The 72,089-nt window shown below is 36.4% G+C and overlaps 8 protein-coding genes and 1 pseudogene across 9 annotated transcripts; 7 read left to right on the top strand and 2 right to left on the bottom strand.

Moving 5' to 3' along the window:
• Positions 1–9,383: 9,383 nt before the first annotated feature.
• LOC146526480 (uncharacterized) lies at positions 9,384–10,187 on the bottom strand. Its single transcript, XM_085207071.1, has one exon. The coding sequence runs from the start codon at positions 10,185–10,187 to the stop codon at positions 9,384–9,386; it is 804 nt and encodes a 267-aa protein (XP_085063197.1).
• A 9,170-nt stretch (positions 10,188–19,357) lies between these two features.
• On the top strand, positions 19,358–20,336 carry LOC146526481 (uncharacterized). Its single transcript, XM_085207072.1, has 2 exons — positions 19,358–19,934; positions 20,039–20,336. The coding sequence occupies exons 1-2, from the start codon at positions 19,711–19,713 to the stop codon at positions 20,334–20,336; spliced, it is 522 nt and encodes a 173-aa protein (XP_085063198.1). The 5' UTR covers positions 19,358–19,710.
• A 1,737-nt stretch (positions 20,337–22,073) lies between these two features.
• LOC146526482 (uncharacterized) lies at positions 22,074–23,687 on the top strand. The gene has a single exon (XM_085207057.1). It carries the CDS (start codon positions 22,735–22,737, stop codon positions 23,491–23,493), a length of 759 nt encoding a protein of 252 aa, XP_085063183.1. The 5' UTR covers positions 22,074–22,734; the 3' UTR covers positions 23,494–23,687.
• A 52-nt stretch (positions 23,688–23,739) lies between these two features.
• On the top strand, positions 23,740–31,554 carry LOC146526483 (uncharacterized). The gene has a single exon (XM_085207056.1). It carries the CDS (start codon positions 23,977–23,979, stop codon positions 25,609–25,611), a length of 1,635 nt encoding a protein of 544 aa, XP_085063182.1. The 5' UTR covers positions 23,740–23,976; the 3' UTR covers positions 25,612–31,554.
• A 1,230-nt stretch (positions 31,555–32,784) lies between these two features.
• LOC146526484 (uncharacterized protein F54H12.2-like) lies at positions 32,785–34,207 on the top strand. Its single transcript, XM_085207073.1, has 2 exons — positions 32,785–33,989; positions 34,174–34,207. The coding sequence occupies exons 1-2, from the start codon at positions 32,785–32,787 to the stop codon at positions 34,205–34,207; spliced, it is 1,239 nt and encodes a 412-aa protein (XP_085063199.1).
• A 550-nt stretch (positions 34,208–34,757) lies between these two features.
• Positions 34,758–36,068, bottom strand: LOC146526485 (uncharacterized). Of its 2 annotated transcripts, none has more exons than XM_085207058.1 (2): positions 35,669–36,018; positions 34,758–35,262 (listed from the first exon to the last, which is right to left on the bottom strand). In XM_085207058.1, the coding sequence occupies exons 1-2, from the start codon at positions 35,684–35,686 to the stop codon at positions 34,777–34,779; spliced, it is 504 nt and encodes a 167-aa protein (XP_085063184.1). In that variant the 5' UTR covers positions 35,687–36,018; the 3' UTR covers positions 34,758–34,776. The 2 variants fall into 2 exon arrangements, 1 of the variants encoding a protein (XP_085063184.1); XR_014879406.1 differs by having other exon boundaries at positions 35,136–35,523; positions 35,669–36,068.
• A 5,141-nt stretch (positions 36,069–41,209) lies between these two features.
• On the top strand, positions 41,210–46,083 carry LOC146526486 (uncharacterized). The gene is made up of 4 exons (XM_085207074.1): positions 41,210–41,348; positions 42,990–44,135; positions 45,023–45,671; positions 46,020–46,083. The coding sequence occupies exons 1-4, from the start codon at positions 41,210–41,212 to the stop codon at positions 46,081–46,083; spliced, it is 1,998 nt and encodes a 665-aa protein (XP_085063200.1).
• Positions 46,084–46,162: 79 nt separating this feature from the next.
• Positions 46,163–49,774, top strand: LOC146526487 (uncharacterized; annotated as a pseudogene).
• Positions 49,775–63,481: 13,707 nt separating this feature from the next.
• On the top strand, positions 63,482–64,537 carry LOC146526488 (uncharacterized). The gene has a single exon (XM_085207075.1). The coding sequence runs from the start codon at positions 63,482–63,484 to the stop codon at positions 64,535–64,537; it is 1,056 nt and encodes a 351-aa protein (XP_085063201.1).
• The last annotated feature ends 7,552 nt before the right edge of the window (positions 64,538–72,089 follow it).

The raw sequence follows: 72,089 nt of genomic DNA on the forward strand, positions 1-72,089 counted from the left end.
CCGTTTTCTTTATGTCTTGCTCGTCTACCTCTATCTGATGGTAACCGCTTGCCAAGTCAAGCGTAGTGAAGCATAAACTTTTGCCAAGTTTGTCCAGTAGGTCAGTAATATTAGGTAGTGGGTAACGATCGTCAACAGTCACTTCATTAAGACGTCGATAATCGACTACCATACGCCATTTTACTAAACCTGATGCATCACGCTTTTTGAGAACTAAATGAACAGGTGCATTCCACGGGGAATGTGATTCTCTTATTACATTATCTTGGAGTAATTTTTCAACATGTCTATTAATTTCGTCTGCTTGCGCAGGAGCTTGCCTATATGGTCTTATAAAAATAGGATCTTCACTCTTAGTACGGATTTTATGTTTAACTTCGTTGGTAAAACTTAAGGGTAGTTCATCACATCACATAAAATATATCCCTATATTCGTGACATAATTCTAGTATTCTAGTACGTTCAGTTTCGTAAGTGTGGTCTAATCTAAGTTTTTTTAAATTTTGTTTCAATATTTCGTCGGTGTCAGTCATTGTTTCGTTATTATTTTGTATGAAGTTACATTCTGAAATATTAATACTCTATGTTTTAAACGCTTTGCTAATAGTCAAAGTCATAGGTCTATCTAAAGTGTTTTGAATTATTGTTGATGCATATCCATTAATACAATTTACTAATGCAGAAGGCATTCGTATACCAGGTGTAAACTCTTTAAATTCAATTACTTCTTCTCCCGTGTGTAAATCAGTAGGGATCTTTACTCGTTGTTCACACCGAGGTTGTAAATGAACGAGATAATTCAAATTATTAATTATAGGAATGTCAGTGGTCTTAGTTCTCAGTAATAAATGTTTGAGGTCTTAAGTAAATCGTTTCCAATAAGTCCGTCATAGCGTTCATCTACATCATATAAATGAAATTTATGATAATCTGTAGTATTATACGTCATAGCGACGCATTATTTTATTTAGATTTAAATAAATTTATTTTTAATAGCTGTAAGTTGACAGAAGATACATTGTATCTACCTCTATATTTTAAGAAACAAATTGCTATTTTAGTAGCATATAATATACAAAACCCCGTTGTACATGGTATAACGAAGGAAATTAAATGTACTAATCATAATTCTATAAAGTATAATGATGTAAGTTCCAATTTAAACTAGACAATAAGACAACGCCTAGGTCATTTAAATTTAACATTGTACATCAGAATATGCAAGGCCTAGGAGGCAAAGAACTGGAACTAGAATTATTTCTAAAAAAATTTAATATACATATAATGTGTATAACTGAGCACTGGATCTCGAGATGTAACAATACAGTAAATATAGAAAACTATACATTGTCAAGTTCGTTCGTTAGAGAGAAGGCCATCCGCGGCGGTTCGCTTATATTAGTGAGAAATGATATACGTTGTAAATCACGACCAGATATAGTAGCTCTCTCCGACGAACGCTCCATTGAATTGTCCTGCGTTGAATTCAATAGACATATATTGTATGCGTGTATAGACCCCCCTCAGGTAGTTTTGAAGTATTTGAAGAAAAAATGGAGGATATTTTGAATAATTTGAGTTCGAATAGTAAATCTTTAATCGTTTGCGGAGACTTTAATATAGATATACTACAGGTGACATCATTAAGCCTTCGTCTTTTGAACTTATTTAAATCTTTTAATTTGTTTAATATTTTCTCTGAACCAACTCGTATAACGAATACGTCCGCTACTTGTATAGATAATGTTTTTTGTCATTGTGAGACTGTAGAAAAACAAATTATTACTAATCTTAGCTCGGATCATTGTGGTCAAATGTTTTCGGTAATAGATAAAACAGTCGCAGAACGTAAACAAATATCAATTAGACCAATTATTGAAAATAAAATTAATCTTTTTAATAATAAAGTGAGTGAAAAAATTGCAAACTTAGAAATAACCGGATTAAATCCGAATCAGCTATATTGTAAAGTTTTTAATTTACTCACTACAGAGTTTGATAACATTTTTAAAGTTAAACAGATATATAAAAACTCGAAGTTAACTTTTAGCGACTGGGCAACTGTTGGTATATACCGAAGCAGAAATAAACTATATGAATTATATAATATGAGGCAATGGAAACAAGATCCGGCGTTCTTGTCAAAAGTTAGAAATTATTCAAAAATATTTAAAAAGGTATGTGTCCAGGCTAAGTCTATGCATATAAGAGCAAAAATTTTGAACTCTAATAATAAAATTAAAGCTACATGGGATGCTATCACTACTGTAACTGGGAGATTTAGAGCTGTCAGTGAACCTATTAAATTAAAAGTTAATAATATAATCTTAAATTCAGATTTAGAAGTGGCAAATACTTTTAAAAAATTTTTTTCTGATATATCTACTGAAGTAACACGTTCACTGCCATCATCTCCTTCGGAAGCAGAATTAATACTAAAAACCCATGTAAATAGTTGTAGACAAAATTTTGTGTTTAACCATGTGTCACCAGATGAAATTGTCAAAACTTTTAAAAGCCTTAATTTAAAGAAAACTGGTGACTTATGGGGCATGTCTGTTAAAGTTTTTAATTCAATTATACCTAATATTGCTCCTTACCTCGCTTTAATTTTTAACAATTGTGTAAAATCCGGTACTTTTTCTGATTTAATGAAATATAGCAAAATAGTGCCGCTTTACAAAAGTGGAGATAGATCTGAGCCTGGAAATTACAGACCGATTTCTGTTTTGCCATCCTTAAGTAAAATATTTGAAAAAATAATGTTCAACCAGCTCACAATTTTCTTAAATATTAACAATTGTTTCCATAGTGAGCAATATGGTTTCACCAAAGGTAGGTCCACTACGGATGCGGGTGCCGCACTCCTAAAGCACATTTATGACGCATGGGAGAGGTCACAAAATGCAATTGGAGTGTTTTGTGACTTATCCAAAGCCTTTGATTGCGTAGACCATGTAACTCTGTTGTTAAAACTAAAACATTATGGTATACAGGATATTGCCCTTGACCTTATTGCCTCATATCTAAACCAAAGAATCCAGACGGTTAGTATAAATAATGTAAAATCATCTGGATCTCCTCTAAAGATGGGCGTTCCACAAGGATCTATACTTGGTCCTCTTTTATTTCTTCTTTATATTAACGATCTGCCTTTTTATGTAAAGAACCTATGTGATATTGTACTTTTCGCGGATGATACCTCTTTAATATTTAAGGTTGACAGAAATATAATAAACTATGACGAAGTGAATAGTGCATTATCGCATATTCTTCGTTGGTTTGATGTTAATAATCTAATGTTAAATGCTAAAAAAACGAAATGCATCGAGTTTGCCTTACCAAATGTTAAAAAACATCATTTTAATGTAATAATTAAAGGAGAACCTCTTAATGTGTCGGAATCAGCTATTTTCTTAGGTGTTACTATAGATTCCAAACTCCAGTGGAACGCTCATCTGGAAGCACTTGCAGATAAACTCAGCTCTGCCGCGTTCGCAATTAAGAAAGTAAGACAAATGACGGACGTTGAAACTACCCGACTAGTCTACTTTAGCTATTTCCATAGTATTTTATCTTATGGAATGCTGTTATGGGGCAGTGCTTCAGATATCAATTCAATATTTATTCTCCAAAAAAGAGCCGTAAGATATATTTATAATCTAAGAGCTCGAGATTCTCTGCGAGATGTTTTCAAAGATGCAGGTATTATTACAGTTGCTTCCCAATTTCTATACTATAATATTCTCTTTGTCCGACAAAATATACATTATCATAGAAAAAATAGCGACAGTCATACGATAGAAACGAGAAATAAAGATAAGCTTGTTACACCAAGTTTTCGCCTCCAAAAAGTTAATAAATCTTTTATGGGTCTGAGTATACGTGTATATAATAAAATTCCGCAGTGTATTCTTAATTTGCCACTTCCAAAATTTAAAATATCTGTAAAAAAAATTCTAACAAGTAAAGCTTATTACACTGTTCAAGAATATTTAGAGGATAAGCATGTATGGAATTAATGTCTATTGAATGTCAGGCAGGATAGCTGCCAGCTAATGTAATAGTAAAATACGAGTATACCATTGACTTTAAAAAGAGCAACTGTTGAGTTTCTTGCCGGCTCTTCTCAGCAGAACTGCCTTCCGAACCGGTGGTAGCTTTTTGTTGACATGTACATTCGACGATTCAAAAGTGCTTATAAAGTTTATTTGAATAAAGAATATTTTGAATTTGAATTTGAATTTGAATTAAAAGTCGGAAATAAGGGAATTTCAATATTTTTTTTTGTGTAGGCTAGAAGCATGTGTGCTAATAACTTTAAAAGGTTCATATTTAATAAAATTAGGAAAATATTGGTAAGCAATACGGGGGCTAATAAACGAGCGAGTGCTGCCAGTATCAATCATTAATTTTGCATTAATTTCTGGAATAAAAATATGAGGTAATTTAAGATTCGGGTCACAATTTAATTCTATGATTTCTTCTTTTTGCGAGGCTTCTGTTTGAAAATTTTCCTCGGCTGGTGGAGTTACAATATAATTGTCTATTTCGTCAATAGGTGCATAAGGCACGTCCTCAACATACGGTTCGTAATTCATATAATTGAGGAATGTATAGGAAATACGTGAATACTAATAGCGCGGAACAAAATCAGGCGTGCGGTTGCCCCGAGTCGTGAGGAAAGCACACTAAATTAGCAGCCCGGCGAGCGAGCACCCGACGGCGGCGCGGCCGCCGATCGGGGCGGTAACCGGTTCCGCGAGAACAAAAGATCAGCTGTCGCTTGAACGGTGAAGCGGGAGCCATATTGCTCGCTAGGCGCGCGCACCCGGATTTCGCCCGCACATACAAAATTATTAAATAAAAACATAAATAAAGCGTGTGGAGAACGATCGCCACATAGTCATAAGGATCATAATCGTAGTAATAGTCGTATTCCAAATTTTCATTTTGTAAATCAGTTTCATTTAACGTAAAACCTTGTTGCGCTATTTGAGGTCGCGGGGGTGCCGTTCTCATAGATATGTCAGTTGATTCTAAGCGTTTATTCTGAAGTGGTCTTTGACCAAACTGTTGTGGTGTCATAGTAGGATTTTGGGGATGCTTATAACCAATGCGGATTTTGGGGTGGCCTATACCCGAATTGTGGATTTTGGGGAGGCCTATACCCGAATTGTGGATTTTGGGGAGGCCTATATCCGAATTGTGGATTTTGGGGAGGCCTATACCCGAACGGTTGAGGCTTTAGTAATGTTTGCTGCGGTTTATATTCAAATTTTGGTTGTTGTGTAAATTGAGGTCTAATAGTATGGATTCCAAAATTAAATTTTTGCTGAGGGGTAAGATTATTTTGTGTAAATGACGACCCTGCGACGTTAGGTGTTGGCCTCGGTGCCGTTGAATTATTAAGAATGCGATTACGAAGTTGATATTGTTCATGAAAATTAACCTCCTCTAAAACTATTGATAGAGCTTGTTCTAATGTACTAGGTGATTTAAGTCTCACAATACGCACCATATTTTCTGGTAAATTATAGAGAAAAACATTTAAGGCTGTGTGGTTATAAATAGCAATTTTCGCATTTTTAACTTCTTCATCTGCCGATAAATTTACTTTAGATATTAACAGGGACCGAATATTTTGTATTCTGTTACAAAACTCTAAATAACTTTCCCCTGATTTAATTTTACATGATTCGAGAGAAATTTTTATACATTCTTCGCTACGTGGGTCACCAAAATGTTGTTCCAATAATTCTTTTAACTCAGGCCAAGTCTCTATATCCTCACGCTCAGATAACAACGCGGCGGCATCATCTATTAATCTATAGCGGTTGAGATGTGATACCACTATTTAATATGATCTTATTTATTTTACACTAAATGAGTAAAATTAAAAATCCAAATTTTGTGGAGAAATTGTCCAAATTTATTTAACTCACAGATACGTGAAGAGAAAATGATCACAGAAGGAAATAAAGAAATTTAAATAAATACCAATAGAAAATACAAGCTAAACTAGCACGTAATAGCAAGAAGTTAAGGTTGAGAATTGAATGCAAGCTAAGAGAGCAATGGATACACAAGTGAATGTCGCAAGCGATTCTAGCCGACTCTTTAAACGTGGCGATGCTAGCTAGCAGCCTACGACACGCATAGCAAAAAAACTCGGAACAGGTTTGAATTGTTCCAATGCGCTGCGTGCGGATGATTCTAGTAAAAATATTAATATTAATTTTGAATAAGTAATGTTCCCTACAGTACTCCCCCCCAGAGACCTGGTTAAGGGCGATAGTAGTCTGGAAACTTGACTCTTCTTCCGCTTCTTGTCCGCTTCTCAAGTGTCTGGTCCACGTCAGATTGAGAGATAGCCTTTGGTGCTGTTATTATCCTCTTTGATGCAGGAACGGCCTCTCGCGTAACATATGCGGGCTTGATCCTGTCCACACTAACGTTATTAGGCTTACCACATATGTCTATTTTGAAATATTTAGGAGTCCTCTTGAGAACCTTGTATGGGCCTGCATAAGGTGGTTCCAGTGGTTTGCGGACGTGGTCCTTCCGTAAAAAAACATGTGTTGCCTCTGCGAGGTCAGCTGGCATATAAAAAGGACCTGTCCTATGCCATGACGTGGGCTTCGGTGAGAGTCGTGCCATACCAGCACGAAGACGAGTGACCAGATTTGTGATATCTGCAGTCCTGTAGTCTTCTGAGGGTGCCAGAAATTGCCCTGGAAGTCGAAGGGGCTCCCCGTAGACCAGCTCAGCCGCTGAAGCCTGAATGTCATCCTTCCAGGCGCTACGGATGCCCAGCAGCACTAAGGGAAGTGCTTCCGTCCAGGTCGAAGAGGGATGGCACATGATAGCTGCCTTCAGCTGCCGATGGAGTCTCTCGATCAAGCCGTTGGAAGCTGGATGATACGAAGTAGTCATAAAGTGATGTGCACCAACCATGGCTGATAGTGCCTTGAAGAGATGCGACTCGAATTGCCGACCCCTATCGGTTGTAATTCGAAGAGGGCAACCAAATCTTGCTATCCAACCAGAGAGAAGAGCGGCAGCACAGGAATCAGCTGTGATGTCCTTAAGTGGGAATGCCTCAGGCCATCGTGTGAAACGGTCGATGACAGTAAGGCAATATCTGAAATCAGACGAAACAGTTAAAGGTCCGACGATGTCGAGGTGGATGTGTGCAAACCTCGATGTAGGAGTTGGAATTGAGGATAAGGGAGCAAGGGTATGACGGTGAACTTTGCTCTTTTGACAAAGTACACACTCTCGTGTCCACTCTCTACAGTCTTTGCGAATCCCTGGCCATACGAATCTCTGTGTAACCAGCCGCACTGTAGCTGTCCTACCAGGATGGCTCAAGCTGTGTAAAGTTTCAAAAACTTGTCGGCGAAACTTCTCAGTAATGAACGGGCGCGGAGAAGACATTGATACGTCACAGTATAACTTATGGTTAGAGTCTGGCAAATCTACCTTAGCCAGTTTTAACGATGAGCCTTTTTGAAGCAGACCTAGCAGTTCAGGATCAGTATCTTGAGCAAGTGCTAGAGCCTGGTAATCAATAGATCGACTCACCTCTTCCAGTCGTGACAGAGTATCAGCCACTACGTTCAAACGTCCTGGTAAGTATTGAATAATAGTTGTGAACTGAGAAATATAATCAAAGTACCGATATTGGCGCGGTGAGCATTTCTCCCTGTTAATGTTGAATGCATATGTGAGAGGTTTATGATCCGTATGAATCACGAAGTTTCGAGCCTCAACCATGTGTCGAAAATATTTAATGGCTTCATAAATGGCTAACAGTTCTCTGTCGTAAGGACTATACTTCTTCTGCGCAGATGTTAATTTTTTAGAAAAGAAACCAAGAGGTTGCCATACGTTATTAACACGTTGTTGAAGAACTGCTCCAATTCCGACATCAGAAGCATCAGTGGCAATAGCTAGCTCTGCAGAAGGATCTGGGTGAGCCAGTAATGTGGCTTGAGATAAACAAGTCTTACATTTTTGAAAGGCTTCCATCATCTCCGGTGTCATAGTGATCGGCTTAGCTCCTTTCATCTTAGGTCCTAAAAGCGCAGCATCTAATGGTGCTTCGATATTTGCGGCGTCGGGAATAAACCGCCGATAAAAATTGAACATACCGAGGAAACGTCGTAATTCCTTAGCAGTTTTCGGCACACTGCACTCCTGTATGCTTTTCACGTTCGTCTCTAAAGGTTGAGTCCCAGAATCTGACACTAGGTAACCAAGAAATTTTACCTGTCGCTGCCCGAAGACACACTTGGATGTGTTTATCAAAACACCATACTCTTTGAGCCTGGTGAAGAGCAGTCTGATGTGGCGCTGATGTTGTTCTTCAGAACTGGAAAATACCAAAATGTCGTCTAAGTAACCAAAACAAAAATCATCAAAATCACGTAGCACTTCGTCCATGAACCTCTGAAAGGTTTGTGCTGCATTGCGCAGTCCGAAGGTCATGTACGGGAACTCGAAAAGTCCAAAAGGAGTTGTAATGGCTGTTTTGTGGATATCATTGACGTGTACTGGTATTTGATTGTACGCCTTGACTAGATCGATAGTTGAAAATACTGTACAACCAGAGAGTTGGTAGGAAAAATCCTGGATATGGCGTATCGGATACCTGTCAGGTACTGTGCGAGCATTGAGTGCTCTGTAATCACCACATGGTCTCCATCCGTCGTCCTTCTTCTTAACTAAGTGCAGAGCGGACGACCACGAACTGTTAGAGGAGCGGGCAGTTCCCTGTGACAGCATATCGTCAAATTCTTTTTTGGCTGCTTTCAGTCTAACTGGGTCTAAACGACGAGGTCTACTGGTAACCGGTGGTCCGGGAATGGTTTTGATGTAATGCACGGTATTATGCTTAGATAAGGAAGACGTACCTGATGGTCTCGTTACCTCTGGAAACTCATGAAGCAGCTGATGGTATTTTGATTCTCCCGAAATGGCTTTGACTGACGCAAGGTCATCGGAGATATTTTCTTTTATTGCTTGCACTGACAGAGTGGTATTTCCATCGACGAGTCGCTGACATCTGCAATCTACAAGAAGATTGTAAAATATCAAAAAATCTACGCCGATAATGGGCTTTGAAACATCAGCGATGGTAAATTTCCAGGTGAAAGTACGTTTTAGTCCTAGGTCTAAGTGTAACAATGTAGGACCGTAAGTATGAATGACTGTACCGTTCGCCGCCATGAGTTCATACTTTGTCTTGGTACAGGGCGCCTTGGTAGCCAACCGTGGAAAAACGCAGAGATCCGAGCCAGTATCAATGAGGAAAAGCATTTTTGAAATACGATCGGTAATGAAAAGACGGCCTGTAGGTAAAGGGCAGACGTTGGCCGCTACTTCCGGCTGCCCAGAGAGTTTTCCGACTCTCCGTAATTACATGGCTGCACACATTTTTTAGCATTTGAACCAAATTTAAAATGGTACCAACACTTTTGCCGGGTAGTCGACTTCTTGCGATGTCTGGAATGGCTCCGGGAACGCTCTTTAAATTTTGATGAGACCGAGTTGTGACGTACCTGGGTCGAGAGTTCCGATACCTGCTTGGTCAGGAGTTGGATCTGCTTGGCCATTTCTTCCAACATGGAGGATGCAGGGGGTGTGGCCATCGCAGATGTGCTTGCGACCTGTGGTGATGAGGGTGCTATCTCATGCACCTTGTCTGCCAGGTCAGCTAATTTTTCGATAGGCAGATCAGGCTGTGAAGCTATAACCGTTTGAATGTTTTGTGGTAACCTACTCGACCATAATATTTTTAAAAAATCCTTGGGGACAGATGAACCCGCAAGATCTTGCATGTATCGCAGAAACTGTGATGGCTTGCGATCACCTAGCTGCTCGTGCCTCAGCAACTGCATCACTTTCTTTTCTTGAGACGCAGACAATCTTTTAATCAGTTGCGTTTTAAGAGTGATGTATTTATCCGTCTCGGGAGGAGAAATGATAATATCCTTCACCTCGACAGCAAATTGATTATCTAACTGAGCGGCAACGTAATAAAATTTTGTAGTATCACTTGTTATATTAGATAAAGCAAACTGACCTTCCATTTGTGAAAACCAAAGGGCTGGTTCTTCCGGCCAGAATGGTGGAATACGCACGCCAATTCTGCACACGTTGGATGTAGTCGCGTCCTCCATCTTGTATCAGAGGTCACTTGCCAAGGTCGTTAAAATGGCCTCCTGCCGTTTTAAATCTTCTTGCCAGCAGTAAACGTAGGTATTTATTGTAGTGCTCACCAATTTAGGGGTCACCAATATAGCGGTTGAGATGTGATACCACTATTTAATATGATCTTATTTATTTTACACTAAATGAGTAAAATTAAAAATCCAAATTTTGTGGAGAAATTGTCCAAATTTATTTAACTCACAGATACGTGAAGAGAAAATGATCACAGAAGGAAATAAAGAAATTTAAATAAATACCAATAGAAAATAAAAGCTAAACTAGCACGTAATAGCAAGAAGTTAAGGTTGAGAATTGAATGCAAGCTAAGAGAGCAATGGATACACAAGTGAATGTCGCAAGCGATTCTAGCCGACTCTTTAAACGTGGCGATGCTAGCTAGCAGCCTACGACACGCATAGCAAAAAAACTCGGAACAGGTTTGAAATGTTCCAATGCGCTGCGTGCGGATGATTCTAGTAAAAATATTAATATTAATTTTGAATAAGTAATGTTCCCTACAAATCTACTAGTTATAGCATGTAAAACATAAATATTCTGCTGCTGATGACCACGAAATTTATTTATAATGTACTCATTTTCTAAAAAATAAATTTAATATTCGTTTGTCGCCACCGAAAAGAGGAATTAGTCGTAACATTTCATTGGGTATTGGTACTACGCTATTTGACGCTAAAGGAATTTCTCGCGATTGTTCCATTTTGTAGAGTAAAAATTAATAGAGAGCTCTGAAGTTTCAAATCAATTACAATTATTTTTAACTAATTTAACACACACAAAAAATATAAAATATATCAAAAACACATATAACAATTATGTATATAAAATAGCACACAGTAAATTAAAAATATAAAAATAGTAGGAAAATAAAACACAATAAAATTATTATTATTATTTTTATTTTATTTCATAATACATAAAAACAATTACGATCGATTTTTAGATCATTAATTATTATATATATATATATATATATTTTCTTTAATTACTAAAATATTTTAATAATATTACTTCTAGACGTTAATTAGTCTATGGAGATACTTTTCTTAGAACTACAGGTTTAATAGAGTTTTATATTAAAACCAGATACGTTATAATGCGAGACGTTCAATCCCAAAATAACGCCACTTATATTTATTGTAAATCTCAAATAGAATGTGGGAATATAAGAAAAAGGAAGGCAAAGAGTTTTACTCACCGACCGATCGCTGATCCCATCTTCTTGTTCAACTTATTTCTTTGGTTCGTGGATAGCCTAAGTCTATTCGCACTGTACTCGCGATTTTTGGGCGAATTTGGACACCCAAATCTACAAGACACGCAGACCTTTGATAGACTATCCTACCGGCTGCGCCAGTTAAACTTTCTAATTGAGAATTTACTTTTTTAAAAATAAAATACTAATTTAAATTAAAACTATTTAATACGTCTGATCGATTTGGAGATCACAACAATATTAATTCTTAAAGTAAAAAAATATTTGTATTACAAAAGTTATAATGTATTGCGACATTTAACATGAATTTTTACGAAACAATAAAAGTGCTTATAACAATAATGGGAATACTCCGGTGGTCTCGCTGAGCCAGCGGAATAATCTCGCTTAACCTAATACTGAGGGTTTGGGTGAGTGCATAACTACCTCTAGCTCTAATTTATTATTAAATATCCCTTTGATCCAGCTAGCTTTACAATTAAATTACAATAATAACGCACACTGCACATCATCACAATATTCATGCAAAAATAATAATAAAAATGTTAAGTCTATTAGATTAGTTCATCAGAACATCCGTTGCTTGACGGGGGGCAAGCAGCTAGAGCTGGAATTATTCATGAACTCGGAGGAAATTAGTATTTTGTGTATTACGGAACATTGGTTAAAGGTGAACCAGCTCATGTTTAATTTCAGAAACCACCGGGTAGGAAGCTCATTCTGCAGAATCAACACAATACACGGGGGGTCGCTTATTATATTAAACAAGAACCTTAAGTTCAAGGAACGGAAAGATATTGTGTCTCTTTCTGTAGAATGTTCTATCGAATTAGCGTGTGTTCAATTAGAGCAATTCATTGTTATATGTGTATACAGACCTCCCTCCGCCAATTTAAAATTATTTTTAGAAGTAATGGATGAGGCCTTAAGCAAACTTACCAAGTCGGGTAAGCCTTTGTTAGTGTGTGGGGACTTTAATGTTAATATTTTGGAAAGTTTAAGTCCCACCATAAATTTATTAAGTCTTTTTAAGTCACACAATTTACTTAATTTATTTATGGAGCCAACCAGAATAACTCCTATGACTAGTACTTGTATAGATAACATATTTACTGACATTATTCCATGCTACAAAAGCATTATTAATAAATTGGATTCTGACCACTCTGGTCAGCTAGTAGAATTCTCTAGTAAGAAAAAACAGGTGGCTAAGAGAAAAAATGCTTTTGTACCTGTCACAGCTAGTCGTTTGGAACGTATGAGAGTTAGTTTACTAACTAATTTACTAGTTTTAGATATAAGTTTACCTCCCAATTCTTTGTACAATTCTTTTTTTTACTCTTTTATTAATAAATTTCATTCAATATTTACTCCCAAAGAGATTACAATTACCGATAGTCCTATCTTTGGTGACTGGGCCACAGCAGGTATTTATAAGAGTAGGGAGACGCTGTATATGTTATATTATGAAAAACAGTTTAATAGTGGTGGAGAGTTTAAAGAGTACTTAAAATCTTACTCTAAAATTTTCAAAAGTGTATGCAAAATTGCAAAATCTTTATTTATTAAAACAAAAATCAGAAATAGTAATAATAAAATTGAAGCCACTTGGAAGGTTGTTAATGCCGAGACTGGGAGAACTAGGGTGAAAGATTCTAATTTTAAACTTAGTATTGACGGTCACATTGTTGATTCCGATTTGGAAGTGGCCATTGCATTTGAAAAGTTTTTCTCTACTTTCCCAGTCAGTCTAACAAACGATTTAGGTTCTTCCACCACTATTGCAGAATCGTTAATTAAAGACAATGTTCCCGAATTTTATAATGGTTTCGTTTTCCGTCATGTAAATTATTCAGACATTAGTGTAGCTTTCAAATCAATTAGTATGAAAAAGACAGCCGACTTGTGGGGTGTCTCAGTTAATATCATAAATTCTTTAATTGATATTTTGATTCCTGATTTAGTTACAATTTTTAATAGATGTATTGATTGTGGAGTGTTTCCTGATTTGATGAAATATAGTAAAATAACTCCATTGTTTAAATCAGGTAGTACGCAAGATCCCAAATTTCAGACCGATTTTAGTACTACCTACGTTTAGTAAAATTTTTGAAAAGCTGATACTCAGTCAGCTTCTTACTTATTTTAATAAAAATAAATTACTGCACACAGGTCAATTTGGTTTCACTCGTGGAAGGTCAACATCTGATGCTGGGGTCAAATTATTAGAGAGTGTATTCGCGGCTTGGGAGGAGTCACGTGATGCCTTTGGGGTGTTTTGTGACTTGTCCAAAGCATTTGATTGTGTGCAGCATAAAACTCTTATCAGGAAGCTACACCACTATGGTATAAGAGGCATTGCTTTGGGTCTTCTCACTTCTTATTTAAGTGATAGGATTCAAAAAGTAAATGTCAACGGGAAACTATCACACGGGTCACCTGTAGCATTGGGGGTGCCACAAGGCTCTATTCTGGGTCCGTTTTTGTTCCTTTTGTACATTAATGACTTACCTCACCTTATGAGAGATATCTGTGAAATAATGTTGTTTGCAGATGATACATCTTTAGTTTTTAAGGTTAATAGACGGAAATTGGAAATTGACGATGTAAACAGTGCTCTTTCTAGGATATTACACTGGTTTAGTGCCAATAACTTGCTTTTAAATAGTAGTAAAACTAAATGTATCAGGTTCTTTACTGAGAATGTGCAACAAGCAGAAACCAGGGATTTGATGAACATTGAGGAACTTAAAGTAGTTAATGAAACTGTTTTCTTAGGTATAACATTAGATGCTAAGTTACAATGGGGTCCGCATATAGAAACTTTATCTGGTAGACTTAGTTCGGCAGCGTATGCTGTCCGTAAGATTCGTCAACTGACCGATGTTGACACCGCGCGTTTAGTATACTTCAGCTATTTTCATAGCATTATGTCTTACGGCCTATTACTTTGAGGCAGTGCCGCTGACATAGATACCATTTTTGTGCTCCAAAAACGGGCTGTCCGAGCAGTCTATAAAATGGGTCCACGGGAGTCACTAAGGAATAATTTCAAAGACTTTAACATCCTCACACTACACTCCCAATATATTTACGATAACTTAGTATATGTGCTTAAAATATTAATAAATTTAATAAAAACAGTGATCTCCATCAACATAATTTAAGAAATAAAAATAAGCTTGCTGTGCCCTTCTCTAGGCTCCATAAAGTGTCTCACTCATTCGTAGGTCAAAGTATACACTTTTATAACAAACTTCCAAACGACATGGTTAATTTATCACTGAACAAATTTAAAAAAGTGGTAAAGAACAGGCTCTGCCAAAAAGCATATTACTCTGTTAAAGATTATGTTCGCGATAATGATGTTTGGAAATGAGTTGCTCTATTTCTAAGTTAAAATTGTTAATTGTAATTTGTAACAAATGTTGGCATTTAAAAAGAGTGGCCATGAGTTTCTTTGTCTGTATCTTCTCATGAGCTCAACCATTTGAACGGGCTTTTTTCAAGTCAAAATTGCACATTTTTTTTGGTTATTTTTAATTTGCATTTTTTTTCTATTTTATGACATGTCCAAGTAAATGTTAAGCATTTTTATGGAATAAAGATATTTTGACTTTGACTTTGAAATAGATACGGATATACACGTATTTATTAAGTTTACGTAAAATTATGGTACACATATAGTATATATTAAGGTATATTGGAAAATATACCTTAATATATAATTTTACCTAAAAAAATGAATAAAAAAATGAGTTTTAAGTAAGTACGTACTTTTTAAGTAAGTAAGTACTGGTGATCTTCCGATCACCAGTACTTACATAACATTAAGGTATATTTATATATATAGATATGTGTACCATAATTTTACGTAAACTTAATAAATGGTTTAAATCTTTTTGTGAGACTTTTACACGACGTTAAATAGCTATTTTTGTATTTAATTAAAAAAAGTTGGGCAAAAAAATGCACTTCTTTTAAGAGCATGTAACCCAAATAAAATTTGTTTAAAACTTTTTTTATCCTTAATATAACATATGCAGATTAGAGAAAAGACGAATCGAAGTCATCAAACTTCATGAGATGAATTTTCCAATTGAGGAAATCCTGAAAAATACTAGGATATCTCACAGAGGATATTTCAAGATCATTAAAAACTTTAAAGAGAGAGTAGAAATTATAAGGAAACCTGTAGCTGGTAGAAAATCTCTTCTTAATGATGATCAAAAAGGATGATTTTGAAAAAAATTGAAACTGACAATAAAGTTTCAGCAAAAAAGATTTCTGCTGAACTTCAAGAAACAGAAAAAATAGAAGTTTCTTGACGATAAGGTCAAGAAAAATTGGTTTTTGTGGATACGACATTAAATAGATACGGATATACACGTATTTTATCGGAAACCTATTCGATGTGATAGCCAATATTCGGGATCAAAATGAATTCTTATTCTAACAAGATAATCACCATGCCACAAAGCTAGATATACTTTAAATTTTCTTAAAGCAAGTAATATAAATCTGTTGAAATGACCAGCCCAGTCACCAGATCTGAATCCAATAGAAAAATTTTGGTCTTTTATTGTGTGTTAGCTAAAAAATCTAATATAAAAACAAAAAAAGATCTAGTGACAAAAGTGATGTTTATTTGGTTTTTTATACCAAAATCTTTTATAAAACAAGCTTTATGATAGTATTCCGAAGCGAATTGAAGAAGTTTTATGTGTAAAAGTGGGATATACCCACTATTTATGTTGTTACCTAAAGAATTTACTTGTTTTTGGTTTTGAACCATAACGATTTGATAGGGGTAAATTTGATAATTTTTAAAGATCAATATTTTTAAGACGTAACCATCTGGTTAATAATAATAATAATAATAATAATAATAAGCCCCCCAAAATCCTACCTTACGTCCTAGCTGAACATCTTGCTAACGTGGGGGGCGGTAACGTGTACAAGCAAAAACTTACACGGCTAACAAGGTTAAGGTGACCCATCAATATGGAGACACGAAATAAAAATAAACGTATAGGGCCGCTTCCCGGGGGTGAGCGCCGGGGCGCACCTGGAGCCGATGCTGGGTGCCTCAGCATGCGATCCATCGGCGGTAGGGAATTGAGCAGGCGGGTTCCCACCGATAAGAATGTTACAGCTGACCCAACATATATACCGACAGACTTGACAGACAGCAGTAGCAGCAGATCCCTTACTCCGGCTGAGGATGTTTCGCAGGAGGCATTAGTCAACCAACCTGCGACCACCAAAGCTGGCAAACCCAGAGTGCGTATGCAATGGACAGAGGAAATGAACCTATTTATCATGCGCACATATTTTTACATTACCCGTTTAGAGACTGACAACACCATGTACTGTAAAAAACTTGACAATTTTATTTTAAAATACCCAAATATAAATGTTTCTTCCCAAAGGATTGCGGATCAAAGACGTGTAATTGTTAGAAACAAACTTTTATCCGACGAAATTATAAAGACTTTAAAGAAAGAAATAGCGGACCTTCTTAGTAAAGAAGAAAATAGCGACTCATCTCAACAATTGGTTAAAACACATACGTCACTATCACAAGAGTCACTTGAACCTTCATCTCTTGTTTGTCCCACACAAGTGTCATTACACACTCAATTTTCCGCCATACCATCCTCTCACGCCAGTAGTTGGGATTTGTTGCGCTAGAACACGGGAGTGTGCCAGACCCCGCGCGTCGACTTGTTGATGCGTCGATACTAAAAAAAAAAAAGGTGTAGCCCCCCATTTGAATCGATTGCGCCGGGTCCCAGAGCTGTAGCTCTAACCGTTCCAAAGATAGCATTTCGATTAATTAAATGCCACTAGACGCGTCTCTTATCAGTCACCCTCATCAAGCTCGGGCCCGGCCTTATCGCTCGCTTCCCCGAATTGCTAACAACGAACCTACGTCACAGTGCGGTGTTGCTGTCTCTTTCTTGCATTACTTATCACCCAACGACACCACAGTGCCCGTCTCTTTGTCGCTATGTTGCCTAACAATTTGTTTATTAAAAACTTCTCATTTAATATGCAATTTCTATCATTTTAATTTAATAAAAATGTCTAACCTAACCTAACCTACCGAAATCCTGCAATTTCTCTCATTTTAATCAAAGCGCCAGAAACCGCGATACAGGACTGTGTGCTAGAATCCGCGATATTAAATCGCTTTCTACAAATGATTTTCTTATTACAATCTTTGTGAATTTATTTAGTCTAAATACTTCCATTGTATTTTTTACTATATAATGTTTCAAATAATGGTGCGCCGATAACAATATTTTGTTTATTAAAACTTCTCATTTAATATATATATTTTTATGAAATCTAACAATAAGAAATCGAAATGAGAGTATAAAAATGTAAAGAAATGTTCAACCTTTTTTTTTTTTTTTTTTATCGTGAGGAAATCCTTGTACGGATACCGGCCCGAGTGGGGACTCGAGCGGGTTATGTGGGACTCGTGGACCGGCTGAAGGCCGATCCCAATACCCACTAAAACCTCACGGTGCTCCTCCTCGACCGCCACTGGCCGCAAGACGCGGGGACTGGAATCGTCCACGAATTGCGGCGGCGGGAGCCTGCTAGGCACGTCGCGGAGTCAAGGGTGTGTGGGCACCCTCGACGGCCTGCTCGGAGTAGCGCGCGGGAGCAACCTGCGCGCGCCTACTCGGGCCAGGTTGGTAGGCGGCCAGCTTCCCCAAGCTGACCGCCCTCTGGCACATTAGGGCGGAAGGCGGCGGTCGTGTGCCGCCCTCCGGCGACCCGGTCTCTTACGGCGGATGGCGACTTCGGCAAAAGCCTCCCTCGCCCGTTCCGCCGACTCCTTCTCGAGCACCACTGCCTCGCAGAAGGACGAAACCGCGTCCCACGACGTCTCGCTGCCGGCCATGGCCTTGACCACGGCCGGCAGGGAAAGGTCGTCCCCGATGACGTTGAGACGCCCAGGCTGTGCACACCTCCAACGTGTGCTGGGCCGTCTCGTCGAGGCAGTCGTCGCAGTGGTGGCAGCGAGCGTCGGGCTCCCTCCCAGCGATCCGACACAGGTAACCCCCGAAGCAACCATGCCCCGTGAGCACCTGTGTGGTGCGGAAGGTTAGGACGCCGTGACGCCGCGCTAACCACTGGCGGAAAACTGGACGAACCGCCTCGATCGTCAACCGGCCGGCAGATGGTGTCGCCAGCCGGGATTCCCACATTCTTACCGCGGTTTCCCGCGCCTCCTCCGTGCGTGCCTGGCTTGCCGGTTCCCCGGACACTAGGCCTCGACGCCGGCAATAGACCGACGCCAGAGACAGAGCATCCAGATCCCACGGCATGACTCCAGCCAGCACGCACGCCACTTCACCGGAGATGGTCCAGTACCCCCGTATCGCCCGGATGGCCATCACCCTCTGCGCACGTCGCAGCAGAGTGATGTTGTGCCGATCCAGGGCGTCCGCCCATACGGGAGCACCATAGAGCGCCATCGATCGGACCACTCCGGTGTACAGCCGACGGCTAGAGGCGCTCGGCCCATCGACGTTGGGCAAAAGGCGCGCCAATGCCGCCGCTGTCTTCAACAGCTTCGGGGCCAAAGATGTAAAGTGGCCCCGAAAACTCCACCGACCGTCTAGAACAAGTCCGAGGTACTTCATACTCCTCTTGACGTCGATTCGGACGCCACCGACGACGATGTGGGCATCTGCCGGTGGGCCCTTTCGAGGAGCATGGAAGTATAACGCCTCGGACTTGTTCAGGGCAACCTCCAAGCCCAACCTTCTAATTCGGCCGACGACGTCGGCCACTCCGGCCGTCGCGAGCACCGCAGCCTCGCGATAAGTCCTCTGCTGCGCCAAGACCAGCGTGTCATCGGCGTAGCAGAGGACTCCAAAAGAAATGTTCAACCTAACCTAACCTAAGAATAAAAATCTTTTGTTTATTAAAAACTTCTCATTTAATATATATATTTTCGATTTATTTTTTAGTTGTTATTGTGGAATTTTAGACATGCTCAAACTTGTAACAGATTTGCTATTACTAACGCCATTGTTTCTTTATTAGTCATAAGTGATAAGCATACAGTTTGAATATTATCGTTATCACTTCCGGTATTTTAATAGGTTTGTTCCGCTACATTGTGCAAGTTAGTATAAAACGACTGTGTATCTTTTTTGGATTCATCACTAAGTTGTTCAGTGTCTTCTTGTTAAGAACTATTGTGCGAGTGTTGTCTAGTAAGTGCTAAGCACATGTCGAACTATGATCATGTTACTAGTGTGTTATTTACTAAAGAACAGGAGATTGAAAGTAATTGCTGGACTGACAAGGAATTGGAAGAAATATGCGAGATTGTGGAATCAGCAGAATGTGCTATGGAAGCTTTCAACGATAAATTCACCAGTATTGAGTCAAAGACTTTTGATTCACAATTTGATGAAGCTTTGTTCAACATAAGTGAAAGTGTGGAGAAGCAGTAAGTAATAATGATTATTAATGTTTTTTTATTTATTTCTTTTTTTTTCCTGTTTAAATTTATGAGATGTTGAATTTAAAACTTATTTTTTCTTTGTTAACCAGCTTACAAGTTGGCAGAGGCTTGAAACGCGTAGCTCAAGATAACAATAAAAAAGTTGTGAAAATGAGACGTCCAAGCGAACCTTCAACTTCGAGGGATTCAGAACCATCAGTTCAACCATTAAACACTGACATGATCAACTGTGAGGTATGCAAAATACTTGTTAAAAGGAGATATTTAGCAAATCATTACCGAAGTAATATTCATAAAAATAATGCATTACGCATTCATCATAGTTTTCCTAATGTAACATTAATCGAAAAAAAGCATTTGGAAAACGTGTTTATACTTACAGAATAACTCCACTCTCCGTTAGTGATGAGCTTTTGGATTTTAATTTGTTTTTAAATTCCATCAAAGATACTCTTTTTACTTTAGTTAGTGAGAGTATAGTAGCTTTGAAAACCTTCAAAGTTAATTTTATACTCCAAGCTAATTTTATTCAACAATGTAGAGAATTGACAAATATTTTTGATTTTCAAACTCCGAATGTCATCATTAACGAATCTGTTAATCTAAATGAATTTCTCGATTCTTTAAATGAAATATTTGCAAACAAAATAACTGAGTTTGAAAAGAAAGACAGCGGTTGGTCTATTCAGAAAATATTTAGTTTGGATATGAATGTGAATAAATTTAATCCACTTCGCGGATCTTCATACATTGATTTGCCTCACGACATACGAAACAAAAAGGCAGTAATAAATGTAAAAAATAGCGACGTTCAGTGCTTTAAGTGGGCTTTACTCTCAGCATTGTACCCAGCAAATAAAAGTTCAGATCGAGTCACTTCATATTCAAAATATGAAAATAAGTTAAATTTTGATGGTGTTCCTTTTCCTGTGAAGTTAACAGACATCATAAAATCGAAAAGTTGAATAATTTGAGTGTTAACGTTTATGGACTGGAATACAATGCTTTGAGTAAGTCTAACTCTCTGGTTGGTCCATTATATTTTACAAAGTGTCTCAAACCTATTCATATTAATTTACTTTACATAACGAGTGGAAGTAATGGGCATTATTGCTATATAAAAAAATTATCTCGTTTAGTGAGTCATCAGGTTACATCACGAAATAATGCCATTTACATTTGTGACGGCTGCCTTATTTATTTTAACAGTCAGAAAGCTCTCGATAGACATAGATTGAATGATTGCACACATGTCAGAACCGATCTTCCAAATAAAGATATAAGTAAAAAAAACTGGCGTGGTGAAAATGTACCAAGTGATAAGATAAAATTCGAAGGTTATGAAAAGAAAAAGAGAGTACCCTTTGTGATTTACGCAGATTTTGCATCTTTTCTCAATCCAATCGATTCATGTTCCAATGATCCTTTTAAATCTTTCACTACCGACGTTCAAAGACATGATGTGTACAGCTTTGGTTATTATGTCAAATGTTCATATGATAATAAGCTTTCTAAGTATGTTACTTATACCGGCGAAAACTGTGCTAACGTATTTTTGACAAGTTTACGTAAATATATAGAAATTATTTGTAGAGCTAATTCTTTTCAAAAATATCCTCTTCCTCTATCAGAAATAGACAACAAAACAATACAAGAAGCTTCTATATGTTACATATGTGAGAGTGAATTAAAGGATGAACGATATATTGATCACGACTGGCATTTAGGTACTTTTATAGGTGTATGCCATGAGAATTGTAGCAAAAAAATTCATAGCACCTCATTTATTCCTATAATATTACATAATCTGAGCAATTACGATGCTCATTTTATTGTACATGCATTAAATTTTGCCGAAGGTGAAGTACAAATCATTCCACAAAATAAAGAAAAGTATATTTCTTTCTCAAAAATTCTGAATGTAAATGGTAAAAAGGTTGGTTTGAGGTTTATTGACTCTTTCAAATTTTTATCGAGTAGTTTAGATTCACTAACTAAGAATCTTAATGACGATGAGTTCCGCGAAACGAGAAAACAATATCCCTCTGATAAAGACTTTCAGTTGTTAAAGCGGAAAGGTGTTTATCCATATGAACATATGACTTCGTTTAAATCATTAGAATTATCATCTTTGCCGTCAATTGAGTGTTTCGCTAGTACATTGACTGGTGAAAGCATTTCAGTTGATGATTATAAACATGCTCAAAAAGTATGGTCTCATTTCCACTGTCAGAGTATGGCTGACTATTCTAATCTTTACTTAAAAACTGATGTAATACTTTTATGTGATATTTTCGAAAATTTTAGAAATGTTTGCATGAAGACTTACGATTTAGATCCTGCTTATTACTATACCGCTCCAGGGTTAAGTTGGGATGCTATGTTAAAATATACCAAAGTTGAACTAGAATTATTGACAGATTTTGACAAAATTGCTTTTGTCAAATCCAGTATTAGAGGAGGCATATCGCAATGCAGTAATCGCTATGCAAAAGCAAATAATCCACACATGAAAACTTTTGATAGTAATGATCGGCGGATCGGATTTTTTTCGGCGGTAGACGCAAAAAAAGTTAAACGTCTTTTTGTGAGCTCTCTATTTAATATTTTAGTAAAAGTTATAAATACATGTTTATTACAAGTAAAATAATGAATTAGAAGCTAAATAACCTGTCAGCAATACATCCATTCTTCAAGATATATAACATAAGCATTACTGTGATTGTGACATTGATTGTGGTGACTGACCAACTGTGAGTACTCAATTCTATAAAATATTATTATTATGGACTCAATAAAGCACTCAATTCAAGAACTTACACAGCAATTTAACAGCAAAATGACTGAATTCCAACAAAATTTAAATTCATGTGCTAGTAGTATACCAGCTACAAGTCCAACTTCTCACTTGGCAACACAATTTAACGCTTTCCGGTCATTTGTAATGTCTGCACTTGAAGGTCTCCAAATGCAAGTACAACTGTTGTCCAAACAATATGATCAGTTTGAAATGCGCAGCAGAAGAAAGATTCTTTTAGTTCATGGGGTAGCGGAGGATAAGAAAGAAAATACATCTGCTACAGTCATCCAGGTACTGTCTGAACATCTGAAAATCTCTGATCTGTCTGTTAATGATGTGAGCAGATGCCACCGGTTGGGAACTTCTTCTTCTAATAGGACACGAGCCATACTTGTTAAGTTCAAAGATCTCAATTCCAGAAATAAAGTTTGGTTTAGTAAAACTAATCTTAAGAATACGGGGATTACTTTGTCTGAATTCTTGACAAAACCCAGACATGAAGCGTTCCTAGCGGCTAGACAACAATTTGGGATATCTAAGTGTTGGACAAAAGATGGTGTTATAAATGTTATAAGCTCAGATGGGAAGCGCCACACTTTCACTTCCATAGTTGAGCTAAAAAAGATCTCTAGTGTCTCTGAGATTAGGCCACCACACATTTCACCAGGGACAATGACGGCTACTGACTCCAAAATAAATAAAACAACTTTAGTCTCACGTACAAAGAGACAAATTAAAAAGTAACTTTATTAGTCATTTATTAATAAGTTTAATTGCAAAATATCTTTTATTTAGTTAATCAAGTTTCTCATATAAAATTGTTTTATTTATATAATATAATAGCTTATTTTAGTTTATTGTTTAATTTTATTGTAACTTATGCTTAATCTCTTTGTATTTTACTTATATTTGTATTCTTGTCATGCAAACTAGTTTAAACTTTTCATGTAATTTTCTAATACTTCAATTAACATGGGATGTTATGCTGGCGGGAAGCGATGCATAAAGGTTTTTATAGTATTAGATATACATTTATTTTAATATTCATAGATATTTTTATATTGGTTGTATTTATTATTATCTATTATATATACATTTATTTTAACATATCTTTTTATTTATATATATTATTATTTGAACATTACTTAAATTACAATAAGTTTATTTATATATTAGTAATTTGTTTGATAATTTTTATTATTATTTGCTATTATATATACTGCTGCCATGTATATTGGACATAATTCTGAATGTGATGACTCACATGACGACGTTTTTTCTCAATGTAGTTCAGATGATAGTTTCCAGAGTATCCATTCCTTGCCACTTAATTCAGCATTAAATACGACTTTTGAAAACCTTGGGAAAAATTTTAATGTCGTACATATAAATGCACAGAGCATACCTGCCCACTATCCCGATTTACTCAGTTCATTTGAAGCAACGAATATCCATGCGATCCTGGTTTCGGAAACGTTTTTAAAACCATGTTTACCATCGACATCGTTTGCATTGCCAGGGTTTCACTTAATACGCAACGACAGAACTGAAAAGGGTGGTGGAGGTGTTGCTATTTATATGCGCAGTCATATTCCTTTTAGTATACTGGACAAGTCGCCATCACCGTACTCAAGAACATCTGAACATTTATTTATCCAAGTACTTTTCGGGACCTTCAAACTGCTACTCGGAGTATTTTATAGCCCCTCATCTCAAATTAATTACTTCGAGACATTTGAAGAATTACTGGAAAATCACGTACCAGATGCGGATCACGTTATAATAATGGGCGATTTCAACACCTGTCTGCTAAAAAATGATTGGCGTACAAAGCAGTTGTCAAATATCATAAAAAGTGTCAATTTAGATATACTTCCTTCCAATCCTACTCACTTTTTTCCACACTGCCCTCCTTCTTTACTGGATTTAATAATAGTATCGTCTACTGACAGAGTTCTAACGCATGGACAACTGGGAGCAAAAGCTTTTTCATACCACGATCTTATATACCTCTCATATAAAATTCGCCCGCCAAAACAAAAACCAACAGTTGTGATGCGTAGAACTTTCAAGAACTTCAACAACGATAGTTTTTTGCAGGATCTGAACCGGCTACCTTGGGATACTGTTCTAAACGCACCGACAACTGACGATAAAGTTAGTATATTTAACTCATTGCTAATTGACCTTTTCGATGTACATGCTCCTTTACGACCTGTCAAGCTAAAACATTTACCAGCTCCCTGGCTTACGGATGATATTAAAATTCTTATGTCGAAAAGGAATAGAGCAAAAACCAAATTTAAAATAAGTCCTACGGATGCTAACCGCTCCAAATACAAAAAACTACGGAATCGATGTTGCAAAGTCTGTAGGGATGCCCAACGAAAACACATACACGAGTCAGTCACTAATAATAGTCCTGCTAAAGTATGGAAGTTTCTCGATTCTATGGGTATTGGGCGACAACGTAAAACTACACTCATAAACGACAGAATGGATCTTGATCAACTTAATAAGCATTTTACTGCTGTGAACCTCTTAAGCCAGAGAATGAAATCCAGTACTCTCTTGTCACTTTCCTCACAACCTTTCCCGTCTTTTACTCCTTTCAATTTCTCTTCAGTTACTGTCACGGATGTTAGACGGCATATTCTTGCCATAAAGTCGGACGCAATTGGCGCTGATGGGGTGAGCCGTAAAATGATTCTTATGACATTGAATGTTGTGCTTCCTGTACTTTGTCATATTTTTAACTGTTCCCTTACTACCAATTCCTTCCCTAGCTCTTGGAGATTTGCTTATGTTATCCCTATACCTAAAATTACCAATCCTACATCTTTCACACACTATAGAAAATAGAAATATATATATATAATAATATATTTCTATTCTTCCTTTTCTATCCAAAGTTCTCGAGAGAATTGTACATCACCAACTCTCACTGTACCTAGTGAAAAACAATATATTATCATCTTTCCAATCTGGTTACCGGCCGGGACACAGCACTGTTACAGCACTTAACAAAGTATGCGATGATATAAGAAGCGGAATAGACAAGCAAAATATTACCATATTAGTCTTATTAGATTTCTCTAATGCCTTTAACACAATTGATGTCGATATATTTTTAGCTTTACTTAAATCTATTAATATATCGCAAAACGCTATTGAATGGTTTTATTCTTACCTCGTCGATCGTGAACAATGCATTCGTGCTAATGACAAACAGTCCTCATACAATCGACTCAGTGCTGGGGTACCTCAGGGTGGTGTACTTTCTCCGTTACTTTTTTCTATATTTATAAACTTCTTAACTCCACTGCTGACATTGTCCTTTCACCTTTACGCTGATGACTTGCAGATTTATACGACCACGGCAGTTGATGATATTGCTGATGCTATACGGCATATCAATTTTAACTTAAGCATTATTAGTACCTGGAGCAAATCATTTGGTCTGTCGATAAATCCTACCAAGTCTCAGCTGTGCATCCTCGGTAACTCAAAGCAACTCTCCAAAATTGACTACTCCCTCCTTCCTTCCGTAATGCTTGATGATTGCAAGATGGAGTTTGGTACTTGCGTGAGGAATCTGGGTATCAGGATGGATAGTTCTTTGACATGGGTTCCTCAAATAGCAGAGTTAAGTCGAAAAGCTTTTGCTGCTATTGGGAGGGTAAAGAGATGGAAAAATTTATTGCCGCTTAAAACCAAAATATCTTTAGCTCAATCCATTCTCTTTCCCATTCTGGATTACGCAGATTCCTGTTACCTAGATTTGTCACAGCAATTGCTAAACAAGCTCGAACGTCTTCAAAATGTAATAATTAGGTTCATTTTTGGATTGCGGAAGTATGACCATATTACTCAACATCGAGTTCAACTTAAATGGTTGACCATCAAGCATCGACGCAATTATCATGCACTTATCCTTTTATACTCTATCTTGTATCTTCCTTTAACTCCTTCATACCTCAAACAAAGATTCACTTTCCTGGGCTCCCACTCTCAGTCTTTCAATCTCCGTTCAAGATATGACAACGTATTGGAGGTTCCACTATGTCGCACCAAGTGCTACAGTGAATCATTTACCGTAAAAACGGCGAAATTATGGAACGAGTTACCCAGGTGTATCAGGCAGTCGACATCAGTTGGTATCTTTAAGCGCCGGCTAAAGGAGTACTACCTATCGTTATAATCTATGTATCTGTTTTGTGCATATGTATATGTAAGTATTGTATCTCTATATGAATGTATATATGGTATCTATGTGTGTATTTATGTATATATGTATGTATTTATGAATGTATGTATGTATTTATGTATGTATGTATTTATATATGAATAGCGTATGTTTATATGTTTGATATAATAAAGTACAAAATATCTTTATGCAAAGTTAACCGCCACCAATTGTATCATACTATTAGTTTTTGTTAAAAAAAGGGTTGCCTGTAAGAAATCACTTACAGTGATAAGGCCGCCTATGCACTGTATCTAAATTACAAATTTAATTGTGTAATTTAAATCTTCTTTGTGCAATAAAGTGTTTTTGATTTGATTTGATTTGATCTTATTTCATATTTAATTTATCTTGATGCAAACAATTTATATGGGTGGGCTATGTCTCAATACTTGCCTTTGTCTAATTTTGAATGGGAAGATCCTTATGTAAATTATAATGTACCAATCACCTCTGATATTGGATATATTTTAGAAGTAGATCTAGAATACCCCGATAGCTTACATGATGCTCATTCCGACTTTCCATTGTGTCCAGAAAATATTTGTGTGGGTAATTCGAAAGAATCTAAATTAGTTACTAATTTATATAACAAAAAAAAATATGTTATACATTATAGAAACCTTTTGCAATGTGAGAAATATGGTTTGCGAGTACAAAAAGTTCATAGAGTATTAAAATTCAAGCAAAAACCTTGGTTAAAAAAATATATTGAATTAAACACTCAATTACGAACTTTAGCAACATCCGACTTTGAAAAAGATTTTTATAAGCTGATGAATAATTCTGTATTTGGAAAGACAATGGAAAATATCGAAAAAAGAGTAAACGTGAAATTATTAACACATTGGGAAAATCATGGAAAAATCAAAGGTGTTGAGAGTCTCATTGCTAGCCCCGAATTCCACAGTCTTTCCATTTTTTCTGAAAATTTGGTCGCAGTCCAACTTCGCAAAACTAAATTGTTTTATAATAAGCCCATATATTTAGGTTTTAGCATATTAGAGATATCCAAGACTTTAACGTATGACTTTCACTATCAGTACATGAAAAATAAATTTACCAACATAAAATTGTTATATACTGATACTGATAGTCTGATATACCAAATGTTTTGCGGTGATTTTTACAAAGAAATTAAGGAAGATTTAAATTCATATTTCGATACTTCTGATTATCCTTCAAATAATCAATTTCACTTTCCTCAAGTAAATAAAAAGAAATTAGGATTTTTTAAAGACGAGAACAACGGAAAAATTCTTACTGAATTTGTTGGATTGCGATCAAAAATGTATGCAATGAGTGTTGAAGATCGTACTATCACCAAAGCTAAAGGGGTTAATAAAAGTGTAACTAAGAAATTAAATGTTAGTGACTATAAATCATGTTTATTTAATAAAAAAATACAACTTGCTGAAATGTATAGATTTAGAAGCATCAAACATGTTATATTTACACAAAAAAATAATAAAATTTGTTTGTCATACAACGACACCAAGCGACATATTTTGCATAACTCTATAGATACATTAGCTTGGGGTCATTATAAGTTAAAATAGTATTAAGATGTCATTTTTATTGTATTAGTTAAGAAAATATATTATAAAATGTTATGTATTTTTTATTATATGTACATATTTAGTTTTACGTTTTAACTGAATAGACGTACCCTACTACATTTAACATGTTTCATTTTGAACACCCTTTCACTGCTATTATAGCGGGTCCTAGTGGTTGTGGAAAATCAAAGTTCGTATGTGATTTTTTGAAAAACATAAATCATGTTTGTAATCAAGAATTTAACACTAGCTTATGGTGTTACGATGAAATGCAACCATTATACAATTTAAGTGGAGTTAATTACTATCAAGGAATTCCTGACTTGAACATGTTTGATGGGAAGTATCCCCAATTGATTATAATCGACGACCTTATGAGAGAATCTGATGGGCGCATAGTTGATATTTTTACTAAAGGAAGTCATCATAGAAACTTGAGTGTATTCTACATAACGCAAAACTTGTTTCATCAAGGGAAAGGGCAACGTGATATATCGTTAAATTCTAGCTACATCATTTACTTTAAAAATCCTAGAGACAAAACTCAAATACGTTTTCTTGCTCGTCAAATAGTACCTGAGAATCCTAAATATGTTGAAGAAGCATACAAAGATGCCACTAGTAAACCACATGGATACTTGATGATAGATTTAAAACAAAATACAGATGATATTTATCGAATGAAAACTAACATATTTCCTGATGAATATACCATTTGTTACATTCCTAAGAAGGGATATAAATACAATAACTCTAAAGACAATTCCATCATTATTAAACAATGACACATAGAGTAAAGACACATAAAGAGTTTTTAAGAGCGTTACATAGCTTAAAACCAAAATATAGAAAAGTTTTACTTGGCGCTTGTAATAAAGAAGAAATCGATTGCATTTGTGAGTGCATATACAATGTTTTGAAAGGGAAAATTCCGCTGCAAGACGAACACAAAAATAAATTAGATAAGTATAAGAATGTTTTAAGAAAGCTTGTTTCAAAGACAAAGAACAAAGCTAGAAAAAATATTATAATACAAAAAGGTGGAACTTTCTTACCAATTATCTTGAGCACAGTTTTGGGTGCACTATTTAATTCATTGATTTAGAATAAAAATGGACAACGCAAAGAAAATGATATTAATTGAACCTGAAATAATGGAGAAACTTAAGAAAGATAATGCTCATACTACTGTTAACAATTTATCACAACTTGATGAAGAAATGAGTAAAGTTTTAAAAACTAAATTAGACGACAGAGAGAAATGGTCACTTTATCAACAAACTCTTCAGAGATATTTGTATTTTATTGCTAAAGATCGAAAACCAATAGAAATACCCTTAGTAAATTTTGCTGAGTCGGAAAATTATATAAAAGAAGATGCAACAACAAAAAAAACTGTAGACATTAAAGAAGAGCCTTTGAAAACACACGAAAGACTGATTAATGAGAATACTCCACACAAAAGTAATGACTATTACACTAAATCTCAACTGCTTCAACTCATACCAAAGACATATAAAATAAAAGGTGAGCTGTTAATTGATATTTTATTAAAAAATAAAAATAAGATTAATTGGAACGATAATGGTACAATTTTTATAGACAACAAGAAAGTTTATAAAAGTAATATTGTTGACTTAATCAATGATGTTGTAAGACCACTCAAAAACAGTTCGCCACAAGGTTGGGTAGAATTTTCGAAAGTTTTGAAGGATTTAAAAGTACCATTGAGTTATATAGGAAATCCAAAACGAGCAACTTTCATAAATGTTATGTCAAAGACACCTGATTTTGGGAAAACGTCACAAGCTGAGACGGAATCTTCAAGCACCACAAATCAATTAACTCCTCAAACATATCCAAAATCGAACGAAGAAAAAGTAAAACGAAAAATTGCTTGGGAAAGATGGATCCCTTATTAGAAATCAAAAATATTTATTATGATGTTTCTAATCCTGCTGGTTATAGTAGTTTAAATAAATTATCCGAAGCAATGAAAAGTAAAATGACTAAAGAAGATACAAAAAAATGGTTGGAGTCTCAAGAAACTTATACCTTACATAAGCCTGTTCAACGACGATTTTCGAGAAATAAATATGTTTTATCTAATATTAGCGATCTTTGGCAAGCTGATTTAAGTGATATGAGAAATTACAGTGAATATAATGATGGAAATAAATATATTTTATGTGTTATCGATGTTTTTAGTAAATACGCATTTGCTAGACCTTTGCAAAAAAAGAACTCTGAATCTATAAAAAAATGTTTTTCAAGTATATTTTTAGAAGCTAACACTATTCCCAAACACTTACAATCTGATAAAGGTACTGAATTTATGTCAAAGGATGTACAGCAATTTTTAAAAACGCGAAATATTAATTACTATACGACGAACAATCCTGATATCAAAGCCAGTATTGTTGAGAGATTTCAGAGAACATTGAAAATGAAAATGTGGCGATATTTTACACATAAAAATACTTATCGATATGTTGACATTTTACAAGATTTGCTTTATTCATATAACCATAGCATTCATCGAAGTATTAAGATGCGTCCTTGTGATGTTAATCATAATAATATAATGACAGTTTGGCGTAATTTGTATGGTAACACAAATAGTCAGCATAAAACCATTTGTAAATTTCAAATTGGTGATCATGTTAGAATAACAAAATATAAACACATATTTCAAAAAGGATATGAAACAAATTGGAGTGATGAAATATTTATAATTACATCAGTCATAGAGAGATCGCCGTGGTTAGTGTATACTTTAAAAGATTTAAAAGATGAACCTATAATAGGAACATTCTATGAAAAAGAGTTACAAAAAGTAGCATATGATCCCACTACAAAACACAAAATAGATAAAATTATTCGTACTCGGTATTCAGGTCTCAGAAAGGAGTTGTTCGTGAAGTGGAAAGGTTATCCGAATAAATTTAACAGTTGGATATTAGCATCGAGCTTAGAGTCATGAATAACGAAGATTTTTATTTAACACTACTTAGTAACAGCTCAGTTTTATACTTTCCTGATAATAAGACGACACACTTTTCAACAAAACTTCCAAAATCTATCAAACTAGAAGGAGAATGGTCGGTAGGAATTGTAGAATTTCAGTATCCATGTACTATGTTCACTGTCCAAAGTAAACAAAATATAATGTACATAAGTAAAAGAGAGCAGCAGGTTCCCAATGAAGCTAAACCACAGATTGTTACTTATAAAGATCATATCCCAGCATCTAGTTATGAAAATATAGAGGATGTTCTATCAGCACTGAATTCTAGAGAATCATTTAAACTACGCTACGATAAAATTTCAAAATACATCACTTTAACTGGAAATATCGATGACCTCATTTCTCTAAAGTTTTCTTCAAAGTTGAGTCTTCAGCTTGGTTTTGATCCAAATACTGATGTAAGAACTAAAACTACAGGTAAATTTCCAGCTAACCTTTACTTAGGTTTACCATCACAACTATTAATTTACTGTAATATCGTAGAACCTCAAATAGTGGGAGATGTAATGTGTTCATTGTTACGGATTATTTCCTTGGATCCAGTTAAATATGCATATGGATCTAACAAAATGCACGTTTTTTCGCCCCCACACTATATCCCAGTAATGCGTAGAGAGTTTGATACAATTGAAATAGATATAAGGTCTAACACCGGAGAAAATATACCATTTGAATTTGGAACGAGCTGTGTTAAGTTACATTTCAAACGCAACTAATTTAAATAAAATTATGTACGAAAAACGTAGTGATAATATTTGTCCATATCAACAATATTACATCCATCAAGCTGGAACTGGAATTGGAGTTATCTATAAGGGTGCGGCACATCAGCGTGGTCATGGTATTGGAAGTTTTTTGGGTGGGTTGTTTAGATCAGTTTTACCTCTATTGTCGAATGGAGCAAGAGTGATTGGAAAAGAGGCATTGAATGCTGGTGTAGGACTTTTATCAGACATGGTACAGGCAAAACCATTAAATGAATCGATGCAAGAACGTTTTAGGAAAGCTACTTCAAATTTAAAAAGAAAAGCTGATGATAAAATAGATCGAGTGATGACAGGATCAGGTAACAAAACCAAGAGACGTCGCCTACAAAGTCTCATTCAGTCGGAGAATCTAAAAGGGAGAACATTGAAAAGAGCTAAAAGAAATTATAAATTAAATTACAACAACGACGATATATTTTCAACAAATTAAAAATAATGTCGTTTTTACATAATCATTCTTGTGAATGTGCCAAATCCGAACTGGACTTATTCGCTTTACCATCTACTCAAACAAGCATAGAAAATGGACAATGGATTCACTACAAACCAATTTCATCACTCAGCGATGATGGGCCATTAGAATTTCAAATTCCTGGATCTGGTGATGATTACATTGATTTGTCACATACATTAATTCATGTCAAAGCAAAAATAGTAAATCAAGATTTAACACCTCTTGAGGATACAACTGTTGTAGCTCCAGTCAATTATTGGCTTCACTCTCTTTTTAGTCAATTAGATGTCTATTTAAATCAAAAACTTATGTCTCCACCAAATAATACATATGGATATCGTGCTTACATAGAAACTCTATTAAATTATGCTCCACATGCGAAACAATCACATCTTACATGCGGATTGTGGTATGAAGATACTGCTGGGAAAATGAACAATACTGATGAAACAAATAAAGGATTCACAGAAAGACAAAAATATGTAAAGGAAAGTAAAGAAGTGGAAATGATTGGACATTTGCATGGAGATATTTTTAATCAAGAAAAGTTTCTGATAAATGGTGTTGAAATGTGTATAAAACTAGTTAGATCAAGAGATTCTTTTAACCTCATGGCTTCAACAAATGATATAAAAGTAAAAGTATCAATCACTGATGCTACTCTTATGATTCGTAAAGCTCGAATAAATCCGAGTGTACTGCTTGCTCATCAAAAAGTTTTAGCATCTACAACTGCAAAATATCCAATCACAAGAGCTGAAGTAAAAGTCTTAACAATTCCATCTGGTGTTCAGGGTAAAACACTTGACAATGTTTTCCTTGGACAGATACCTAAACGGTGTATTATTGGATTTGTTAATAACACAGCTTTTAACGGTAGTTATACTAAAAACCCATACGATTTTGATAACTTCGGTATTAATACGTTTAGTTTATATATCGATGGTATGCAAATACCATCAAAAACTTTACAACCAACGTTTAGTAATGGAGTTCATACTCTTATGTATCATACACTATTTACGGGAACTGGTATTCACTTCTTGAATGAAGGTAATGGTATCAACAGAGATAGATATCCAAAAGGATATTGTCTGATGGCCTTTGATCTAACTCCTGATTTAGCTGCAAACACCTCTTCGCATTGGAATTTAATCAAACACGGGAGTGTTAGGTTAGAAGTAAGGTTTGAAAATGCTCTCACTCAAACAATAAATTGTATTGTTTATGCTGAGTTTGATAATTTAATTGAAATAGACAAGAACAGAAACGTAAGTGTAGATTTTAGTAGTTAATAGACTGCAGGCCTTATAAAATAACATTCTCCATGTGATATATTCTATATATTTGATAACTTTTGTGTGCTATAGACGTAAATATCATGAATACTTTAGAGATAAGTAAATATTTAAAAACAATACATCCCACCTTAACATCAAATGTTTTTGCTGCTAATCGATTGCCGGTTCATATGTCAACTCCTGTTTATTTGATCAGTAATTTAGATCCTGATACAAAACCAGGCTCACATTGGATAGCAATTTACATAGGTACAAATGGAATTGGGGAATATTTCGATACTTTTGGTCGAAAACCAAATAGTTATCATTTATCATTTTTAAAACGAAATACAAGTAGATGGACATATAGCAATAAGATAATTCAAAATGTTTTTTTTTTTTTTTTTTTTCTTCTTTTTGTGGCGAATACTGTCTTGTATATATATATCTTAAGCGTAGAGGTATGTCTCTCACTAACTTTGTTGAAATGTTTAATCAAGATACAAATAATAATGATCTTCTGTTAAACGATATGTTTCAATCTTTTATATTATTTTAAACAAGAATAACATTATGTAAAAAAATATGTATGAGTGAAATAATAAATGCTAATGTAAAAAATATTATTTGGTTTTATTAAAATGCCTTTCAGATGAAAATAAAACACAGTAAAATTTTAGTAAAATAATTTATTTAGTCTTTTTGTTTAAAGTGATATTTTTTTAGGTTTGGTGCACTAGAAATTTCTTTGGTGATACTATGTACCAACTTTCGTGTAAGCTGGTGGTGGTTATTTTTGTTATTTTTCTTGTTATAATATTTGACCCTCACATCTGCATGTTTCCAGTGCTCCTCCGGTGGTACATCAACCAGTTTTTTCAGTTCAAATATCTCAATTTTTATGAGATGTGTTGCATTGGATCCATCATCTTCGTTGGTAGTAATATATGAGGTACCATCGTTCGTCGCTCGCCCCACCGATGAAGAACGTAGTTTTGTCTTTTTTATCTTCGGAGGAGGTTCTTGAAAGAACTCGTTTAGAGAGTCACTGCTCTTTGATCTCTCTCGCTTCTTGATAGGGTATGGTGAGGTACGTTCATCGTCAGATGTTGAGAAGTAATACTGTTTATATGTGTTTTCTTCATATTCTGTCTTATTCCCACCCACGCACCACGTAAGCTACAACAATGAATACAATAAATTGTATTGTTTATGCTGAGTTTGATTATTTAATACAAATAGCCAAGCACAGAAACATAAGTGTAGATTTTAGTTCTTAATTAACAGTAGGTCTTCTTATAAAACAACATTCTCCATTTTATATGTTCTATGTATTTGACAGCTTTTGTGTGCTATAGACGTAAATATCGTCGGGAAGTAATACTGTTTATACGGGTTTTCCTTGTATTCTGCCTTATTCCTACCCAAGCAGCAGGTAAACTACAACAATGAATACAAACGAAAATAAGTATAAAATAAAATAAATTTCTATGCTATCTAAAAAACGTTAGAGAGTGGTAAAAAACATAAGTTGTAAAAAATCACAGTAAAATACAAAATAACATGAATAAAAAGTAATACTCACATCCATAATGGTTTCCATGTGGTTAGCACTTACTAGACAACACTCGCACAATAGTTCTTAACAAGAAGACACTGAACAACTTAGTGATGAATCCAAAAAAGATACACAGTCGTTTTATACTAACTTGCACAATGTAGCGGAACAAACCTATTAAAATACCGGAAGTGATAACGATAATATTCAAACTGTATGCTTATCACTTATGACTAATAAAGAAACAATGGCGTTAGTAATAGCAAATCTGTTACAAGTTTGAGCATGTCTAAAATTCCACAATAACAACTAAAAAATAAATCGAAAATATATATATTAAATGAGAAGTTTTTAATAAACAAAAGATTTCATCTTCTCATCAGAAGAAGATCTTAGGTTAGGTTAGGTTGAACATTTCTTCTCCCGTATGGGCGGACGCTCTGGATCGGCACAACATCACTCTGCTGCGACGTGCGCAGAGGGTGATGGCCATCCGGGCGATACGGGGGTACCGGACCATCTCCGGTGAGGTGGCGTGCGTGCTGGCTGGAGTCATGCCGTGGGATCTGGATGCTCTGTCTCTGGCGTCGGTCTATTGCCGGCGTCGAGGCCTAGTGTCCGGGGAACCGGCAAGCCAGGCACGCACGAAGGAGGCGCGGGAAACCGCGGTAAGAATGTGGGAATCCCGGCTGGCGACACCATCTGCCGGCCGGTTGACGATCGAGGCGGTTCGTCCAGTTTTCCGCCAGTGGTTAGCGCGGCGTCACGGCGTCCTAACCTTCCGCACCACACAGGTGCTCACGGGGCATGGTTGCTTCGGGGGTTACCTGTGTCGGATCGCTGGGAGGGAGCCCGACGCTCGCTGCCACCACTGCGACGACTGCCTCGACGAGACGGCCCAGCACACGTTGGAGGTGTGCACAGCCTGGGCGTCTCAACGTCGCGCTTTGCGCGACGTCATCGGGGACGACCTTTCCCTGCCGGCCGTAGTCAAGGCCATGGCCGGTAGCGAGACGTCGTGGGACGCGGTCTCATCCTTCTGCGAGGCAGTGGTGCTCGAGAAGGAGTCGGCGGAACGGGCGAGGGAGGCTTTTGCCGAAGTCGCCATCCCCCGTAAGAGACCGGGTCGCCGGAGGGCGGCACACGATCGCCGCCTTCCGCCCTAATGTGCCAGAGGGCGGTCAGCTTGGGGAAGCTGACCGCCTACCAACCTGGCCCGAGTAGGCGCGCGCAGGTTGCTCCCGCGCGCTACTCCGAGCAGGCCGTCGAGGGTGCCCACACACCCTTGACTCCGCGACGTGCCTAGCAGGCTCCCGCCGCCGCGATTCGTGGACGATTCTAGTCCCCGCGTCTCGCGGCCAGTGGCGGTCGAGGAGGAGCACCGTGAGGTTTTAGTGGGTATGCGGACGGCCTACATCTGCCAAGTCCGCGAGTCCCACATAACCCGCTCGAGTCCCCACTCGGGCCGGTATCCGTAAAAGGATTTCCTCACGTTAAAAAAAAAAAAAAAAAAAAAAAAAAAAAAAAAATTGAACATTTCTTGGGGTGCTTGGTCGGATAACCTCCTCGTGTGTTCGCTCGCTGTTGGCCCTTTCTCGAATGCTTGTCATTCGGGGGGGACGAACAGTGTGCGGGCCGGTGCACCCTGGGCGGCGAGTAATTGGTGCCCACAGGATTCGTCCTTGGGTAATGATTGCTCGCTGGCTAATAATACGACGTGGTTCTCCGCGTGTCCTCTGTCATGCAGAGGACACAGTGTGAGGAACCGGAGGGCGCGCGTGGTGTGTACTCACCCTACCGCCACGCAGGTGCACTGATGTGCCTGCGCCGAATATATCGGAACTCCACTCTTGGTTGCGGTCATGTCTCGTAATCAGGAGTGGAACCGAGGGCCTTGCCTTTACTGGCCGGGCTGCGAGGAAGAAAACCTCTATAAAAAATTACCCCAACCCAAGCGGCGAAGCAGCGCGAGGGGTTCATGGCTGATGGGGAGATCAGTCGCTACTGCTGGTCCCGCCAGGGTACCGGCCGACACCCTGGCGTAATAGGCTTATCCGAGTACAGGGGGCACTGCTCGGATGGACCGTTTTTCCCCCACACTCGTGGGAACAACATGGAATTTCTTAAACAAAAAAACCAAAACGATGAGGTGTAGTGTGTTGAGCCCGAGAAGGGCGGCGATGTCATGTTGCCTGAGAAGGGCGGAGTAGTTGTGCTTAAGGCGGAGGAAGTTGTCGGTGTTGTTGCGGCGTCTCGGAGAGTGTCTGTTTCGAGTGTCGCTGCGGAGGGGTCAGTTGGAGATGGCCAGAACGTAGGAGTGTGGAAGGAGCCAAGAGTGGTTCTGACCAGATTGGACGCTGGTGACGGAATGTCGACTGTCGGTAGTGTCAGGTCGAGACGAGGGTCCGGATCGTCATATCTACGGTTGTGGGGAGCGTCGGAGTCAAAGGACTCAGATACTGAAAGTTTTGTGTCGATGGTGTCGGAGAGGTCAAGGACACGGGCACAATTCTTAAAGGACAGGCGGAAGAGGCCTCGGAAGCCGATCGATCAGTCGGGGTCTTCTGGTGAAGGGGAGCCAGATAGACCGGCGCCAAAAATGGTTGCCATGAGGAGGCGGAAAGGTCTCAGTGAGGCAGAAAGGAAGGAGTTGCTGCTGAGGTCAGAGCAGGAGGGGACGGACGGCGCTGCGGCCGCCCTGGCCAGGGCTAGCTCCAGGCTCTCGGACATGACTCTGCCGTCCGAAAAAGAGCAAGACGAGACCATACTTGCGTCTGACTTGAAGAACCAGGTGGTAGACAGCCTTGCGGTGATAAGAAAGGTTGCCACCAAATCGGGCAACCTAAAAGGGACCTTCACCAAGGCTCTAAAGCAGGCGGCAAGGGCCATAGGAATGGCGGTAGATGAACTGGCCCAGCGTACGGCGACGGAAGAAGTAGCTCAGTTGCGCGCTCACAACAATAAGCTGCGCAATGAAATGGCCGAGTTGCGAAACGAGGTCAGTTTTTTACGGGCTGACCTCCAAACACAAAGGAGACAAGTGGTAGAGCCTGGCATTAGTCAGCCTGGGTGTTCTGACGCTGAGTTGCGCCGCGCCATTATGATAGAAGTCGGAACGATGGTGAGCGCCCGGATAGAAGGCCTACAGAACCGGCTTCTGCCGGAGAGAAGCATGCGTCCCCCGCTGGCGGCGTTGAAGAGTTCGCAAAAGGAGACCGCCTCAACATCGGCGGGTATAGAGGCGACAGGGAACACTACTCTGGTAGCTCCCGCTAATCCTGCCTCGACAAGGGGCCAGAAGCCAGGAAAGCCTGGCAAGGGAAAGGGCAAGGGCAAAAAGACCCTGGTAGCTCCGGTGTCAAACGCCTCGCAGCCACGTCCAATTCCACCTGCGCCAGCTGACCTGTCAGAAGGGTGGAATGTGGTTGCCAGGAAGGGAGGCAAAAAGAAGCCTGCTGCTATTGCTGCTCAGCGGCAATCCAAGAAGGGAACGGGGGCAAAAGCGCCAAAGACGCCAAAAATCCCGAAACTTAGACCGCCGCGGTCCGCTGTAGTGGCGCTAAAGCTTCAACCCAGCGCGGCTGACAGCAACTTGACCTACAGTCAGGTGCTCACCCAGCTGAAGGCCAAGGTTGACCTCGGAGAGCTGGACATCTCGGATATGAGATTCCGAGTAGCCTCAACTGGCGCGAGGCTACTGGAAATCCCGGGGCTCAACTCGGGTGACAAGGCGGATGCTCTTGCGCAAAAGTTGCGGGCAGTGCTGGACGAGAGTGAAGTCCAAGTCTCCAGGCCCACTAAATGCGCGGAGCTACGGGTTAGTGGGCTGGACGACTCGGTTACGTCGGAGGAGGTTGCCGCAGCTGTCAGCAGAGTCGGTGGTTGCGATGTCGGCGCCATCAAGGTCGGGGAGGTTCGGCGTGACCGTGGCAGTCTTGGCACTGCCTGGGTCCGCTGTCCGGTAGTGGCTGCCAAGAAGGTGAACGGAGGTCGCCTTCTGGTGGGTTTCGTGTCAGCGAAAGTGACGCTGCTGCAGCAGCGGGTGCTGTGTTGTTTCCGCTGCCACGAAACGGGGCATGTAGCGGCAAAATGTGTGGGTGTGGACAGGAGCTCACAATGTTTTAGGTGTGGGCGTCCCGGGCACAAGCAAGCCACGTGCTCGGATGCTCCACACTGCCCGGCGTGCGAGGATGCGCAGAGACCTGCAGACCACTTGGCCGGCAGCGCAGCATGCGCAAAGATCTGTGCGCAATCGAAGCGCAGCAAAGGCGGAAGAGGGAAGGCGACGTCGAGCCAAGCCCAACCTGAAGCCCAATCTAGGGCCGCGGTGGAGCAGCCTATGCTCGTTTAACAATGGCCGAACGAGTTCTGCAGGCGAATATCAACCACTGTGCCAGAGCCCAAGACTTATTGGTCCAAAGCTTGGCGCAGTGGTCGATACATGTGGCGGTTGTTTCGGAGCCTTACAGCGTTCCCGACAGAGACAACTGGGTAGCCGACAACACCGGGGTGGTGGCTGTGATCACCCAGGTCGCCGCGGGCTCCCCGCCTTTCTCACGAGTAGAGAGGGGTGCGGGATGCGTCGCCGCACTTGTCGGCAACCTCGTTGTCGTAGGGGTCTACTTTTCCCCCAATCGAACTCTTGCGGAGTTTGAAGAGTTCCTCATACGATTGGGGGAAATGGTAGAGCGATTTCGTCCGGCGGAGGTGTTGGTGGCCGGCGATCTCAACGCGAAGTCCAGCGTGTGGGGCTCCGCAACGACGGATGTGCGTGGTGTGACGCTGTCCGAGTGGGTGATTACCACCGGTTTGTCAGTACTCAACCGGGGGACGACAAACACGTGCGTGCGAAGGCTGGGCGGATCCGTCGTGGACGTTTCGTTCGCGAGCCCGGCCCTAGCGAGTCGTGTTCGGGGTTGGCGAGTGCTGGATGATGTGGAGACTCTCTCGGATCACCTTTACATCTCTTACGAGATCTCCACACATTCGGCGGTGCAACCAACCCCCAGTCCAACCTCGCGAGAGTGCGGACCGCGGTGGCAATTGGGTCGCCTCGACAGGCAATTGTTGGAGGAGGCCGCGATAGTGGAGTCCTGGCTGCCCCAGAGCTTGGCGTCTGCAGAAGACGCCGCATCCTGGGCGCAGGGGGCGCTGACGCGTATTTGTGACGCGTCAATGCCCCGTTCCGGGCGCCGCCCTCAACGGCGGCAGGTGTACTGGTGGTCGTGGGAGATCGCGCAACTGCGTACCATCTGCGTTGCGGCGAGACGCCAGTACAGCCACTATCGCAGGCGGGTACAGAAGGTGCAGGAGGAGGAAGACCGACTGTACCAATTGTATGTCGAGGCGAGAACGCGGTTGCAGGAGGAGATCGGTCGTGTGAAAGGCGAGTCACACGACCAGATGCTCGCGGAAATAGACCAAGACCCGTTTGGCACGCCTTACCGTATGGTACTTGGCAAGCTACGGGCTTGGGCTCCGCCACTGACGCAGACACTCCGACCGGACATTCTCCGAGGGGTTCTGTCGTCACTGTTCCCGCAGCGGGCCAATTTTACACCACCAACTATGGCCCGCCCTGCACCGCAAGAGGAGGAGGACAGCGTCGCACCACAGGTGGAGGAGGAGGAGCTGGAGGAAGCAGTTCGCCGATCTCGCGGCAAGAGATCGGCACCGCACCCGGCCTTGATGGCGTTCCCGGGAGGGCGTTAACTCTGGCCCTTAACATCCTTGGGTCCAGAGTGAGAGGACTATTCTCTGCCTGTCTGGCTCAAGCCATAATTCCACAGCGGTGGAAGACAGGCAGGCTAGTCCTCCTTAAGAAGGAGGGTCGCCCGGCGGACTCGGCCTCGGCCTACAGGCCAATTGTGCTCTTGAGCGAGATCGCCAAACTCTTCGAGCGGGTTGTGACGAGGAGGTTGCAGCGTCACTTGGAGCGGACAGGTCCGGACCTCTCGGACCTCCAGTATGGCTTCCGCAGGGGGCGCTCGACGGTGGATGCCATACTGAGGGTGAAGTCCCATGCGCAGGATGCGGTGGCCCTGGGCGATGGAGTCTTGGCGGTGTCTTTAGACATCGCCAATGCCTTTAACTCCCTGCCCTGGCCCTGCATTGAGGAGGCACTCATCTATCACCGAGTGCCTCCATACCTGCGCCGCGTCATCGGGGCTTACCTGTCCGGGAGGTCCGTGACGTTTCCGGCTCCTGGAGGAGGATGGGAGGCGTACGAAGTGTCGTGCGGTGTTCCACAGGGCTCGGTTCTCGGGCCACTCCTGTGGAACATCGGGTACGACTGGGTGTTGAGAGGCGACACCCTACGAGGAGTTGGAGTCCTCTGCTACGCCGATGACACGCTGGTCTTGGCGCAGCAGAGGACTTATCGCGAGGCTGCGGTGCTCGCGACGGCCGGAGTGGCCGACGTCGTCGGCCGAATTAGAAGGTTGGGCTTGGAGGTTGCCCTGAACAAGTCCGAGGCGTTATACTTCCATGCTCCTCGAAAGGGCCCACCGGCAGATGCCCACATCGTCGTCGGTGGCGTCCGAATCGACGTCAAGAGGAGTATGAAGTACCTCGGACTTGTTCTAGACGGTCGGTGGAGTTTCCGGGGCCACTTTACATCCTTGGCCCCGAAACTGTTGAAGACAGCGGCGGCATTGGCGCGCCTTTTGCCCAACGTCGATGGGCCGAGCGCCTCTAGCCGTCGGCTGTACACCGGAGTGGTCCGATCGATGGCGCTCTATGGTGCTCCCGTATGGGCGGACGCCCTGGATCGGCACAACATCACTCTGCTGCGACGTGCGCAGAGGGTGATGGCCATCCGGGCGATACGGGGGTACCGGACCATCTCCGGTGAGGTGGCGTGCGTGCTGGCTGGAGTCATGCCGTGGGATCTGGATGCTCTGTCTCTGGCGTCGGTCTATTGCCGGCGTCGAGGCCTAGTGTCCGGGGAACCGGCAAGTCAGGCACGCACGGAGGAGGCGCGGGAAACCGCGGTAAGAATGTGGGAATCCCGGCTGGCGACAACATCTGCCGGCCGGTTGACGATCGAGGCGGTTCGTCCAGTTTTCCGAAAGTGGTTAGCGCGGCGTCACGGCGTCCTAACCTTCCGCACCACACAGGTGCTCACGGGGCATGGTTGCTTCGGGGGTTACCTGTGTCGGATCGCTGGGAGGGAGCCCGACGCTCGCTGCCACCACTGCGACGACTGCCTCGACAAGACGGCCCAGCACACGTTGGAGGTGTGCACAGCCTGGGCGTCTCAACGTCTGGCGCGTGCGCCAGAACCAACAAATCCCAACTACTCACGCCTCAACTCAAACAAATACATCATTAACAACACTTCAATTAGAACATGAACAAAATCCGGAACAAAGTCCTTATAAGATGCAACTAAATATCAATAAATTAACTAATGATTTGGAAACTGCTCTTATTCAATATACAGGAATAGATCCCACAGCCCGTCCTAAATTGCCTAAACTAAAAGAAAATAAGAGGCTATACGAGTACTTAGATATATTTAATAAACAAATTCTTAAACAATTTTACTTCATAGATTCTGATTTAAACCATATTCATACTTTAATTTACTGTAGTGCATTAGTAATAGCCGAACATTCTGGATATAATATTCGTCACTTGCAATCAAATTTACCAACTACAAACCGTAAACCTCAAAAACCTGCATGGCAAATTAGACTTGAATTAGATATAAAAAAATTAAGAGCCGATTTAGGAAGAGTGACACAGTATATAAATGGTAATAGATCTTCAAAATTAGTTAAAAAAGTCCAAGATATTTTTAAAAGATTATCAGTACATTCTATACACGAAAGCAAAAACAGTAGACCTGAAGAATTCCTTGATACGCTTAAGCAAAAATTAAGTTTAAAATCTCAGCGATTAGCAAGGTACAATAAAGCATTACGGAGAAAAATAGATAATGTTTTATTTCATAATAATGAGAAAGTATTTTATAGGAACTTAAACGAAAAACAAGATGCGGTTAATAGTGAAATACCTGAAAAAGAAGCACTCACAAACTACTGGACAGATTTATGGAAGAAGAAGGAAAGCCATAACGAGGAGGCCGAATGGTTGAGTGATGTGGAAAATAGATGGAAAGATGTAAGCGATATGGAATTTGTACAGTTTACCAGAGAAGATATTGAAAAAGTAGTCAGGCATGTTAAAAACTGGAAAGCAGCAGGAATAGACGGTATTCACAACTTTTGGTACAAAAAGTTCTACGTTCTTCATGATATATTAGCTAATATAATTACGGATATTGTCAATAATAAGCAAGTGCTACCAAAATTTGTTACAAAAGGAATTACTTATATGCTTCCTAAAAATAGTGATACAATAAACCCTTCCCAATATCGACCTATCACGTGCTTACCAACTATTTATAAACTTATTACAGCTTGCATAACACAAAAAATTAATAAACATTTAATTGAAAATAGTATACTTGCAGAGGAACAAAAAGGATGTAGGCAAAACCATAAAGGATGTAAAGAACAGTTAATAATAGATTCAATAGTTTTAAAACATGCTAATACAAATAAAAAAAATCTTCACATATCATATATAGATTATAAAAAGGCATTTGATAGTGTCCCTCATTCTTGGTTACTTAAAATACTTAAAATATATAAGATAAATCCATCTATTGTAATTTTTTTACAAAATGCCATGGCGGAATGGAGAACTACGCTGCATTTATCAGTCGGAAATAACAAAGTTATGACTGACGAAATTTATATTGAAAATGGTATTTTTCAGGGAGATTCTCTTAGCCCGTTATGGTTTTGCCTCGCCTTAAATCCCCTATCTCATCTTCTGAACGCTATGTCATCATGCGGATATAAATTAAATAATGATACTGCTATCACACATTTGATGTATATGGATGATATTAAAATTTTTGCAAAGACTAAGACTTCAGACTTCAAACTCTCCTCAAAATGACTACTCAATTTAGTCAGGATATAAATATGTCTTTTGGGGTAGATAAATGTAAAATAATTCATATTAATAGAGGCAAAATCGACAGTAAAGTTAATAACGAAGAAAATATTTCATTTAATTTAATGGAGTCAGGTGATACATATAAATACCTAGGAGTACATCAATCTAATAGTATAAATCATATTCAAATAAAAAAACAGTTAAATATGGAATTCAGTAAACGATTAAATGCAATATGTAAAAGGCAACTTCATTCAAAAAATCTTTTTAAGGCAATAAACACTTACGCTATCCCAGTTTTAACATACACCTTTGGAGTAATAAAATGGACTAAAACTGACATCAAACGGCTTCAGATAAAAACAAGAACAACTTTAACTAAATATAATTATTTACATCCAAAACCAGCAATAGAGAGAACCAATATTAAAAGAATAAAAGGCGGTAGAGGACTAATAAATCTGGAAGTGTTATGGGAAGGACAGGTCAAGAACCTTAGAGATTTCTTTTACACAAAATCAGAAAGCACTTTACATTCTGCAATAATAGATTTAGATGATAATTTCACTCCACTTAATTTAAAAAATAGATCAATTTCATTCAAACCACTTCAAGACCATGTAGAACAACAATTCAATAATTGGCGTAAAAAAGAACTGCATGGTCGACACCTTCATGACTTGGAACAGGTGCATATTGACTCGGAGGCTTCGAACAAATGGCTAAAATTAGGTTCTTTGTTCCCAGAAACCGAAGGTTTTATGATCGCCATCCAAGATCAAATCATAGCAACAAAAAATTATAGAAAATTCATTGTCAGGGATCGTAATATACAAAATGATAAATGTAGAAAATGTCATAGACAACCGGAAACTATTCAGCATATAACTAGCGCTTGTTCTTCCTTAGCACAGACAGATTATACTCATAGACACAATCAAGTTGTACAAATTGTGCATCAAAAGTTGGCAATAATAAATAAGTTAATACAAGATAAGCCCCACCCATACTATCAATACGTACCAAAACCTGTGTTGGAGAGCCCCAATTGCAAGATGTACTATGATAGAGCAATTCTAACTGACAAAACAATACACTACAATAGACCTGATATAACATTTATAGACAAAATAAATAAACAAACATATTTGATAGATATCACAATTCCGAATACCCATAATCTGCAAAAATCTATAACAGAAAAAATTAATAAATACACCGAATTAAAAGAAGAAGTTACAAGAATATGGAAAATGAACAAAGTATATATTGTACCATTGGTGCTTTCCAGCACAGGAGTTATACCAAAAAGTCTTTTACATTATTTAGAGCAGATAAAATTACCTATAAACATATACATAACTATGCAAAAAGCCGCAATCCTTAATACTTGTCGCATTGTCAGGAAGTTTTTACAGGAGGACATTACTTCCCAACCAATTCCAGGAAATGGACCACACTTGGCTTGAAGCTCGTGGGGTTCATATTAACCGAAATTATATTTCGAGAAAAATATATATAAAATAATAATAACAAGCCCCCCAAAATCCTACCTTACGTCCTAGCTGAACACCTTGCTAACGTGGGGGGCGGTAACGTGTACTTACGAAACTTACACGGCTAACAAGGTAAAGGTTACCCATAAAAATGGAGACACGGTTACAAAAGAAACTGACAGGGGCCGCTTCCCGAGGGTGATCGTCGGGGCACACCTGGAGCTGACGCTGGGTGTTTCAGCATGCGAACCGTCGGCGGTCTGGAGTTGAACAGGCGGGCTCCCACCGACAAATATACTACAGCCGAACACACATCCCAACCTAATAGTCCAATAGAACCATATAGTCCAAGTAGTGAATCTTACACACCTTCTATACCATCATCACCTTCTTCAAACCATACAGTTGAACACGTACTAACTTTGAGTGTTGCGCAGGAGGCAAACGCCTTTTTGCCTGCGTCCACCAAAGCTGGAAAGCCAAGAGTACGCATGAGATGGAGTTCTGAAGTCAACATGTTTATTATGCGTACCTACTACCGAATCACAAAGTTAGAAACAGATTTTTCCACATATAAACAACGCCTACACGAACTATTCTGTCAAAAATATTCTTACATTACCGTTTCCGAGCAAAGAGTATCTGATCAAAGGAGAACTATAGTTAGAAATAGGTTGGTACCTCAGGACTTACTAAATCAAATAAAAGGAGAAGTAAAACGTGAAATAGAATTAGAAGAAATAGAAATGGATAATATAACTAGAAATCAAAATCAAAGTCATTTAGTTTTATCAAACATAACAACTGCTGTATCCCAAGTTGGCGAACAATCACAAAATTATTTTAATACCCAAACAACACAAACTTCTACGCAAACAGAATCCTTAAATTGTTTAATAGAAAATGAAATAGAAACACTAATAGTACCTACTAATTACACGGACGAATTTATTACAAATTTAAGAGAAAAATTATCAACCACACTGAATCTTTTTTCTGGACTTGATCCATCAATTCGACCAAATTTGCCAAAATTAAAATATACTCGTAAACTTACTGAACTAATACAAATATTTAATTTTAAAATATTAGGTAACTATAATTCCAATGACATTTAATTAATAGACATACATGCATTGATATATTGTACAGCTTTAGTAATAGGAGAAGAGTTAGGTTATAAAATCATACAAAGAACAAATACGGGACAAAGAAAAAAATACAAAAATAAACCATCATGGCAAATAAGATTAGAAAAGAGTATAGAAAAACTTAGAGTAGATATTGGACGTCTCACACAATATATCAATAACAATAGATCCAAAAAAGTAGTTAAGACAGTCATGAAAATTTTCCGTCATACAACGTTACATACTAAGCATGAAAATGATAACCAAAAATTAGAAGAATTTCTAGATACATTAAAACAAAAATTAGCTCTGAAATCACACAGATTAAAAAGATACAAAAAGGCACAGAAAAGAAAAGACGACAATATCTTATTTACAACAAGAGAAAAAACATTTTACAGACAACTTTCAAAACCACATCATCAATCGCAAGATATAAATAAAATGAGCATCCCTACAGAAGAACAGTTAACTACGTATTGGTCAGACATATGGGAACAAGAATTAAAACACAACGAAACTGCTAAATGGATTTTAGACGAAACAGATAAATATAAAATAATAGATACAATGAATTTTAGCGAAATAACCGAAACCGAAATTTTAAAAATTACTGTCAAACTACACAATTGGAAGTCACCCGGTGCTGATAAAGTACATAACTTTTGGTATAAGAAGTTAACCATATTTCATAGAGCATTAGCAAAAAATTTTACAGATATTATTTTAAATAAGCAGAATATACCCAATTTTATGGCAATCGGAATTACATACATGATACCAAAAAACAAATTTTCGTCAGAACCTTCACAATATAGGCCCATAACATGTTTACCCACAATTTACAAGATCCTCACTTCAGTTATAACATCTAGAATCACGACACATATAGAAAAGTACAATGTAATAGCAGAGGAGCAAAAAGGGTGTAGGCGAGGCCATATGGGATGCAAGGAACAACTCATTATAGATTCTACCATCCACAAACATGCTACAACAAAAAATAGAAATTTACATTGCACATATATTGATTACAAAAAAGCTTTTGACAGCATACCTCACTCTTGGTTAATACAAATATTAAAAATATATAAAATAAGCCCATTTATCATAGAATTTCTGAACATTATTATGTTTCAATGGAAAACAACCTTGCAGCTTAATTACAATAGTACTACGGTGACTACCAGACATATTCAAATTAAAAGAGGAATCTTTCAAGGGGATTCCTTGAGTCCCTTATGGTTTTGCCTTGCCCTAAATCCGTTATCTAATCTACTACAAAATAGTCGTTTGGGATACAGCTTCAGTTCACGCACACAGAATTCTCTAATATCACACCTTATTTATATGGACGACTTAAAACTATACGCCAAAAAAGATAAGGACATGAAAACGCTAATAGATATAACTACAGAATTTAGCAACGACATTCAAATGCAATTTGGCCTAGATAAGTGTAAAACTCTTCATATAACTAAAGGCAAAATCCAAAAAGGTAATTATTCTATAAATGATCATAACACTATTACAGCTCTTCAAATACCTAGGATATAATCAACTAAAAGGTTTAGATCATACAATTATAAAACATGTTTTAATTACAGAATTTAAAAAAAGAATATATGCTATTTGCAAAACACAATTATCCGGGAAAAATCTCGTTAAAGCGATAAATACCTATGCTATCCCAATATTAACTTACTCCTTTGGTGTTATTAAATGGTCCAAAACAGACATAGAATAGTTAATTTATAGAACTAATTGTGAATGATTTTAACTATTATGTAATATTAAGTAATCTTATATTTTTGTTATATAATTATTATTATTTTTTTCTATAGTGTAAATTAATCATTGTTATTATTGATGAATGATGTGTTCTCCTATAATCAGTTGTACATAATAGTATTAGTATATCCTAAGAATGTATGTAATGTAAACCAATATGTACGACAGTTGGAGATCCGTATAAATAAATAAATAAATAAAAAATAAAATAAATAGAAAACTTAGAAAGACTTATACGTAGTACATTAACAAAACACAATTATCTTCACTGTAAATCTGCAATAGAAAGGCTTACCATAAAAAGACTGCATGGTGGAAGGGGTATTATTAACATTAATACTTTATGGCAAAATCAAATAAAATCGTTACAAAAGTTTTTTATTAATAAATCAAATAATAGTAAAATACATAAAACAATAATAGATAATGACCATAATTACACTCCACTAAATTTGAATCAAATAACTGATATACAAAATGATCAAAATATAAATCAACAAATGCAACAAATAGATAACTGGAAAAGAAAAGTGTTACACGGAAGACATCCTCATGATTTGGAACAAGCGCATATTGATTCAATAGGTTCAAATATGTTTCTTAAAGTTGGTAGTTTATTCCCCGAAACTGAAGGATTTATAATAGCCATTCAAGACCAAGTCATAAACACAAAAAATTACAAAAAATATATAATTAAGGATACCACAGTCACAAATGATAAATGCCGTAGATGTCACAGTCAGCCAGAGACCATTCAACATATCACGGGTGCTTGTTCCAATCTTACACATTCCGACTACACACATAGACACAACCAAATATGTAATATAATACATCAGCAACTTGCACACAAATGTAAATTTATTAAGAATATTGATACTCCTTACTATAAATATGCCCCTGAAACCATACTAGAAAATTCTACCCACAAATTATATTATGACCGGGCTGTTCTTACTGATAGTACAATACATTTTAACAGACCAGACATAATATTGCAAAATAAAAAACATAAAATAACTTACCTTATAGATATCGCCGTGCCTAATACCCACAATCTCCAAAAGACAATTGCGGAAAAAATAAATAAATACGAAGAATTAAAAGAAGAAATAGTAAGAATTTGGAAACAGAAAACAGTATATACAGTACCTATAGTTCTATCTACCACCGGAGTTATACCAAAACATCTTCACCATAGCCTAAATATGTTAAATTTAAAAAGTACAACTTATATTACATTACAGCGAGCAGCAATATTAAACACGTGTAGAATAGTAAGGAATTTTTTGCAAATAGATGAACAAAACACTAATATACCACATTAAATAAATTGTATCTACTTGGTGACAACCCGTAGATACAATAGAAACCAGTTTCGTACTGAGTAAATAAAACATATACAAATAATAATAATATAGCCTTTTATTCAGATCAAACAATAACATTTTTTGAGAATTACAACACAATACACATACTTATTTAATTTAATTGTAATATTTGATTTTTCCTTATTATTTGTAGATCTGTCTGCCAATCGGCAAAGGCCTCCTCCAATCTTTTCCATTCAGTTCTCTCCAGACTAACCATCTGGTTACGACAATAAAATTTTTTAGTGCACTTTTTTTGGCCACAAGTGTATGTCATCAGAATTTTTTTTAAAAGTTCACTAATACCATCCCACTTTGTTTTTGTGCGTGAGGTCAAAGATAGGGGTTGACAACTTATGGCTCTCGAGCCGCATGTAACCTTTTAGCTCCATATGCAATTTTTTCAAAAAAAACATTTAAAACTGGTTCCGATTAAATATTAGAATAAGCCACCGAATTGTTTTCTCAACCACTTATACTCATTTTTTATCACTTCATCTGCTTAAAAAGCGTCACTGATCCGTTAGATGTATGATTTAAATTTACTTTTGATGAAAAACAAGCTGGCATTGTTACTTTACTACTATACGATTTTATGTACAGTTTGTTATAACTAAAAGGCTTTGCGGCAAATTATCTTCGCAAAATATGTATGTGCTTATATTATTAGTAATAATAAATAATTTTATAAAGGTAGGTAGCATAATCACTACCATTTATCCTCTTAACAATATCGTGTATTGAAATAATTTTTCCCCTCCTTTTCTAAGAAAAATGAAAAAAATAAAGCATAAATAGCTGTTTAAACTTTTTATTGAAATATAAATAGAAATTTTCATATGTTTAATGAACATTTAATGCGCATTAAGTTCAAATATAATTGATTTTAATGAAATCGGTTTAATAGCAACTGATGCAGCCAAAAGCTTGACAGGAAAAAATAATGATGCAACGACGATTCTTTAGAGCAAAATAAATCATTAAATACTACTTTTTTACCGGATAATACACTAGGAAGCGCTTTTCATTGAAACATTTTCGGACGAAATAATTCGGATCATGAATTTTGTTATCAAGATTATTAACGACATCTTATCAAAAGCACTTAATTATTGTCAATTAAAAAATTTTGCAGCTAAATGAAACTCAATATTTCAACCATTTTCTTCTAATAAAGTGCAACGGTTTTAAAAGGTAAGGTGCTAAAACGCTTTACTTTGTGTCGAATGAAATTAACACATTTATAAATGAAAAAGGTTTTAATAACCTGAACTAGAGAACGATAAATAGCTGCAAGAAATTATTTTTTTTGCGGAAGATATGCAGTGTTGTAAATTACTTCGTTTTCGATTTTTAAAGAATCAGAAAAACCCCAATTTAATTTTTGATTCAAATTGTTTCAGCGCAATTATAAAAAATAAAGGATAAACTTGTCAACATATTTAAGCTTTTCTTAGCTTTGAAACTACACTAGAATTTATAGTAAATCCACGTTGAGTCATTTAAACCTGATGCTGAATCTTTAAAAATGCAATTGATCGGTTTAAAAAGTAAAGTTTTGTGAATTGGAAACTTTATAGGGTTAAAAAGCAAATTGGAAGAGTTGATGTACAGAAATATATGTACAAAAAGCAATAAAAGTGAATAGGTGAAAGAAATGCCGAAAGAAGAACACCTATATCCAATGCATGAAAAAATCTTTTAGATTGTTACAGTACGTTAAAAAAGTCGGTATTAGAAGATTAATTATCTTTGGAATGACTAATCATTACGAGCGCGCGTTCTCTTGCATAAATATATTTAATGTAAAGAAGAGGCCTATTTACAAATAAAAAATTAGAGTCATGTTTAAAACTTTAAACAACAGATCATGCTTAAAAATTATTTAACTTTGTTAAAATCATGTAAAATTAGCATTCTCATTAAATTTGTTTCCAAACCTTGATTGCATGTACATATTTTCTGATTTTTCTTGTAAAGAAACACATATATATAAAATTAGTTTTTTTATCAAAAAACTGCATTTATACGAGTGCTAATTGATTTCATTACACATTCACAACATAAAATACTATATTTTTCTTACCCAAACCCTTTTCTCACATTAAATTTGACGTATTTTAAGGATTTTTTGATCAAGAATGGAGTAGAATAACAAATAGATATTTATAAAATCTTACCATGCGACAGCTCCTTGCTATAAAGAAGAATCTAGTTTAATGTGACACTTGTTAAATCTAATAAATTTAGATCCTTTTTTGGTAATATATGCGTCTAGATAAATCTTATGTGTTATAACAGAGGTGCGCAACATTTTTAGATTCATGGTTTCATTAGATAAATAATTATTTAAAAATCCTGGAATTTACTCAATTTCTCTATTATAAAATTCAAAAGTTTTTTCACAAGAATTTTCTTCAAAACATAAAAAAACATATATAATTCAAGTTATTCTGCTTAAATCCTCTTTTTAAATTTTTGTGTAGGAGTATTAATATATCTTATATGTGTCGCAGTGGAATGATACAGTTAGGGATTTGACCAATTCCCGGTAAATGATAAAACAAAAATTTTATGGGTCATTTCACTAGAGAAAATTAGTAAGGTGATTTGACCAAATCACCTTACTGTTTAGTGAAATGACCCATAAAATAAACAATTTAAATTGATACGACTTCTTTTTTCCTTATATTCATTCATTCTGGTATTTTTGAAGGCGGTCGCTTGAAAATTTTGTATTTAAGCTTGTATGCATAAAAAATAAATAAAATACTTTTAATGAGACTATGAAAAAAAGATTGTAGGAAAGACCAAAAGAGAACCACAAACACCTAGCAGAACATCCACAAGGGCAAACCAACAGAAAAACTTTAGATTTATCAAAAAAGAGCTACACCATATCAGCCATACAGCCAGCATATCTTCATACGAAGACTTCGCTTATAAGGGAAACAAGAAACCAAAGAGATACAAGCCATAAGGTCGACCCATTTAGCAACAGGAGAACAGTTCATACTTTTAAAAGCGGATTCGACCGCCGTATCTCAGCGATGCAGCATCATGCAGTCCTTTCCAGGACACAATTCGACCTGATGGAATTTAATCCATACTATTTAATGATAGTTTTATGGAAAACTACCAAACCATACTTTATGGAATGATTTTTAAAGGAAAAACCATCAAAACCACACTAAGCACATTTACTAGAACAAGTTAGATACAATCTAGGGGCATTATCTCGTACGATAGATCTTAATTCTCTGTATTAACAGTAGCTCAACTCTCAGCTACAGCGTAGCCTCTACCATTTGAGAGTTTCTCGGACATAGAACATAATCCATAAGACCTAACTGGTTATTCAAAACACGGCGCACTCTTTTCAAGCACATTGTACAGGGTTGTAACTTGACTCCGATTAATTTTTGGCAGGAACCTATAAAACTGAACCTCTCATACGATCAGTTCGATAGATCTTAGTTACTGTAGTAACAGCTATCCCGCCCTCAGCCACGTGGAGGCCTCTATCCCTTGAGGGCAGTTTTTTTGTGAAGCATCTATTTTATTCTTGAGACTGAAAAGTTATATTTTCTCTAAAAAAACTTGTATTTGAACCATTTAATCTTTCAAAAATATTAATCAAATAGCAAAGCTTACAGATCCCGTCCTTGTTTGTGAACTAGTTTGACAAAAAATTTAAATAATAATTCTCAATTCGTCCTAAAATTTTGCCACGAGATGACTATCTAACTTCTTTATGAAGTAGTAGAGTTTCATATACAGAGTATTGTAAAGAGCCGACTACCTAAACTATATCATTTGATTAATGCTTTCGAGACGAAAGCTTGTATAAGTAGAATGCAGTGAATAAATTCTATAGCAGAAGAAATAAGCTTTATTAATTCTTGCTAAGAATCCTATAGCTCAATGAGTTGGCTACTAGTCCTAGGGGATGCTAATAACGGGGTTGACTCCCAATGGAACCTAAACAGTATTCATGAGGAGGGCTAGACTAAGTAGGGAAAAAGGTTCTGCGGATATGACCTATCAAAGAATTGGGCACACGGCTCGAAACAGATAGATGACTAATGTCCAATCTTTATGAGAAGTTAGTGTGGAAAAGTGTGCTAGCAATCAATTAGAACAGCGATACACAACGTTTTTATACTCATGGCCCCTTTTTAGTCAAAAAAAATCTGGCAACCCCTCTTTTTTTACAGATCAACATGAAAATACTAGAGTCAGGGGTTAACATTTTTATATTCCTCTTCTTGTTTTTTTCGTATTCCCATTTTTTTATGAAAAATTGCAAAATTATTGTAGGAATTTAAAGAAAAATATGGAGGTGTGGTAATAAATAGCAAAGCAAAAATAGAATAAATTTAGTTACAACTTTTATTTTTAATTAACTTTTTATATGTATTTTAATGTTAGAAAGTAAACTTAAAGAGGTGAACATGTAAACCTGTAAAATTTTTGTTATTTTTTTGTGTCTTGATTAAAAATATTAAAAGTTAAGCAAAATACATATATTTCTTTATTTTATACAAATAATTCCAGTGTCTCAAAGAATAGCTGAATAGCTATGATCTAGTTTATAGCTTTTACCATATAAGTAATCTTTTCTTATGATTATTTACAAATACATAAAGGATGTAAAGATGAGAATTATCCTGAAAACGATAAAATACTAAAGACTAGGAGAGCTGTTCTGTTTTAAACGGGAATTATGAAAATTTAAATCCTTTATTAAGCTTTTTTCACGGCATCATAACTCCTATCTAAATTTTTTTCTAATTAATAAAACTAGTACATAGCACGTATAAAAATGCTTTAAAAATATATTCAACCCCAAAAATATATAATAATTTCTTATTTGTTTTTTTAAATTTTTAGAAGAAGAGAGCTTAAAAAATTATTTAAAAAATCCTTTTCTTAATGAGATAAATTTTTATATCCAACAAAAACATTTTTATTTGTGTAAATTAATTAAATAACAATGTAATATTTACTACGCTAAAAGTGACACACACAACTTTGTGCTCTGTGTTTTTAGCTTCTGCTCTTATCTCTTGTATAATAGACGAAATTTTTATTTTTTAACAATGTCTAATTTAAGGCTATCATTGTGGCTAAAAGTTTTCCGTGAACCCTGGGTGCGCACTGCTGTAGGGGAGAGCGGCGCCAAAAGTTCCGATTTTTTTAACCTCAAATATTGTTACGAATACTTGATTTCAGTATTTATACAATATAATCAAATTCAACTTACATATCTAGACTTGTAATTAAAACAGTAATTTGGGGTATTCTTTATAAGGCTTTTTTATTATGAATTTTTTTATGACTGAAGTCGGAAAGTAACAACTTACCCCGACTTGGGGCAAGTTGTTAACAGACCGGGGTAAATTGTTACCATATTTTTGAAAGCTATTATTTGCAAAATAAAAAACAAAAAATAATGGAACAAAGCCGGTTTATTTAAGGACTTACTATACTATATTTTTATTTGTAATATTTATAAATATAAATATTATAAATATAAATATAAACTGAACCATTCAAAATATATTATATTTTAAACATATTGGTATTATAAAAATTATTATTATTAAATATTTTATCATTAAATTAAATTAAAAATTTGAAAATAATCATTTCCATGAGTTCGAATTATTGAAACTAAAATTGATAAGCCTAAAGCCCCCTAACAAACTGAAAAAACCAAAAAAAACCATTAATATATATATTATAATCAACTATATAACAATATATAACAATAACATCATTAAAGATAATAAAAAAAATATATCTTAAAACAATAAATTCTAATCTTATTAAAACAATTAATAAATGTATTTGTTTTGAAACAAAAATTATATTACCAATAAAAAATATAATAATAATTAAACTTATATTTATCATTTGTTTTTATAGTTTAAAAAGAAACTTTGGTCTTGTAAACCAAAAATAAGATTTTTCTTTAAAAACTTCAAAGAAAAAGATTATCTTTATCTATAATCTCCAAAATTATTATTTTTAAAAAAACTATTCTTTGAAATTATAATTTTTTTTTATCTAATTTAATTATATTTATTTCTTTTTTTATATTTTTTACTAATAATCCTTTATCAAAAGGATTATTTATTTAAATTCAAACTTTATTAACTTGTATTTTATCAGGAATAATAATCAATACTTATTGATTTTCATATATTTCATTTTTAATTTTTTTAGGAGGTTTATTAGTTCTATTCATTTCTGTTTCAAGAATTGCTTCTAATGGATTATTTAAAATTTCAATTTTTAATAAAATTTTAATATTATTAAGAATTATTTTTTATTTATATTATCATTTTATTTTAAAAATAATTTATATTGAATAAATTTATATTTTAATGATGAAATATATTTTTTTTTTATTTATTTCTATTTTCAAATAATGAATTCAGACAATGTATTCTCTCCTCTACCCAAAGGTTGCCTGGAAGAGATCGCTCTCTTAGCGATAAGGCCGCCAATTGTACTGTTCTATGTATTAATACATGTATATGTGTCTTTTCTATGGTACAATAAAGAGTATTTTGTTTTGTTTGTTTGTTTGTTTGAATATAATTTTAATTTAACAAAATTATATAATGAACAAACTTATTTTTTAATAATAATATTAATTATTTACCTATTTATTACTCTTATTGCAGTAGTAAAAATTATAAATATTTTTTTTGGGCCTTTACGTTCAATTATATAAATGATAAATTTATTTAAACCAATTCGAAAAATTCACCCTATTATAAAAATTATTAATGGATCTTTAATTAATTTACCTTCACCATCTAATATCTCTTCATGATGAAATTTTGGATCTTTATTAGCTTTATGTTTAATAATTCAAATTATTACAGGATTATTTTTAACTATATATTACTCAGCAAATATTGATATCTCTTTTTATAGAGTAAATTTGTAGTATTTTCGAGATAATAGAAGAATAAAATGTCAACTGATTTGTACACGTTTAATGTCCGATCACAACTGGGTAAGTCAACGCTTTATTTAGACTTACCCTCAACTTATAATAATCACTGCATCCCTCCACCAATAATATAAAAATATACAAATAAAAACAATTATCCAATTGACAAGTAATCGAAACTATTTTTTACAATTTTACAATATTACTAGTTTATTACAATTATACATTTTTTTATTCCATGTCTTACGAATAGGATACCTTCGACCACTCTCGGCCGTGACGGACACTGGAGTAGTGTCCTCACCAGGTAACATGTTAACATTGTTTTTATCAACAACAGGCAGTGCCTGTTTAGTGCCCATCCTAGAATTTGAATCTACATTGGATTTATTACTCTGGTCTACATTAATTAGAACATCAGGATCCGATGATTCTGTTGCCTCCGATAACTTCTCTCTCTCTCCCACTTGATCCAATGTAGTTTCAGAATTCGCTACAGGGCCGACTTCATCTGTTTTTGGAACACAAGTTACACCAGTATACTTTAACAATTGATCAAAATGTTTCTTAATTAATAAATTTAACACTGGAATGTATACCACAAAAAGTCTAGAACCAATCTTACTTCTAATTACTTCTAAATGGCATGTACATTATTTCCATTATAATAAAAATGTTTAACTAAAACCTGGTCACCTATGTTAAAACAAACATCGCGTACACCGCCATATTGTTTACTTTGTAAATCTTGTTTATAGTTAACTGCTGTTTTAGCAGCAGATGCCAACGACATCGAATTAGGTGACGTTCGAGTATCTTTTAAAAAATCTAATGTGGAAAACAACTTCCTTCCGAGCATTAGTTCTGCGGGTGAATATCCCGTAGTGCAATGTGTTGAATTTCTGTAATCAAACAGAAATTTTAATAATTTTACGTTTGTGGGCTACTCCCACTAATTCTAATTTATTTATTTAATATTTAATTATATATTTACATGTCCCATATTTATTTATTAATTTAAAATCACTTTATTATATTAATATTAATTATTTCTAAAACAAAATTATTTATTTATTTCCTATACAAAACACACAACTCTCATATTATTTAAAATCCGTTAAAACCGCCGGTTCAGGTAACGACGACCGCGCGGACCACGTCACCGTCCGTCGCACGCGTAAGGTGCGTGTGCCAAGTGAACGACACGATTCGTCGTTGGGATGTCGGAATAATTTTAAAATTCCACAATTTTCTGCGGACGATCCTGAGATATGGTTTGCGTTATTAGAAGGACAATTCGATAATTATAATATTACCAACGACCATGCTAAGTACACTCATGTCATAACTAACCTGGACATGACGAATGCGAAAGCGGTAAAAGATATCATCATTAACCCTCCAACGGAAAATAAATATAAGAAAATTAAAATGGAATTAATTCGGCGACTTACTGCTTCTCAAGAAAAGAAGGTTAAACAATTACTCACACATGAGGAGCTTGGGGACAGGAAGCCCTCGCAATTTTTGCGACACCTTCAAGACCTAGCAGGACCTTCGGTGCCGGAAGATTTTGTTAAGACGATTTGGTGTAACCGTTTACCGAAAAATATTCAAACCGTCCTTGCGTCTCAAACTACCCCACACCTCCACAAAGCACAGATCTTTCTGACTTTGCCACCCGAATACGACATTTCGCTTCCCAGTTGCGACCGTCACCAGCTGCACGACACAGCAAAAATAAGATTTTTATATTCAAGGATCTGAGTTCGTGCAGCCATGTCTTTCTCAGGGATGACTCAGTTAGAGGTGCATTACAACCTCCTTATTCTGGTCCTTTTGAAGTTTTGGAGAGAAATGAAAAAACATTTACAATCATGGTTAGGAGCAAACACGTGACTGTATCGATCAATCGCGTTAAACCTGCATACGTACTTGCAGATCCAAATTCTACTCCTCCCTACAGCCACAAGCTCAGTCCAACTCCCGATCCCTCTTCAAATCCTCAGACTAGACTACTCCCACTAATTCTAATTTATTTATTTAATATTTAATTATATATTTACATGTCCCATATTTATTTATTAATTTAAAATCACTTTATTATATTAATATTAATTATTTCTAAAACAAAATTATTTATTTATTTCCTATACAAAACACACAACTCTCATATTATTTAAAAACTTAATTTACTATAATGTAATTGCTACATTAGGCGAGCGGCGTCATTTTAGTCAACAGGTGATCGTTAGCGTTAGATCGTCGCTAGACGCAAATCACCAGCCAGTGAGTCGCAAACGTCCAACTAACGCGGATCCCTTGTCGCTCGCTATTCTATCGGCCATTTAATTAATTACGTCACTATTTTCAACGTTCTCGTATTTTAGCTATTCACTCTTACTCCTTCTCTATTCTTTACATGTGTGGACTATTGTTGTATGTGCAATAAATATTTTGTGTAGTAAAAGACTATTTATTTTTACTAATCACCGCACCAACCACTAAACGTTAATATTTCTTTGGTTAGACTCAGTTTTTAAAATAATTTTTAGTGCTTTTTTAATAGTTTTCACCGTGTTTTCCGCTTGGCCATTTGATGCCGGATGATAAGGTGCAATCGTGACATGTTTTATATTATTGCTTATACAAAAATTATTAAACTGACTCGAAGTAAAATTCGTTGCGTTATCTGTAACAAGAGTATGAACTAAACCAAATCTACTAAATAATTCGTACAACTTCATAAAAACAGCGTCGCTATTTGTGGAAGACATAGAATAACATTCTATCCACTTGGAATGGGCGTCAACTACGATAAGAAAATTTTTCTCGTGCAACGTAAAAAAATCTAGATGTACTCTTTCCCATGGACGTTCAGGATAAGGCCAGGGAGCCAGTGGAGCTCGAGGCGGGGAACTGCGGAAAGATGCACACAAACTGCATGAACCTATCTTTTCTTCAATCTGTTTATCTATATTAGGCCACCACATACGACTCCTGGCTTCCGTTTTAATCTTTACTATTCCGAAATGAGAGGAATGTAATTCATTTAGTAACCTATCTCGAAAAACTGCTGGAATTATAATCTTTTGTCCCCGTAACAAGCAACCATTTTTTAAAGACAATTCTAAACGACACAAAAAATAAGGTCTCACTTTCACGTCATTCACGTTACGCGGCCACCCATTTTTTAAGTGATTAATCACTATTTTTAGAATTTCATCCCTCTCAGACTCTTTCCTAATTTCATTAACCGTTACAGGTTTTAAAAAAATATCCGATACAAAATTTACAATACTAGACAATAATTTCCTTATCGTTTATCTCACTGTTATATCCAATGGGCACAGACCGCGATAAAAAATCAGCTGTATTATTTTCACCCTTAACAAATTCTATATTATAATTATACGCGGATAGGAATAACGCATAACGCTGCAAACGGTTTGCGGCTAGTTCAGGAATGCCTTTTTTGTTCCCATAATCGATAACAACGGCTTATGATCAGTGCGTAACGTAAATGGAACCGTACGGCCGTATAAATAGTGGTGAAATTTCTTTACCGCAAATACTATCGTCGTCGCTTCTTTCTGTATTTGTGCATAATTACGTTCCGCCTTAGACAAAGACCGCGACGCGTACGCCACCACGCGCTTGATAGTATCTTAAAATTATACATTTATTGTATTATTCTAAATTCTATCGTTAAGAATATTATAATACTAAAATAAAAAAAATATGAATTTGACAGTATCTTAAAATAATACAATTTATTAGAAGTATTTTGACTAAATTTATGATGGTGGTTCCCCACCATTATAGGTCGGTAGTTTATAAATTGAAGTGCAGTGCTTTGTAAAGACATTCTGTGACGAGCTGCCGGACTGAACAGACGTAAGTGCTGCTTTCTATTGATTTTTAAATGACTACAGATAAATTATTGTGCTTTTGCTTATTATTTCTATTATTTAACTGAATATAAATTATCTTGTGCTTTTATTTAATATTTCTATTATTTATTTAATTATCAAATATATAATGATGTATTTACTGAATTTATTAAATAAAGGAAATATAATAAATTAGTTTATGAATTATGAAATTGGTATATATTCAAGAATATTTAGAGGTCAAACATGTATGGAATTAATGTCTATTAAATGTAATAGACGTTGCTGTCAGCTAATGTAATAAATTGTATCATTGATTTTGAAAAGAGCAACTGTTGTTGTTTCTTGCCGGTTCTTCTCGGCAGAACTGCTTTCCGAACCGGTAGTAGCTTTTTGTTCATATGTTCATTCGACAATTCAAAGTGCTTATAATAAAAGTCTATTTGAATAAATATTATTTTGAATTTATTATTTGTTTCTCTTATCCCGTCCATATAAAGCAGTTATAAGAATTTAAATAACTTTTCAGTAATAGATTATTTTTATACATTTTAAATTATTAAATACTTAAATATTATATATTTTTACAAATATTATATATTTTATATTATTTTTGATATAATTTCTATTATAGAAATTAATAAATTCTAACAAGTAATAGATTACTTTTATATAATATAAATTATTAAATACTTGAATATTATATATTTTTATAAATATTACATATTATTATTGATATATTTTTTTATTATAGAAATAAAGAATTTCTGACATCAGAAGTGGGATCGTATAGCCATAATTGTTAACACCTATTTGTACAAGTTTCAGAATGGATTCCGAAGCAATAAGTGGTCTTCTCCGAGCAATTCGCGATGCCGTTACTGCTACTCATCAAAAGGATGATGACATTGCACTACCAGTGTTTGCCCCGATCACGACGACTGTGGAGCCGCCAGCTGGTGCAACAGTGTGGAGTCCCTCGCTAAGGAGTTGAACTGGAGCAGCATTCGAACAGCGGCTAAATCCGGTAAGGCCCTTAAGTAAGTCATGTAAGTAAGTCATTAAGTAAGTCATGGGAGCCTTCGGACGGCAGATCTTGGGAAAATCTGCGTCAAGACATTATTGACGCTTACCCTGAGAAAAAAAATCTGTCCGAGAGACTTTCAAGAGCAGTCCTTTATTCATCTGATGCCTTAGAATCCTATGGAGATTATGCCAGAGAAAAAATAAGGTTACTACGCATCACTAAAGTAACCTTTACAGATTAGCAACTAATTGAGCTGATGTGTGGAGGCATAACTGATGTTGATGTCAAAATGGCATCTTTAAATAGCGTTGTCACCACTACTGCAGCCCTTATCTCCTTGTTGTCAACCTATATGAAAAACAGGAAAAGAGCTTTAGACAGTAGTAGTAAGAATACTGGCACAGGATTCAGTGGAGCTAAACGGTCTAAATTTGAAATGGATAGAAGAAAATGTTTTCTTTGTAACCAAACTGGACATGTACAGTCTCAATGTTGGAAAAATGTGAAAAATAAAACGGACCAGGCTCCACAGGTTTCGAAGCAAAATGATATTCATGTAAAGTCATGTACTTATTGTAAAAGAGTAGGTCATGCCGAAAATCTTAGTTTTTATAAACTAAGGGCAGATTCAAAAAGATCTGTAACTTCAATCCCTACTAAAGACGTTATTTTTTCAAGAAAACCGAATTAAGCCTCGCACCAGTTTCTATTAATGGTTTATTACTAAATTCCCTGATTGATACAGGGGCAAATTGTAGTTTAATTAGAGAATCCGTAGCTAGAAGACTGGGGTGTCGCTTAATTCCTTTATCCTTATATTTAAAAGGAATAGGCAGCAATAATAAACATGTATTTGCACTAATTACTGTTTGTGTTAAGTTTGAAGATGTCAATTTACAACTCGATATACATGTAGTTTTTTTTTTTTTTTTGATCAAAAAGTACCTTAAAAGCAATATTCAAGAATTTGTTGAAATCTCGGATAGAATAGCGGTACTGGTAATTGCTCTTCCTGAATATAAGAAGCCATGGTCTTTAATACAAGTTTACGCTCCGACTGAACAAGCAGAATTAACTGAACTCGAACACTTTTATGAAGATTTATCACATACAATAAAAAAGGAAAGAAGTAACAATATCCTCCTAATGGGGGACTTCCTCCTAACTTTAATGCACAAGTAGGCACCAAAATGAATACTGCAGAACATGTCCTTGGAGAATTTGGTCATGGCAAGAGAAGTCGCAACGGTCAGAAACTGGTTGAATTTCTTATGGAACATAACTTAACAGTAATGAACTCAGTTTTCCTGAAAAATTACAAAAATAAATGGACATGGATTTCTCCTGGTGGCAAATACAAAAACGAGATAGATTATATTATAAGCAACTCACCAACCAGTTTCACGGATACTACAGTTATATCCAGACTAAGTTTCTTTACCGATCACCGTATGGTTCGCAGCTCTCTAAAGAAATTCCCACCCAGAACCTGCCAAAACTTCAGAAGCAACACTAATCGTCCTGTAGCAAGAAACCTGTGCAACGTAAGTTGCATAAAATTCATAAAAGATTCAAAAAGCATTATGATAGATAAAAACACAGAGGCAACACAAAAATATACAAAATTGGAAAGCCTATTACAGAACCAAGTAGCTTTAAAAAAGGAAAGAAAAAGCAATAAACTTGAATTAAGTGAACAAACTATGCAACTAGTCAACGAAAGGAAGGAACTATTAGGGAAGAAAAGAAACAAAGATAACTTGAAAGCTATTGCTGAAACGAGCAAGAACATAAGAACTAGTATAAGGAAGGATCGCAAAACTAAAAGACTGCAAACTCTGCAATACTATATACAGAGAACTGGAGGTGTGAAAAAAGCACTAATAGAGCTCCGAGAGTCAGGTAAAGAATGGGTACCGAAACTGAATAGAAAGTCTAAAACTATCACACAAAGGAAGCATATAAAAGAAATCGCAACAGAATTTTTTAGCCAGTTGTACCAAAAACAAAATCTTACTGCCGAACCCAAACAAATCCAAGAAATAATCGAACCTAATCTAGATGCTGTCCCTACTATTTTGTCAAGTGAAGTGGAAAAAGCAATAACAATCCAAAAGCTAGGAAAATCCCCTGGGCCAGACTTTATTACAAACGAACTCCTACAAGGAAGTAAAGAGGTGTTGGTGCCTATTCTTACCCAGATCTTCAATGAGTTGCTAAAGACCAATTCCGTACCAGAGCGATGAAAACAATCGCATATCATCTTGATTCACAAAAAGGGCGATAAAGAAGATATAGAAAACTACCGACCCATTAGTCTTATCTCTCACATTTATAAAATATTTGCAAAGATACTACTGGATAGAATAAGCCCTACATTAGACGAACAGCAACCTGTTGAACAAGCAGGGTTTAGAAAGGGGTTTTCAACCATTGACCACATCCATACACTCAAACAGATTATTGAAAAGTACAAAGAGTTCAATAAAACTATATATATAGCGTTTATCGATTACGCAAAGGCATTCGATAGTGTAAGCCACGACTGCATAGACGAGGCCCTCTTACATCAAGGTATACCAGTAGAATACATAAAAATCATTAAAACCATATATACCAATAGTAAAGGTAGGATAAAATTAGAAGAATTAGGGGACGAATTTGAAATAAGCAGAGGAGTGAGGCAGGGAGATCCACTGTCTCCTAAACTGTTTTCAGCAGTCCTGGAAAACACTTTCCGAAAATTAAATTGGGAAAATTTTGGTTTAAATATAAATGGGAAAAGGTTGAACTATCTACGTTTCGCCGACGACATAGTGTTGTTCGAAGAAAACCCAGCTAATTTGCAAATTATGTTGCAGAGCTTAAACGAAGAGAGTGTAAAAATAGGTCTTAAAATTAACACCAACAAAACAAAAGTAATGACCAATTCATTTAGGCACGAGATGAAAATAGAAAACAACACCTTGTCATACACGGACAGCTACACATACTTAGGCCAAATCATTTCAACCAAAGACCAAATTTCAGCCGAAATAAATACAAGGATTGCAATTAGGATGGAAAAAATACTGGTCCCTTAAAGAGATAATGAAATCTAAACTCATAAGTATGGCATTAAAAAAGAAAACCTTTGAGGTCTGCATTCTTCCATGCCTAACATATGGGTGCGAAACATGGGCATTGACAAAATCTCTAAGAGAAAAACTTGCTAAATGTCAAAGGGCTATGGAGAGGAGCATATTAGGTTGGAAAAGAAATGACAGAATAAGGAATACTGAACTCCGAGCCAATACTAAATTGGTGGACATACTGATCAAAATAGATCAACAGAAATGGACATGGACAGGGCATATGATGCGAGACACGAAAGGTAAATGGAGTCAGGTGGTAATGGAATGGTACCCAAGAGATGGCAAGCGAAGCCGCGGGAGGCAACACACAAGATGGGAGGACGAAATTAAGCTAACGGTAGGATCAAATTGGAGAAGAGTCACACGGGACAGGATGCAATGGAAGATGTTAGAGGAGGCCTATGCCAAGAGGCACACCGAATATAGAGACATTCTGTAACTTTAGTTGTAATATTTTGTACTAAACATGAATGTATAAGTGTAACTTAATTTCGGAATAAACGGGCTTATTATTATTATATTATTATACATGTAGTTAGAGATATTGATTTTCAGTATGACCTCCTTATAGGTATAAATGCAGTACAGTACCCGGATATAGAAATTGTTACTGATTCAACTTGTTGTTGTTGATAAATTAAAATTGTCAAATATAGACACTTCTATGATTGATATATCACATCGCCTGGGTACGATAAAGAGTAAGCCCAGGCCCATACTGGTCCGCTTTTCTAATTTAAAGTCAAGAAATTTAGTGTGGAATACCAAAACATCCCTTAAAGGTTCCGGTGTAACTATGTCAGAATTCTTGACAAGACCAAGACAAGAAATCTTTAGTGCAGCTAGAAAGCATTTTGGCATTAAGAATTGCTGGACGGCTGATGGAGTGGTTATGGTGATTCTCCCTGACAAAAGTCGCAGAAAGGTGGTAACAGTACAGGAACTTCAGATCCTTATCAGCAATCATCCCCAGCCAATTAGTTCCAAAGATCCAAAGCCTTCCAGGGTTCGTTGTGGTGTTAAAAACGTTAAATAGTGTGCTTACTACTATATTCTCCTATATAGTTATAGTTTCTAAACCTTGTATTTATGTTAAATTTATTTTATACACTTCATTCATACTCAAATCTCGTTGGCGGCTTACGGACGACTTTTCCTTATCTTGTTTTATTAAAATCTTTTCACTTAACACATTTTAAAAACGCACCACTACAAAGTATATACATTAGTTTTGACAATCACACGCGAGTAACCTTTGTAATTGCTTTGTAACTACTAACTTGCATTGTATTATAGTCGTGCCGCCGGCGTCATACTGTTAGCTAGTTCGGATAGTCGTAGTTCGGTAGATGTGTATGCTAAATGTATGGATAATCGAAATATATATATTTATATGTGTATGTGTATGCATGTGTATATGTATTTATATATGTATATTTTGATAAGGAATGATATAGGATTAACTGTGTTTTACTTTCTTTGTTCTATTAAACAAGGTACAAAAAGATAATATATTTATATTGCTTGTAATAATATATCATTGTACTGTACCAAACTTATTAAGTTATGCTTATTGTTGTTTACATTGTGTAAAGAATAATGTGGTTTTTAGTGTTATTGATATTGTAATTTAGCATCCTCTCTTCCGAGCTGCCAGCGAATGTGGGTTTGATTATATTAAAATCTTTTTTTTGGTATAATTATTGGTGTTACTGTGAACATTAGCTGATATTAATATATTAGAAATATTTATTTTTTATTTTTTTGATTTATTTTAATTTTATTTTTATCGTTTTATTGCTGTAAGTATATACATATATAGGATTCATAAATTGTAAATTTTATATAGTATAGTTATATATTTATTTAATTTGCCTTTATATATTTATTTTATTATATTATAAATATAAAGTAAAGTAAAGTATAATACTCTTTATTGTACACCAAACATGTATCACAATCAGGAGAGATAATATTGTTATGATAGTACAATAGGCGGCCTTATTGCTAAATGAGCAATCTCTTCCAGGCAACCTTGGCGTAGAGGAGATCATTAATTAAATGGGAAGAGGTGCACTGAGTATGTCATTATTATAGATACGACAATACATACACTTATAAAAATAAATATTATATATATATATATGTATATATATGTGTGTATGTATGTGTAGGTTTATTCATATATATATATATATATATATATATATATATATATATATATATATGTGTGTGTGAAAATATATAAATACATACTTAAACACATTATTTGGGTACATAAATATACAATAAGTGCATTTGTTAATTATTCTTAGGATTATAGTGTCATATAATATTCCTTAAGTCTTTTTTTAAAGGTTGGTAATGTTTTAGCTTGTCTAATTGTTACTGGTAGAGAGTTCCACAAGCGTACGGATTTGATTGAAAAAGAATTTGTGCAAAAGGAAGATGAGTGGGAAGGAATTTTTAGAGATAAGGTATTCTGGGAGCGGAGAGAGAGATCATGTGATTCACCTAAAAACTTGAATCGTTCTTTAAGATATGGAGGGGAAAACTGGTTGAAAAGAACGTTATACGGAAGACAGAGAACATGTGTATTCCGGCGAAGTCGAATTGGGAGCCACTTGAGCTTTGCACGGAATTCGGAAACATGGTCATATTTGCGGAGTCCAAATATGAACCATATGCAGATATTTTGGAGACGCTCAAGCTTGTTAAATTGCTCCTCTTTTAAGTCGAGATAAGAACAGTCAGCATAATCAAGAATTGGTAATAGGAGGGATTGTGTCAGCGCAACTTTAGTAGGAATGGGTAGAAAGTTACGTAATCGACGTAATGATGCAATAGCTGAAAATATTTTTCGGCTAAGCTCACTGACTTGTGGTTTCCAAGACTGATGCTGATCAAATATAATTCCTAACTTTTTGACTTTCTCGGTAAAAGGGATTATTATTCCGTCAAGCGATATATTAGGTAAGTCGTTTAGAGGAATTTGACAAATAAGCCTTGGGCTACCTATTATAATAGCTTGAGATTTTTTCGGATTAATCGACAAGCCCAGAGATTTGCTTCGTATTGAAAAGTTTGTGAGTTCTTCAGACAGTGTTGTTATAGTAAACGGAAGGTCGTGCAACGAACACTGACGATATATTTGAAGATCGTCAGCATAAAGGTGGTAGGGAGAAGCAAGATTGTGACAAAAATAGTTAATAAAAAGTGAAAATAAGAGAGGAGACAACACGCCACCTTGCGGTACGCCAGCAAGCACCGGTGACCATTCAGAACAGGAATCCTGAAGCCGGATACGTTGCTTGCGACCATACAAGTAAGAGTGAAACCAATCAATCACTTTAGGAGATATGTTAAGAGAATACATAATTGCCAGAAGAATATCAAAATCTACGGTATTAAAGGCGTTACTAAAATCAAGTAAAATCATCAATGTCACCTGACGATTCTCCATGCCTAATCGAATATCATCTGATACGTTAACCAATGCAGTAGTCGCACTATGACCAGGCCTAAACCCCGACTGTAAAGGATTAAAAAGGTTATTGCTTATCAGATATTTACTAAATTGCTGGTGTACAAGACGTTCAAGAACTTTTGATAGGAATGGCAGGATTGATATAGGACGGTAATCGGACATGGCGGAAGGATTGCGATTCTTAGGCAGTGGTATTAATTGAGCCTCTTTCCAAGCTGAAGGAAAGGTACAAGTATTTATAGAAAAGTTAAGAATTGTCGTTAGGATAGGAAGCAGGATATCGAGGATTGGTATGATCATTTTACTACTAATACAATCAGAACCAACAGCATCAGAGGTAATCGCCAATATATTCTCTTTAACACCACTTTCAGTGAATTGAGCGAAATTGAAATTAGGATTTTTAGGAGTGGGCAAGGCGCGAATTTGACTTTGGGAACTTAATTTAGCAGTTACATCAATTGTTACAGAAGGTGAGAAATGTTTGTTTAATTTGTTTAAATCTAAATTACAGGAGTTGATATTTTGTTTTGCCTTCCCAACTCCAAGTGTTCTTAGAAAATTCCAGATTTTTTCTGTGCTGTCTTCTTCAACAACAGACTTGTGGATATGGCGTCGTTGATTATCCCTACACACCCTGTTACATCTATTCCGAGCTTTAACATATTTCTCACGGTTAATGTCGGATGAATTACTTTTATATTTGGTCTTTGCATTATTTTTCTTCTCTTGTAGTTTTTTAATATCATCTGTAAGCCAGGGGGCTGGTAGATGCTTAACACGTATTGGTCTAATAGGCGCATGTTTATCGTACAGTTGGATGATAAGCGAATTGAAAACTGATATCTGATGTTCTAAAGTACTTTCTTCATAGATCATGTTCCAATTAATTTTTTCAGCATCCTTACGCAAACTCTCCAAATCCAAACCTGTAAAGTTACGCTGGAGAAGAATTCTTGATTTTGCTTTGGGAGGTTTAACTTTATAAGAAAGAAAGATGAGGTCATGATAAGAGAATGCAGTTGCATTGCATTGACCATGTAGTTCAACATGGTGAATGGAAGAGACTAAAATTAAATCCAAGAGGGAAGGAGTACAGTTCGGAAATGAGTGAGTAGAAGATAGAGGGAGAATGTGCATATTAGTGCTATTTATTACAGCCTTTAACCGACCTGCTCGACTATCGTTTTTCAGGAGGCAGGTGTTAAAATCTCCCATAATCACTGAGTGCTTATACAAAGGAGTCAGTCTTTCAAGCAGCATTTCAAGAGATCCGAAATAGTCCACTGTGAGGGATGGACTATAGTAAACGCCAAGAAGGAATTTTGTATGCGTGAACATCAGTTCAATGAAAAGATGTTCCGGGCCGGCGGCATCACTTGCATTATATTGGGAGTAATTGAGAACTGTAAAAGGTATGTGAGCGCGAAGATAAATGGCAACTCCCCCACCGGTACGACCAGTGCGGTCATTTCGAATCAAATTAAATCCAGGTAACGAATATGCTATTGATGGCAGACAAGGCTTTAACCGTGACTCTGATATTAATATAGCGTGCGCATTAGTATTTTCAAAAGAGGACAGAAGATCAGGATAGTGTGCCGGAATACTCTGAGCATTTATGTGAACCACATTAAAATTTTTTGGATAGGGAGAAAAATGAGAGTTCAAACAGTCATTTAAAGAAGGAATGCTTTGAAAGCTATTTTCAGATGTACTTTCTGAAACAGAAGAAAAAGACAGGAAGGAATCCGTATCATATGAAGTGTCAGACATTTAATAAATATTATAAAGTAACGTTTCAAATAGATTGACAATAATATAAGTTATAAAATAATTAAATTAATATATATATGCACGAATACAAGATATATGATACACTATATGATATGATAAGCTACAAACTACACAGTATATATAAATATAATATAAATGTATAATAAATAAGTAAATACTATAAGTAAGATTGTGATTGTAGTACTTAACTAATATATAATAATTAAATATATATTATTAAATAATATATATAAAAAGAAAATAAATAGTCTTTAAGTTTTTGAAGTTATTGATTTTTAAAGTTTTTAACCCACCTGCCAGCTGCCAGAAAGATCTTTTACAAAATGCCATTTATATAATGTAATCCATGCAAAATGTTATACATTCATACTAGTAGTGCTATTATTATTGATATAATTTATTGTAAATGCTTATAATGTAACTGTTGCTTATTATTTATATAATAAAAGCTTATTATTTATAAAAAAGAAAAAATAAACCATACTTGAGGGTAAACAAAATAAAAGTAAATAAATAAAATGAAGGTAGTTATGTTGCCTCATGGTGTGAGAACGGTACAGGTAAACGCCTAATCAGCGTTCCGAGTATGCAACGCGAAACCCCTCACGCCATGGGAAACAAACGTAATGTTTTAATATTAATTTTTCTATTTTTTATTCTTTAGTTGATTAGAGCTTGCACTTCTGCTCAGTCGAACCACTAGTTAAGTTAATTTTAGTTCAATTATAAGAACATACATTTTTGTTCAAGTTTAATAAAAATAAATTTAAATTTAACTTTCTTAGTTATTTTTAAAAGCCCACTCGCGCTCCCGTAAACATGTCTAGGTTGGCATATTATACACACAATATGTAGTTGACAGATTGTAAGCAAACAAATAATTAGTAATTATTTCTTTACAATTCGTTTCGGACGTGCAGTTGTTGTTGTGTGTGCAATTTTGTTTGCGGGAACTATCTTAGGTGGTGACTTAGAATTCATTAAGTTTTCCAGTTCAATGACACATTCGATACGATGCTTTGCTCCGTCAGGTGTTACTACATGAATATTGCCTTCTCTTGTCCAACACTTGTTGACACCGAAGCGCTGCCTCACCTCAAGGAATACAGTATGGCGAGGCTTTGTTAAGAATTCGGACTGTGTGATACCAGTACCTTTCAACTTGGTCTTGGCGTACCAAACCTTATTTCGCGTAGTAACATCCACAAATTTGATAACAATGGGGCGAGATTTTTCCGAAGGCCGTCCCAACCGATACGATGATTTAATACTGGAACTTGAAAAATCGGTTAGATCCAAATTATCACCTATGATAGTGACAACCCTTTTTTTTTTTTTTTTTTAACGTGAGGAAATTGTTCAGTCCAAATGTTGTAACCG

Source organism: Heliconius melpomene, unplaced genomic scaffold (assembly GCF_056956725.1).
Source record: "Heliconius melpomene rosina isolate 202511_hmr_F unplaced genomic scaffold, ASM5695672v1 ptg000031l, whole genome shotgun sequence".
Taxonomy (NCBI): Eukaryota; Metazoa; Arthropoda; class Insecta; order Lepidoptera; family Nymphalidae; genus Heliconius; species Heliconius melpomene.

Excerpts from the sequence above, each read along its gene's own strand:
- LOC146526482 (XM_085207057.1), top strand. The coding sequence starts at position 22,735 with ATGGACTCAATAAAGCACTCAATTCAAGAACTTACACAGCAATTTAAC.
- LOC146526480 (XM_085207071.1), bottom strand. The coding sequence starts at position 10,187 with ATGGAGGACGCGACTACATCCAACGTGTGCAGAATTGGCGTGCGTATT.
- LOC146526488 (XM_085207075.1), top strand. The coding sequence starts at position 63,482 with ATGAATACTGCAGAACATGTCCTTGGAGAATTTGGTCATGGCAAGAGA.
- LOC146526486 (XM_085207074.1), top strand. The coding sequence starts at position 41,210 with ATGGCCCGCCCTGCACCGCAAGAGGAGGAGGACAGCGTCGCACCACAG. Across the intron at positions 41,349-42,989 it reads GATGGCGTTCCCGGGAGGGC|AACATGAACAAAATCCGGAA; the intron begins GTTAACTCTGGC and ends CACTTCAATTAG. Across the intron at positions 45,672-46,019 it reads GAGAGCCCCAATTGCAAGAT|GAAGTTTTTACAGGAGGACA; the intron begins GTACTATGATAG and ends TCGCATTGTCAG.
- LOC146526484 (XM_085207073.1), top strand. The coding sequence starts at position 32,785 with ATGTCGTTTTTACATAATCATTCTTGTGAATGTGCCAAATCCGAACTG. Across the intron at positions 33,990-34,173 it reads AGTGTTAGGTTAGAAGTAAG|ACGTAAATATCATGAATACT; the intron begins GTTTGAAAATGC and ends TGTGTGCTATAG.
- LOC146526481 (XM_085207072.1), top strand. The coding sequence starts at position 19,711 with ATGTCGAACTATGATCATGTTACTAGTGTGTTATTTACTAAAGAACAG. Across the intron at positions 19,935-20,038 it reads AGTGAAAGTGTGGAGAAGCA|CTTACAAGTTGGCAGAGGCT; the intron begins GTAAGTAATAAT and ends TTTGTTAACCAG.
- LOC146526483 (XM_085207056.1), top strand. The coding sequence starts at position 23,977 with ATGTATATTGGACATAATTCTGAATGTGATGACTCACATGACGACGTT.